Below are 60,948 nucleotides of genomic sequence, written 5' to 3'. Positions count from 1 at the left end.
GACCACAATGCTCGGGCTGATGTCGCCCTCCTGGGCATCCACTGGTGGACATCCTCCAGGACTTCCCAGCCTCCCCGATATTCCTTGAACCCCCAAACCAGAGCCTGGGCGTTGTCACCCCTATCTGTGCTGCCTCACCTCCATGGCCAATAGGTCACCACCCCCTGCTTCTCTTACCTCCTAAAATATCCCTCCTTCCTGTCCCCTACTCTCCTCTCCAGCCCCCTGCCTCTCACCTCTCTCCTGGACAACCATTCTATGCCCTCACTGGTCGCTCTATTATCTCCCCTTTCTCTCTTGTCCCCTGGACAATCCCCAAAGTAACCTTGTAACCACGTCCAAACTCCTTGCACGACAAGCCCATAAATCAAGAGGCATGATGTTGGGATAGGAAAGTGACTTTGTTTGGGGTAGGGAGCCAAGGATGGCTGGCTCTGTCCCAAAGAGCCATCTCCCTGGGCATGAAATTTGAGCTTCCTTTGTGTTAGCAAAAGGGGGAAACAGGAGGAAGTTGGAGTCAAAAAGTGACCGACATCCCAGGAAGATCGTGAAACTTCTTGGTTCTTGGTCAGCTGATCCTTGCATACAGAAATCTGCTCACATCGTTCCTGAAAATCTTGAACTTAGCACAGTCATTTCTGTACATCCTTTCTCATCTCAAGTGAGGTAGGTTTCAGGTGAAAAAAAGCAGTTTTTGCAAATCTCAGCTCTAAGCAAAATTCCTTTCATGATTAACATGTCTCCCCGCAGGGCTCATCAGAAGTTTCTAAGCTGCGGATCATAGCAGCAAGGAAAATAGGAGCAATATGGAGTCAGACGTGCTAAGTTTCTCCTGTTTGCAACCTCACGTGCCTCTCTGCCAGCAACCCTGCAATAGCTCTTCCTACCAAGAGGTCACCTGTACTGAGGGTTCACTATGTGAGAGGTTCTGTGTATCTGATTCTCCAAGGTAGCTACTACTACTCCCATTCCCTAGAAGACTTTGAGGTGCAAGGAGGTCAGATGACTCAGGTCTATTTGCTTCCAAAGCCCATTCGTATAAAACATCCCAGCCCAGGGGTTAGCACGGCTTACACACATGAAGACTTTCTAGTCCCATTCGTACAATATGAAGACTAACTAGTCAAGACTCAGAGAGGCAAAGTCACCTGTCCAAGGTCACACAGCGGGTCTGGCTATCTCCAGAACATCTGCTCTTTCTTTCTGCTCCCACCTGTTCTACCTCCCTTCCCACTCACCTGGGATGTGAGCTATGATGTCAGGCACTAAGCCCACGGTGGTCCATACACTTCTGTCTTCTGGATCTGAAGGTATCTGGTAAGTGGTGAGTTGGGTTGCGTGGAGGATGGGGTCTGGGGCTTTGAGTGATGGGGAGGTAGGTCTGTGGTCCCCCAGGAAGGAGTTTCAGTGCTCATAGCCCATTGCCTTGGGGTGAGCCCCTGAGTGCCTTGTTAGGGATCCAGAAGCCAAATAATTGTCTGCTGTGTATAGAACCACCACTAGATGTGGCCTCTTGGGGAAAGTGAGTAACTCTCATCATTCCTTTCCTTTTCCTTTTCCTCCACTTCTGTAGAGGCCCTGATCTCTGAGACATTTTTCTTGGAGAGAACTTTCTTCCAGGGCTCTGGAAGTGGCAGAATTTCCCTGGCACCCTTGTGTCCTGTGACAAACCCAAGGTGCTCTTCTCCTGCTCAAAATCCTACCATGGCTCCCATCCTTAAGCAGGACCTCCACACTTCTTTTTTTCACACAGCTTTTTATAGGAAAAAAGCATGTAAGCATATATTCATGCTTATTTATAAATAGATACATCTGCTACAGATAGAATATACAGTATTTTATGAACCACATCCTGCAAATGCTAACTTACAAAAAGCAAGAAGAAAATGAACCCTATTTAAGTAGATTTATAATTATGGCAGCTTCATATTATTCTTAGCTTACACGTCCAGGCACATATAATGGTTAATATTAATGCTTACACATGTGTATATAAGACAGTCTTCTTGATACTTTCACATTTTTTGCCGGGAGGCTGACTTCTATTCCTGCTATTGCATTTATCAATTGCTTTACAACACATAACCCCCAAAGTTAGTGGATTTGAACAGCAACATCAATAAGAACATTTATTTTGCTTATGAATATCTTTGTTTTGTTTTCTTTTGTTTTTAGATTGAATCTCCCCCCCCCAGCTTTATTGAATTATAATTCAGTATATATTTAGGGCACACAATGTGATGATTTGGTATGCGTATACATGGTGAAACGATGACCACAATCGAGTTAACACATCAATAATCTCTTGCAGTTACCAAAGTTCTTTGTGTGATGAGAACACTTAAGACCCACTCTCTTAGCAAATTTCAAGTGGATGATACAGAAGGATTAACTATAGTAGCCACACTGTGCATTAGATCCTCAGCACTTGTTCATCTTATAACTGAAAGTTTGTACCTTTTGACCAACAACTCCCCATTTCTCTCCCTTCCAATCCTGGCAACCACCATTCTGCTCTGTTTCTATAAGTTTGATTTTTTCCCCCTCCCAGATGCGGCAGATAAGTGAAATTATGCAGCATTTGTCTTTCTCTGCCTGGCTTATTTCACTTAGCATAATGTCCTCCAGGTTCGTCTATGTTGTCACGAATGGCATTATTTCCCTCTTATCTATATCGATAAATCTCCATCTGTATATCGCATTTCTTTATCCATTTATCTGATGGTGGACACTTAGGTTGTTTCTGTATCTTAGCTATTGTGAAAAATGCTGCAATGAACTTCAACATCCAGATATCTTTTTGAAATACAAGACAATATCTCTGAGGAACATGAATGCAAAAGTCCTCAACAAAATATTAGCAAAGCAAATTCAATAGCACGTTAAAAGAATCATACATCATGGGACGCCTGGGTGGCTCAGTCGGTTAGGCGACCAACTTCGGCCCAGGTCATGATCTCATGGTTTGTGAGTTTGAGCCCCGTGTCGGGCTCTGTGCTGACAGCTCAGAGCCTGGAGCCTGCTTCCAATTCTGTGTCTCCCTCTCTCTGCACCTCCCCTACTCATCCTCTATCTCTCTCTGTCTCTCAAAAAAATAAATAAATGTTAAAAAAATTAAAAAAAAAAGAATCATACATCATGATCAAATGGGATTTATCTCAGAAATGTAAGGGAAGGTTCAACATATACAGTAAGTAAATGTGATATGGAACACTAACAGAATGAAAGGTAAAAATCATATGATCATATCATTAGATGCAGAAGAAGCATCTGACAATACTCAACATCCTTTTGTGATAAAAACTTTCAACAAAGGGGTGCCTGGGTGGCGCAGTCGGTTAAGCGTCTGACTTCAGCCAGGTCACGATCTCGCGGTCCGTGAGTTCGAGCCCCGTGTCAGGCTCTGGGCTGATGGCTCGGAGCCTGGAGCCTGTTTCTGACTCTGTGTCTCCCTCTCTCTCTGCCCCTCCCCCGTTCATGCTCTGTCTCTCTCTGTCCCAAAAATAAATAAAAAACGTTGAAAAAAAAAGAAAAAAAAGAAAAAAGAAAAAAGAAAAAAAAATTAAAAAAAAAACTTTCAACAAATTGGATATAGAAGGAATGAACCTCAACATAATAAAGGCCACATAGGACAAGCCTATAGCTAACATCATACTCAACAGTGAAAGGTTGAAATCTTTTTCTCTAAGATCAAGAACAAGACAAGGATGCCCACTCTCACCTTTCCTATTCAGTATAGTACTAGAGGTCCTAGCCAAAGCAATTAGGCAAGAAAAGAAAATAAAGGGCATCCAATTGGAAAGGAAGAAGTAAAACTGTGTTTGTTTGCTTATGGATTTTAATTTGAGACAGGCTTGGCAAGGCCAGTTCACCTCTTCCATTGGAAGGCTGAGGGTGGGAATCGTTGAACACAGTGTATTCTGGATGTCGGCTGGACTTTGGCTGGGACTGGCTTGCAACACCTCTGGGTGGTGCTTCCATGTTACACCTTGGCTTCCTTGCAACATGCAGCTGGGTTCCAAGAGTGAGCATCCCAACAGGAGCAGGTGGAAACTGTATGACCTTTAATGATTCAGCTTTGGAAGTCACATAGGGCCACTTTGACATAGTCACAGTGCCCCTCTCCCCCCCAGATTTAAGGGGAGGATATTTACGCCCCACTTTTTGATGGAAGAGTATCAACATCACATTGTAAGAACAGTATGTGGGATGGCAGATATTAGTATGGTCATCCTTGGAAAATGCAATCTGCCAATGTCACTGATTATGGTATTTTCCTCTCACATTTTACCCAGTGAAGGGTCCTAGCCTCAGTCACTTTCACAGGTATTGTGCTTGCATTGTTAAAATTAATTTTTTTCTGCAGATTATTTTCAAGGAGCGTTCTTTAAGTCACTTGTCTGTTACATGGAGGGTGGTTTAGGGAAATCTGGATAACTCAAGCCATTCATGCACTTTACCAAGTATGCAACCCTTCTATAAGACAAATTAAGAACAATATACATTAAAAATATATTTACCTGTGAAAATATGTGTATTTTTCTCTGTGAAAAAGAGGAGGGGTGCCTGAGTGCCTCAGTTGGTTAAGCGTCTGACTCTTGATCTCAGCTCAGGTCATGATCTCACAGTTTGTGAGATTGAGCCCCACGTCGGGCTCTGTGCTGACAGCATAGAGCCTATTTGGGATTCTTTCTCCCCTCTCTCTCTGTCTCTCAAAATAAATAAATAAACTTTAAGAAAAAAGAAGAGGAGGAAATGATCTCTTGAGGAAAAAGGGTATTTCTCTCTTGAAATCATTTTGTTACCATGAGTATATTGCTTATTTAACCCTTAGCTGGATACTTTGAGCATCAGTGGACTTTCCCATTAAGTTAAAAAACAAAAATATAAATGACTTCCACTGGATTTTTTAAACCCAAGAATGAGTCTTTATTACCAAAGTAATTTTTTTTTGTTTTTTTAAACTTGAAATAGTTATTGATGCACGAGAAGTTTCAAAAATAGTACATAGAATTCTGCAAACCTTCCACTCAGTTTCACCCGGCAGTTACATTGTATATAAGTATGTAGTACAAAATCAAAACCAAGGAATTCACATTAGTACAATGTATCTATATAGTTGTATGCAATTTAATCACAGATGCGGATAAAATTGTCATTTTGAGGGTGCCATAGAAATGGAATCACACAATGTGTAATCTTTTGTGATTGGCTTTTTGCACTCAGTGTAATGCCCTGGAAATCTGACCAAGTTGTTGTATGTATCATGACATTTTATTCCTTTTTTTTTTTTTTTTTTTTTTTTTAATTACTGGGCATGTCATGGGCTGAATTGTGCTCCTCACTCCAAATTCGTATGTTGGTGTACTAATCCTTAGTACCTTAGAATATGACTTCATTTGGAGATAAGGTCTTTACAGAGATTAGTAAGTTTAAAATGACCTCTGAGGGTGGGCCTTAATCCCATATGACTGATGTCCTTATAAGAAGAGGACAGTTGGACACAAAGATAGACACAGAGAAAAGATGATGTGAAGACATAAGAAGACACCTCTGGCCTCCAGAGCTGTGAGAAAATACATTTTTGTTGTTTAAACCACCCAGTCGGTGGTACTTTGTTCAGTTAGCCCGAGATAACTAATACAGAGGGTAGAATACTATTGTAGGGTTTCCTGGTGTTTGTTCAAGCATTCACGTGTCGCAGGATATTTGGGTCATTTCCAGTTTTTCACTATTACAAATGATAGCTGCTGTGAATATTTGTGTACAGGTTTGTGTGTGTGTGTGTGGGGGGGGTGCTGTATTGTCACTTTTATAAATTCCGAAGCCAACGATTAGTGAAATTGATGTAACATTTCACTTGACAGTCATTTCTTTAAACACTTGTTGATTTCAACTTTGTGGTTTTACTTTTGTGCTTTGGAGCAAAACTCTGCTTTTCTCCTTTTTTTAAAATTTTGTTTTCATTCCTAGGTCCCTGTTAGGTTCAGAAGCTCCTGGGATGCTGCAGACTGCCAGTGGGCAATGCCAGGTTTGAAGCTTGAGGAGAGAAATAAAGGCCTCGTTAGACCCTTAAGTTATGTGCAATATGCCTCTGGAAAATCTTGGGAATGATCCGCCTGATTTTGAAACACTAGCGTCCCCTAGCGCTTGGTTTGGGTTACACATCATGGAAGAGGGTTTCACCGTGAATGGGGATGAGGAATGAATTCCTCCACAACATCTATATTTATATCTTCTTGATGAATCGACCCTTTTCTCATTATAATGTGTCCTTGTTTTAAATATATAATTTATTGTCAAGTTAGCTAACATACAGTGTATACGGTGTGTTCTTGGCTTCAGGAGTAGATTCCCATGATTCATCACTTACATATAACACCCAGTGCTCATCCCAACAAGTGTCCTCCTCAATGCCCATCACCCATTTAGCCCACCCCCCACCCACCTCCCCTCCAGAACCCTCAGTTTGTCCTCTGTATTTAAGAGTCTCTTATGGTTTGTCTCCTTCTTTGTAACTGTACATGTTTTTTTCTTTCCCTTCCCCCATGCTCTTCTATTAAGTTTCTCAATGTCCACATATGAGTGAAATCATATGATATCTTTCTCTGACTTATTTCATTTAGCACAATACCCTCCAGTTCCATCCACATTGTTGGAAATGGCAGGATTTCGTTCTTTTGCATCACTGAGTAGTACTCCATTGTGTATATAAACCACATCTTCTTTATCCATTCATCCATTGATGGACATGTGGGCTATTTCCATAATTTGGCTATTGTCGAAAGAGCTGCTATAAACATTGGGGTACATGTGCCCCTGAAATGTCCTTCTTTATCTCTGGTAATTCTCCTTGCTTTCAAGTCTGTTTTTTTCCTGATATTGATATAGACACTCCACCTTTCTTATGATTAGTATTTTCATAATTTGCTTTCCATACTTTTATAAGAGATACATAGCCAAGGAAACTTGAACGGCCAATAAACTTAGGAAAAGATTCTCACTCTCACTAGAAATCAAGGAGATTGAAAGTACACCAACGAAGACATAGAATTTTCCTCCAAGAAATTGGCAAAATTTTGAAGTTTTATCATTCAAAATGTTGTTGACATAGTTGGAGAAATGACCAGTCTCCTGTGTGGGTGGCAATCTTTGCACAGTAATTTGGCAATATCTATTAAAAAAAATGTGTGTACTTTATGATGAAGCCACTCATCTCTTAGAGATAACAGCTGGGTGTGATGAGATTGAGAGGAAGTGAGAGACTCAGTTCTTCTGACAAGGTCAGTGGTGTAGGTGAAGGCAGAGGAAGAGCCCGACCCAGGCCTGGCATCATTTTCCCCACTGAACTTGCTTAAAGCCTCTCATGCTAATGTTCATGAAAGTCTAAGAAATAAAACTAGTCAGCCTCACAGAACCTTACTCTTTTCTATATTACCTTTGTTGTATCGAGTACAATGAAATATTTCTTAAAATTGTTTTAGTGTTTGGTTATTTTTGAGGGAGAGAGAGACAGAGTGCGAGCAGGGGAGGAGCACAGAGAGAGGGAGACACAGAATCCGAAGCAGGCTCCAGGCTCCAAGCTGTCAGCACAAAGCCCGACATGGGGTTCGAACTCACGAACTGTGAGATCATGACCTGAGCCAAAGTCAGACACTTAACTGACTGAGCCACCCAAGCGTCTCTACAATGGAATATTTCTTTAAAAGTACCTCAAATTTGGGGCGCCTGGGTGGCGCAGTCGGTTAAGCGTCCGACTTCAGCCAGGTCACGATCTCGCGGTCCGTGAGTTCGAGCCCCGCGTCAGGCTCTGGGCTGATGGCTCAGAGCCTGGAGCCTGTTTCCGATTCTGTGTCTCCCTCTCTCTCTGCCCCTCCCCCGTTCATGCTCTGTCTCTCTCTGTCCCAAAAATAAATAAATGTTGAAAAAAAAATTAAAAAAAAATAAAAGTATCTCAAATTTGGGGAGAAATATACACACATCCAGTCTGTTTTTTGTAACTTCAGGGAAGCTTTACTGGGTCTGGGAAGAGCGGGGGTAGAAATTAAAGAGAAGAACAATAGAGAAGACTCAAGATCCTGGCCAGCTTATTCTCGCTGGTTTGTAAAACTGCACAAAACATGCCCTCTCTGCCCCACTCACCTGCCCAGTCCTGAGAGCAGCAAAACCATTATAAGGGACTTCCATGCATGTCTCCTGACCTTCATTTCACCTATGACCTCAGAGTGATCAGCCCAAGGATGACTGTGGCCAGTAGGAGACAAGAGAATTCTCACCAGAAAGCTGTATTTCCTTGCCTTGATTTTTACAATTTCTTTTCTAGTCTTCAGGAGCCATTTGCCAGTTGGAAGCACTGTGATATGTTGAACACAGACTCGGGCAGCCTGGGTTAGAATCCCAGATCCCTAAATATGGAGAACAAACTGAGGGTTGCTGGAAGGGTTGTTGGTGGGGGGATGGGCTAAATGGGCCAGGGGCATTAAGCAAGGCACTTGTTGGGATGAGCACTGGGTGTTATACATAGGGGATGAATCCCTGGAAACTACTCCTGAAATCATTGCACTATATGCCAACTAACTTGGATGTAAATTTAAAAAAGAATCCTAGCAACTTCCTAGCTGGGTTATCTTGGGTATGTTACTTAAACTCCCCATGTTTCAGTTTCTTTATCTATACATAAGACAATAATAGTATGGACTCAGAGGGTTGTTGACAGAGGGTATATGCTGTGACAATAGAAACCCTGTTGACTTTATAAATAAAAGTTTATCACCCACATAAATTCCAGTATAGGTCATCTCTAATACCATACTATACTACTCTGATACTATACTGTAGTCAAATTGTGATAGTATATTGCAATATTGTGTACTACAAATAGTATAGTATTCTACAGGTATCATCCCTGATACCTATGTTGACTGGTACAAGAGAGCTCTGAAAATGGAACTTGGGCTTAAATGTGGGATTGATGACATAGTTCAAATACTTAAAAGCCCTCACTCAATAACTCCTTTCCTCGACACACACAATACCTCCACACACATAGATTGACACCCATCATTCAAAATGCTTAGGATAACGTGTCAACTCAGCCTTGGTATGCATAACAGCTCTGATTCTTAACCCAAAGATGCATTAGGTAAATATCTCTGCAAAGACAAAGAGTAGGGATGTATCATTCTTCTGGAAATCCTTAATTGAGTAATCTTAACTCTTGTAGTCAATGGTGATGACAACAAAAGTTTAAAAATGGCAGCATCCAATCTTAGAAGGCCTGGGCATTCAGATAAGAGTGGTCTTCACCATCTTACAACTGCTTCATAATAATTGAGATAGTAAATATAACACATGCTTGGACTGTCCAACCAGGGTCATCGTGAGTGACAGTCTTCCATTTCAGTGAAACCTAAAAATATGACTCAAACAAAGATACTACTGAGAACCAACATGGCTTACTTGGATCTCAGAGATGGGATCCCAGACCCATCACTCACTCTGCAGAAATGTATAAGAATAGGGTGTAAGCCAGAACAATAACAGGTGACCAAAATATCCATAAGCTGTTGGGTTAACATTATTTCGGTAAAATTTCCTTCTGTTTAACACTGAAAAAAAAAAAAACCAAAACAACCAAACAACTCCTTCTCTTATTTAAGCGATTGGGTTCACAGTTTTTGTTTTCTATAAATCCCCAAGAGAAAAAGCAACTCTTGGAGGAGAAAGGGAGTTGGATATAGTATACCTTGCACCACATGAATTGTAAATGAAGGATAGGCCTCAGCTGTAAGGGAGGGTCCCAGAAACAACCCAGAATCCTCCATGAGGTCATCTCTTTGACATAAAGCCAGTTCTGCCAAGAACCTTGACCAAAGCCATTTGAACCTCTCTGTTTCTCAGGCTATAGATGAGGGGGTTGAGTGTGGGGGTGACAAGGCTATAGAAGAGGGAGACCACATTGTCCTGCTGTGGGCTGTGGTAGGTGCCTGGAACCATGTACATGAACATGGCTGCCCCATAAAAGAACCCTACAACAGTGATGTGAGAGGAACAGGTGGTGAAGGCCTTGTGTCGGGTCTCTGCTGAGTGCATGCAGAGAACGGCCCTCAACACATGGCTGTAGGAGGTGGTGATGAGTGACAGGGGAAGAAGCAAGATCAGCACTCCTGAGATGGACAGCGACAACTCATAAGCAGAGGTGTCTGCACAAGAGAGCTTCAGCAGAGCCGGTAGCTCACAGAAGAAGTGATCCACAGTGTGTGAGGCACAGTAGGGGAAGTGCAGGGTGATGGAGGTCTGGATGGAGGCCACGAGCACACCTGACAACCAGGAGGTGCCCACCATGAGCAGGCAGACCTGACGTCTCATGAGTACAGGATAATGCAGGGGGTGGCACACAGCAACATAGCGGTCGTAAGACATGAGGGATAGCAGGACACCCTCAGAGACACCCATCAGCATCAGGAAGAACATCTGAGCTGCACAACCCCCAAAGGAGATGGAACCCTTTCCCTGCAGGAAGTTGGCTGCCATCTTGGGGATGGTGACCAGTAGAAAGCCAACATCCAATAAGGAGAGTTGACTGAGCAGGAAGTACATGGGTGTGTGGAGCCTGGAGTCTGTGTGGATCAGGAAGAGCAGGATGATGTTTCCCAGAAGGCCCATAGTGAATATGACAGCCACAAGGGAGAATAGGACCAGATGTGGCCCCGAGTGGCTCAAGAGCCCCATGAGAGTGAAGTCTGAGGTCACTGACTGATTTGATTCCCCCATCCTCCAGGAGGCATCACCCATCTGCAGGAAGAAGGGGATATTTGGAAGGAGTCTCAGTGGGTAGTAGCTTTGTCTTGCATGCCAAATAGAATTGTTTGGTAAGAGTTGCTCTGGAGTCTCAAGAAGGATGAAGAGCACAGTGTCAGTAAGAAAAAAAATAATTGATTCATTATATCTGCTTTGGTCAGGAGGTAGGGAATAGCGAAGTCTTGCCTTTACCCTCCAGGCAAACCCTATCCACCTGTACTTACAGTTAAACTCTCTATCCCCAAGCTAAGGAGTCCAAGTCAATCCCAGTGCCATATTGGAATATGCCCATCCCAGATGTCCTGGAGCCAAAGCAGAGGTTGTATTCCAAAGAGATTAGATATCAAATAGGGAGACTTTGCCAAAGATAATAGGAGATGATGAGGCTGGAGAAGAAATGTAGTGTGTTTGGATTGTTTGGCATATAGTTAAGAGAATATACTCTGGGCTAGAGCAAGATTCAAATGCCAATTCAGCTGTGTCCCAGCTTTGTGACTTTGGACAAGTTATTTAACCTTTCTGGGAGTCAGTTTCCCCATCCGCCTATGGAGATAAATAACACCTCTTCGTAAGAGTAGCTCTGAGTGTCAAATGAGATAGTGAATTAAAGAGCTCAGCACAATGACAACCATGTGGTAATTTCTTGATTTAAGTTCACAACTATTACTCATATCGTAAAGGAAATGTAAACATTTAAAAAATTCAGCTATAGTCGGGTAATGTATGCCTGGTGCTTAGCTCAATGTCTGGGATATAGTAGTACTGTTCAATACATATTAGCTCTTTTTGTTGATGTTCTTCAACATTATAATTCTTGTCCAGTTGCATGGCAAAAACTGATCAAGTTTATTCTCAGTCATGCTCTCTTGAAATGACAATTTCCCTGTCCTTACCCTAAGTCAGTGGTTCTCAACCAGAGGTAATTTAGCCCTCTTTCCTGTCCAGAGGACATTGGCAATGTCTGGAGATATTTCTGATAGCCATGACAGAGTGCTAATGGATCTAGTGGGTAGAGGTTAGAGATGCTACTGAATATCCTATAAGGCACAGGATGGCCCCCACCACAAAGAATTGTCTGGTCCCAAATTTCAATGGTGCCAAGGTCGAGAAACCCTTCAACTGATATCCAACAACTCTTCTCTGACCTGGAGCTGAGCCTCTGGGAGATCTCTTGAGTCCATTGTCTTGGTCATCCAACAGGGATGAGCTTCGTGTCCCATGCATGCCTAGAGATTAATCTGTGAAGTTGAATTTCCAGATACATTTTAAAGGAAATATTAATAAGACTAGTCCCAACTGAAATCCCTGGAGAACTGCACTGTTTCCATGACTCTGTATAGAGAAGGGTTTATTCTTTTAATCATTATTCCTTGGGGAAAATTCATAGCCAAATAGTCCCTCTGGACCTTGTCAAAGGATTTGCAAGTGGACAGTGTACTTAGCTCTTCTCATTTCACCCATATCTCCCCCTCAACCCATACACCAAAGGGAAGAAAAGGAAGCTAATTCCTTTTAAGCATTTACTATGCATCAGACACCCTGCTAAGGTCAGAGAAAGGCTGATGGGCTTCAGCTGAGGGTTTCTCAACATTGACACTAGTGACATTTTGGGCCAGATCATTTTAGGTATGTTACAGGCATTTTTAAAATTTAATCTTGCTGGTAGGTATTATCATCTGCCTTGTATAGGTGAAGGAGCAGGGATTCAAAGAAGGGCAATAGCTGAGTATATTAGGTTGAATAATGTTTCTCTCAAATTCATGTCCCCTTGGAACCTCGGAATGTGTCCCTATTTGGAAAGAGGGTCTTTGCAGATGTAACTGTTAAGCATCTTGAGCCTAAATCATCCTGGATTCAGGGTGTCCTCTAAGAGTGGGCACAAGGAAGGTGGACATGTGGAGATGGAAGCAGAGATTGGACTGCCCCAGATAAAAGACAAGGAACGTCAAAGGTTGCCAGAGATGCCAGAATCTAGAAAAGAGCCATGGGACAGATTCCCCCTCAGAACCCCCAGAAGGGGGGCACCTGGGTGGCTCGGTCGGTTGGGCGGCCGACTTCGGCTCAGGTCATGATATCGTGGTCCGTGAGTTCGAGCCCCGCGTCGGGCTCTGGGCTGACAGCTCAGAGCCTGGAGCCTGTTTCGGATTCTGTGTCTCCCTCTCCCTCTGCCCCTCCCCTGTTCATGCTCTGTCTCTCTCTGTCTCAAAGATAAATAAACGTTAAAAAAATTAAAAAAAAAAAAAAGAACCCCCAGAAGGAATCAATCCTGTCAACACCTTGAGTTCGGACATCTGGTCTCCAGAACTGTGAGAGAACACATGTCTTGTTTTAGACCACCCAGTTTGTGACCCCCACACACTCATACACCAATCCAAGGTCACCCAGCAAACAAGTGGTAGAATCAACTTTTAAACAACAGCTGGTGCGATTCCAGGGTTCCTATGTTTTTTCTTCACATCCTACTTTCTAACAAAAAATAATAGATTGTTCAGGTCCTGCTTCTCTAGGTAAACCCTTGGCTTTCCCTGCTCCAGTCATGCTATGTTCTTCTCTTCTGTTGGACAATTATCTACCTGTGTGGCCTGGGGCAGGAGCCAGGACCTCACCAGCTGTGGGTCCATGGTCTTGGATACTCTTGCCCTGGAGCTCTCCCACTCATTCACCTGGCTTTGGCACAGTGGTCCTTTCAGCAGATTGGTCAACAGTCCCCTACTCTTCACCTTGAGAAACCATGCAGATCTACTCTGGTTTACCTCCAAGAAGTGTCAATTGGTCTGGAGCGTGATGTGAACTCAGTACCATTTGCCCTGGTACCTTGGATCCTCTACCTCTGAAGACTACATGATTATCTCCCCAATGTCTTACCTGGTAAAGGCTCCCTTCCTTCCTTCACCCTCAACACTGTTTCCCTGACCTCACTTTCCCTTCCAGAATTTCCAAGTGTTCTCTTTGCTAATGCTACGTCCACAGAGCAGCATGCTCTCCCATTGCTGGCTTTTGGAAGCTCCTGTAAGCAGCTTCTCCAACAGGACTGTGAGCCCCTCTATCATGGTTTGTTTGCCTTGGGCTTTGTGCACATTCTTCCTTCAGGACAGGGTGCTTCCTTCCACTCAAGCCACCTTCCCCAGCCAGGCAGCAGGAAGCACGGGACAGGAACCAATCTTGGCTTTGGGTGTGTTGTCTCCTTGTTCTAAGTCAGCCAGCTCCCTCATATCTTAGGATCAAGAGCCTCTCCGACTCCAGCCAGTCTTTTTTTTTTTTAAGTAAGCTCTATACCCAGTGTGGGGCTTGAACTCACAACCCCGAGATCAAGAGTTGCATGCTCTACCTACTGAGCCAGCCAGGCACCTCTCCAACCAGTTTTTTGAGCTGACTTTTAAACTCCTTCCTTCTTACCTTTTCCTCATTACTGTTTGCATTTCAGACCTGATGCCTTTTGCTGAAATGAAAAGTGAGAGAAGAGGCCCTGGAGTTAGTGGACTCCCTGTTGCCAGTAAAACCTTCACACCATCTCCCACTTATGAGGAAGCGTGGCTGAGCCCTCCCTCCATCAGACAGAGGGCAGCTTCTATGAAAGTTCATGTGTGGACATTAAAATAGACACCCACCCCCACATCCCAGGGTCTGGCACTCTCAGGCTCTTGGCAGTGCTGACGGATTGAGATAAAACAGATGGTAAGATGCTCACCTGTGAGCCGGGGAAGATGAAGAGGCAAATACAATCCCTGTCCCTGCAAATGCCTGCATACACTCAAATTCTGCACCATCATAAAAATGAATATAAAACTACAAACTTCTGAGGCTCTTTCTTGCCCTCAATATCTCCTCTCTAACCATGCCTAATCTCCAGAAGCCTCCTCAAGCATGGGGTTCCAGGCTCTCACTTCGACTTGCCAGGGTCTGAAAGACCCCCCTCTAGGCCCTCACAAATATTTCACTTCTTATACTGGGATGCTTTCTTGATAAAACCTCTCCAGAATCCAGCATTAAATTAATCCTTTGATTAATTAATCTTGCCTTGGTCTATGGGGTGACTGACAAAATTGTCTGAGGATAGAGGCCCTGGGGGACTGTGTTGCATCAGAAAGCTTCTTTTTATCTCCTTTTGTCAGAGAGAGAGAAAACTAATAGCCATGGGAGCTAGAGCCCTTGAGACTGAAATTATGCCAGGAGATACATTTGCCCAAGCCTCCATTCCAGGAAGGTGGGAAGCACTGTGGGAGATAACTGAACTCTCCAAAGAATCTAAAGGCCAACAATAGTGTCTGATAATTCAGAAATCTTTATGTGTCCCCTTGTGAGAGAAGGGGATGTGGGAATCCCCCCTCCCCCCGCCTTTTTTAAAGCATGGATACACATGAACATGAACACACACAAAATTAACATTTCTGATTTTTAGAGAATTTTTTTGAGCGAAATAATGAAGCTGTGATGTTAGAAGAATAACCAGGAAATAGCCCCCACTTATTCTACCTATTCTAGAGTAATTCCCTGTCTCTCTGAGGGCATTCACAGAATGCACAGGCACATATTTGCATTGCAGTCAAAGAGGGCAGGCGCTGTTACCAAATGATCAATCATAGTCTGTAAGTCAGGAAATGAATGGGAGGACACTGCCCAGGCCAACAGCGCACCCTCACCCCCGCTCCCCTTCAACCCCCCACTCCCACCTCCTTCCACCCCCCACCCCACTCCCTCCTGCCTCCAATAATTCAAGAGAGGAGGGTTTGTTTGGAAGAGAAGGAGGGATTTATTTTGGGTGCTGACAGCTGGGGCAGGTGGCAACCTCTGTGCCCGCAAGGAGATCTAGATTTTTTTTTTTAACGTTTATTTACTTTTGAGAGAGAGACAGAGCACAAGCGGGGGAGGGGCAGAGAGAGAGGGAGACACAGAATCTGAAGCAGGCTCCAGGCTCTGAGCTGTCAGCACACAGCCTGACACCGCTCGAACTCACGAACGGTGAGATCATGACCTGAGCCAAAGTCAGATGCTTAATCGACTGAGCCACCCAGGTGCCCCAGAAGTCCTAGATTTTTATAAGGAGAGGTTGAGGGGTTGGTTTGCTGCAGGAAAGCAGGCAGAGAGCGGACAGAGAGCACGTGATCAGGGTGTGGAGGGGGATGGGGCTGGGTCTGTGTTCAGCACGGGATCTGAGGATCTCAGGCAGGAAAGGGGAAGCGTGGGGTGTGGGCTTTTCTGGTCTGGCAGTTGGAATGTTCCGGTCATTGCAAAACACCTTCCTCAATGCCTAGAGAAAGTGCGATGAGAAATAAGCATAATGGGTTTTAGTGTGTGAGTTAAGCCGTCTTGTCTCTTTCTGGTTTTAACTTGGTTGAGCAAGAAGGCCCCATAACTGGAGGTAGGTATGCATGGTCTGGAATCTGTTGAGTGTTTCTTGGACAGCATATATGATGACTTTTGAGAAATATTTGATTAATATTAAATATAAATGTATGAATATAAATTTAAAATGTACTTATAAATACTTTATACATATAAAATAAATATATGAATATTTACAAATAGTTACATAAAGTTTATATAAGTTATGCAATTTGTATATAAAGGAGGTAGTTGGGGGTTTATGGGCTTTTTTGGATTGGTTGATGTGCATATGAAACATATGCTCCCAGATGACTTGTTTGCTATCTTTAGAAATTGTCTAGTCTCTCCAGGATCAGCAAGACCCCAGCTGTCAACACATCAGAAAATAAAAAGTCACGACTAATACAAAATACCAATGCAAATCCAGTAACTGCTGACTGTTTACTAAAAGGTGATGCGTGTCAACTGTGGTTTTAACTCCTTGTAAATAGAGCTGAACACTTACATCTTTGTAACCAATTACAGGCTACCCGCAGGCATCCTGGGCCTTTTCTTTGTTCAATAGTAAACTGAGCTAATTCTGTATTTAGGAATTGGCATGTTCTTTGGGTTTTGATTTTTGTTTCTCCGACACTTCCAAGTTCCCAGACAGTGAATCCAGGTATAGGAAGGCTCTGTCCTTATCCTTGACCTTCCTTGAATAATTTCTCTCCAGGATGGTGGAAACAGAATTTATGGGAATCGTTTAGAAGGCAGCATTGCCCAATACCAGACATAAAAATGTTCTGAATTTGTGGTTACATAGGAGCCAACTGTGTTGTGTATGAGTAAGACAGTGTTGTTGTGCTGACCTCTAAAATAGGTCCTCAGAAAATACCGTTCTGATAGATGGATCTCCAAACTGAAAAAGCCGTCTTTTTTTTTTTTTTTTTTACGTTTAATCAAAAAAGCAAGAGGACTATAAAAGTCCCTCATTCCATTAGCAACCATATGGCAGTTTAACTTTGCAAAGTATTTTTGTATCCCTTTTTACATTTTTAAACCTTTGTTATGAAACATAATGCATATACACAAGATGTATAAACAAACACGCACAATCAGTGGAAGGTTATATGATAAATGTTCCCACACTGACAACCCAAGTGCAGTAAAAGGTGCTCTCGCCAGACCCAGAGGCCCCCACATATTTCTCTCTCATCACGTGGGTTAGTTCTCCAGACTTATCCAGTATCCTGAATTTCTGATAATCATGTACTGATTTTCTTTACAGTTTTCTACCCATGTATATATACACCCCTAAAGAATATAGTTTAGCTTTGCCATTAAAAAAAATAACTCTTAGGGGCGCCTGGGTGTCTCAGTCGGTTGGGCCTCCGACTTCAGCTCAGGTCATGATCTCGCGGTCCGTGAGTTCGAGCCCCACATCAGGCTCTGTGCTGACGGGTTGGAGCCTGGAACCTGCTTTGGATTCTGTGTCTCCCTCTCTCTCTGCCCCTCCCCTACTCATACTCTGTCTCTTTCTCTCTCTCAAAAAATAAATAAAAACATTAAAAATAAAAAAAACCCAACTCTATTGATGTATAGTTTACTTAAAATGACCTCATCTTAAGATATATACATATATATACATGTATGTATAGGTTAGGGTTAGGGGCAGAGGGAGAGAGAGAGAATCCCAAGTAGGCTTTGCACTGACAGTGCTTGATCTCACGACTCTGGGATCATGACTTGAGCCGAGATCAAGAGTCGGATGTTAAATCCACTGAGCCACCCAGACACCCCCTTAAGTTATATATCTTGATGAGTTTGGCACAGAACCTTCACCACAATCAAGATATAGAATATTCCCATATTTCCAGACAACTATATTCTATTTTCTGTTGTTATAGGTAGCTCTGTATAGATGAGACCTACGGTAAGCTAGTATTTTTGGTCTGGCTTTATTCAACATGCTTGCTTGTATGTGTGTGTGTATGTATGTATGTACGTACTTTAGAGAGAGAGTGTGTGTGAGCAGGGGAGAAGGGCAGAAGGAGAGAGAGAGAATCTGAAGCAGGCTTCATGCTCAGCGTGGAAGGTTGTGGATCCTACAACCCTGGGATCATGACCTGAGCCGAAATCAAGAGTCAGATACTCAACTGACTGAACCACCCAGGTGCCCCTCAACATGCTTTTAAGAATCATTCATGGGGGCACCTGGGTGGCTCAGTCGGCTAAGCGGCCGACTTCGGCTCAGGTCATGATCTCATGGTCCATGAGTTCAAGCCCCGCGTTGGGCTCTGTGCTGACAGCTCAGAGCCTGGGGCCTGTTTCAGATTCTGTGTCTCCTTCTCTCTGACCCTCCCCCATTCATGCTCTGTCTCTCTCTGTCTCAAAAATAAATAAAAACATAAAAAAAAAGAATCATTCATGTTGTTGCATGGGTCAGGAATTCACTCCTTTTACATCACTCAGGGGTGTTCCATTGTGCGGATATTATGATTTGCTTTTCCATTCACAAATTGATGACATTTCAGCTATTTCAGCCTTGAGGCTATTAAAAGTAAAACTGCTAAGAATATTAGTGTTTCACATTTTTGAACTTTTTCTCCACAAATTTCAAATCGAAAAAATGTATTTATTTTTTTAACTTTTATTCATTTTTGAGAGACAGAGTGCGAGCAGAGGAGGGACAGAGAGAGAGGGAGACTCAGAATTTAAAGCAGGGTCCAGGCTCTGAGCTGTCAGCATAGAGCTCAACACGGGGCTCGAACCCACAAACCACGAGATCATGACCTGAGCTGAAGTCAGATGCTTAACCAACTGAGCCACCCAGACGCCCCATCAAATTGAAAACATTTAGATCTACAGAAAGGTTGTAGGAATAGCCCGATGAACCTGTGTGCTCTTCGTCTAGCTTCACCATTTATCAACTCTGCGATATATTTACTTTACAGAGCTATCTATCTATCTATCTGTCTATCTATCTATCCGTCCATGTGTCTATCTATCCATCTATTTATCTATCATCTATCATCTACCTACCTCACATATACTCTTCATTTTTCTTCCATTTGAGAGTGGGTTGCACAAATTGTTTTTGAATAATTGCTTTAGTTTCTGAGGAGATAATTTATGTAATCTTGTGTGGGTTTTTTTTTCCATCAGAATAAAATATGAAAGACTCATCCAAGCTGCTGTATACAGCTCTTGTTGGCTCATCTTCATTGATTTATGTTTTCTGGTTTTCCATCATATGGATATACCGCAACTTATTCTTCTATTCTATTTGATTATTCTCAGTTTTAGCCATTACAAAATATTGTGATGAGCATTCTTGAACACATCTCCCCGTGCAAATAAGCACAGAGCTGTGTTGGATATACACCTACAAGTGCAACTCCAAGGATATGTGTGTTCTCAGCTTTGACGTCTGTGCTCAACTGTTTTCTAGAATTACTGCACCATTTAAAAATTTTTTTTAAATGTTTATTCATCTTTGAGAGACAGAGAGAGACAGAGCATGAGCGGGGAAGGGGCAGAGAGAGGGAGACAAAGAATCTGAAGCAGGCTCCAGGCTCCGAGCTGTCAGCACAGAGCCCCACGCGGGGCTTGAACTCACGAACTGTGAGATCATGACCTAAGCCAAAATTGGACACTCAACCGACTGAGCCACCCAGGCGCCCTGAATTACTGCACCAATTTACACTCACGCCAGCAGTGTAGGAATGTTCCAGTCGCTCCGTATCTCCAGCAAAACTTCCTGACGGACTGAAAGATTTGCCCCAATCTGATATGCATGTAATAATATTCCCTTGTCATTTGGTTTGTGTTTTTCCCAATTACCAATAAATGTGAGCACTTTTTCCTATTTAAAAAATTATCAGGATTGCCTAGAAGCATGAGGAAACTCTCTGACATATACCACTATGGTCATAATTGTGTGAAATATGTATGCATGTGGCTAAAGATTACAATGCAATATGCAAAATAGGTGGTATGTTAGTTTCGTGGGGCTTTTGTAACAAAGTACGGCACCCCGAGGGGCTCAAACAACAGAAGCTTATTGTCTCACAGTTTGGGAGGATAAAAGTTCCAGATCAAGGCATCAGCAGGTTGGTTCTTTCTGGGGGGGGGGGGGGGGGGGAGGGGTTGTAAGGGAAGGATCTGTTGCTAGCATCTCTCCTGGCTTTTGTAGCATGCTGGCCATCTGCAGTGTTCCTTGCCTTGTAGAAGCATCACCTTGACCTCTGCCTTTATCCTCACATGGTATTCTCCTTGTGGACTAGTTCCCATGTTTAATAAGGACACCTGCCAAGTTGGATGAGGGGGCCCACCCTACTACCCTTCATATGATTTCCTCTTAACTGATTACATCTGCAACGACCCTATTTCCAAATAAAGTCCCATTCTGAGGTCTCGGAGGTTAGGGCTCTAACACATAAATTTTGGGGGGTGGGTAGAGGGCTACCATTCAACTCATAATAGATGGCTAGGCAACTTTTCTTTCCTTTCTTTCAAGTGCATAATGCTGATGTTGGTAACACAGCAGAGAATGATGGGGAAAACTGCTTGGTGTCAGAAAGGATTGATTTACATCCCAGCTGTGCTTTTTATTAGCCTTGAGTTTTCACCATGCCAAGCTTTTCATCTACCCTGTGTTGAACAGTCGCTATCTTGGACAGTTTTTTGTGAAAATGAAATGGGATAGAATGTATTAAGAAAGGGCATTTTGGGGCATCTGGGTGGCTCAGTCGGTTGGGCATCTGACTTTGGCTCAGGTCATGATCTCGTGGTTCATGAGTTCGAGGACCACATTGGGCTCTGTGCTGACAGCTCAGAGCTTGAAGCCTGCTTCAGATTCTGTGTCTCCCTCTCTCTGACCCTCCCTGGCTCATGCTCTGTCTCTCTCTCTCTCTCTCTCTCTCTCTCTCTCTCTTTCTCTCTCAAAAATAAACTAAAAAAAAAGAAAGGGCATTTTATCGTATTTGACAAACAGGGCAGTCAGTAAATACCAACCCCTTCTCCCTTTGTCATTGCATTATATTCAACATTTTACAACTTTAAAACAATAAATAGCTAATCAGCTAGCTAACTAGAGGAATGCATGAATGAATGCATGAATGAATGAATGGTGCTGGGAAGTGACACCCACCTCAGTAGCCAAGAAGAGAGTCACACAAGTGATTTCCTAAGGCCAAATGTCCACCACTTACTGTGCAAACCTGGGATGACTGTTTACACAAAGCTGTTAGAAGCAGAGAGGGGTGACGGTATGAGTATAGGGATTTGAATCCAGTTCTGGGTTGTTTTGTGTCTTAACCACCTTGGGCGGAGATCAAGTTTGCAGGGGAAGCTTGGTGCCCGCTGCCTCTGCCCCAGGTGCCCGGGTCCCTTCCCCCATCAGATTACTTGATCACAGGCCATCTAGAGATCTTGGGGCCCCACACCGAACCAGGAAGGAAGACAAATGTGGGAGGGTTGGGGACGAGGGTGTTTCCTTCTAAGGGCTGGGTAGAGTCACCCGACAGCCTACAGGGCAGGGGCATCTCAGAGCTGAGTGAATTGTAGCCATGGCTGAAGCCAGGAACTTCCCAAACCCCAATGAGATTACCGCATTGAGAGCCAAACTCCCCCCGCAGCCGGGGAACACTGGTGAGTCAGGGAGCTGGGACCAGGGGCCCTTTTCCATGTCAGGAAGAGCTGGGTGCTGGGTTGCCCCGATTCCCTCACAGGTTGGAGGAAGGGAATATCAGGTTTGAGTCTTTCTGAGGCCCTTTTCAGCCCATCTGCCGTCACCGCCGTGACCTCTTATACTAGAGAGATGGCCTTCTTTTTCCAGCCCTTTCTAAGTCCTCCCCGTCTGTTAGGTAGTGAACCCAGAATACCCCGGGGGATACGGCAGTTTCCTGCAGACTGTTTGAGGCATCTCAGGGGGCGAGAGAGTGTATATCCTTGGGGAGAGGGAGGCTTACCTGGTTTCCCCCAGGTCGATGGGGACAGACGTCCAAGGATAAGACCTGGAGATATCTCTGCCTGGCTGTGTCCCTGATCCTGCTTCTCATGTTCATTATCCTCTGTGTGGTTCTGCCCAAAGGTAAGGCATCTGGGCCAATGGGGGCAGGGTGACCACAGGGAAGCAAGCACCTTGTCTCCTAACCTGCAAAGGCAGGTCTGCAGGGCTGGTGCAGGGGTGGCCGGTCTGTGTCCCTAGTGGGATCATAATGGCAACAGAATGGAGCTCACTCCCCCACCAGTCTAACAGGCTGGGGGGCCTGCATGGGCCCAAGTCAGTCTGAGTTGTTGGTGAGTGTCTTCCCAAAGCTCATCCCCCAACTGGACTCGAACTCCAGCCTCCCTGCTAAAAAGCATACACCTAAACAAAGGTCCTGTCTTGCCGCTTACTAGCTGGATGCTTTAGACAAGGACCTTTACCTCTCTGGGCCTCAGTTTCCTCATCTGAAAAATGGGTGGGGCATTTCAGAGCCCCAGAATGCCTTGCTCTGGGAACGGGAGACAGTCTTGGCCCCTTGGGGTTTGGGGAACAAGGAGAGACCCCAGGAAGGTTCTGGGGTCCAGAACACCTACTTGCGCCTCTCCCCAGTCTTGAAGAGGACACAGCAGGTGCAGAAGGAAGTCATTCAACTGAATGAAAAAGGTGAGTGGGGTTCAACATGGTCGGCCTCCTGCCTCTCCACCACATCTCCTCTCTCTGCCAAGACCTTGACCAGCTCTTTCTTATTGGGTCTCCCAGTGATGCAGGGACTGGGGCATGCTAGGCACGACCTGGACTTCATTCGGGGTGAAATGTTCCGGCAAATGAAGGCTGTACTGGCAGGCAATGGTAAGGAGTGGGGGAGGGGAGGTGAAGAGGGAGGGGTGCCCCCGATACAGCACCTGTAACAGTGGTGGGGCTTCTGGCAAGTGGCTCTCAGAGGGGCACCCTGATGCCAATGGTTCCTCAGATCTTTTCAGAAAGTTCAAGTGACATGATCAGATCATACTTAGAGTGGAGGGCTCCCAGGAAAACAAGACTTTTGAGACAGCCAGGTCTGGTCTAGGCTTGTGGTTGTGCATGACCTTGGGCAGCCCATTTAAACCACTCTGAGCTTCAGTTTCCTCAGCTGTAAAGTGGAGGGAAATTAAGACTATCTTCTTTAAGACAGACTGTCAGGATCCGAAGCCTCCACTCTCAAAAACCACACTAGTGTGTTACAAAATGTGGTCAGTCCTTAGCGACATGTTAGAAGTACCTGGAGAAATTGCCACAGTGTAGATTTCTGGGCCCCAAGCAAACACTACTGGATGGAATGCTGCTGGAGGGAGTGTTCTTGGTGCTACATACTTTTTATATAACTTTTGCGTGAGTGGATGAGATGCGGTATACCTACATTTAGTTCTTATTATTCATGTAGCTATGTTTTATATAGTCCCTGCAAATGATGGATTGGCGAATACTGAATCATTGCGGAAATAACAGCATTAGTTTTATTTGACCCCCTGGTCATAACATTTTGTCAACTGGTCAATACATAACCTTGTTTTTGTGTGTTTCTGTATAAATGTAAAGTTTATTTTTATTTTTTTATTAACATATTTTTTAATGTTTATTTATTTTTGAGAGAGACAGAGAGACAGAGAGCGAGTGGGGGAGGGGCAGAGAGAGAGAGAGAGAGAGAGAGAAAGAGAAGGAGACATAGAATCTGAAGCAGGCTCCAGGCTCCGAGCTGCCAGCACAGAGCCTGACAGGGGGCTCCAACTATGAGATCATGACCTGAGCCGAAGTCAGACACTTAACCGACTGAGCCACCCAGGCGCCCCTAAAGTTTATTTATTTTGAGAAAGAGAGAGAGGAAGAGAGAGAATCCCAAGCAGGCTCTGTGCTTTCAACACTGAGTCTGACCTGTGGCTCAATCCCAAGAACTATGAGATCATGGCCTGAGTCAAAATCAAGAGACGGATGCTTAACCGACCGAGCCACCAGGCTCACCTGTTTAAATATATTTAATAGATATTGTTTCATTAACATTGAACTCATGGCCAACAGCACTATAACTCATGCCTGAAGGAAGCTTACCTAACGCGCACGCATTTTCTCTGTAAGGGACGTTGCAGCCTTCTTGCGCATGTAGGAACACTGACAGTGCTTTAGCACGACTCTTGAGGGCCTTTGTAAACAGCAAAATCGCCCACAGAAGGCATAAAAACATGAAGCGTGTGACACGAAATGGCCCACCAAAGGCGCACTTGCTTATGGTATGAGAAAAGAAACAGCAAGGCAGAACTTGCCTTATTCTGTCTGACTCCAGCTTTTTGCCACTCTGTGCAGGTCTGTGAGTGACAAGGAAAACCTCACAAGTATTGATTTGGGGGTTACGAATCAATGTTAACAAGTAGGTGAATTTGCAAATATGGAGCCTGCAAATAACAAAGATCCACTGTGTGTGTGTGTGTGTGTGTGTGTGTGCATTCACTAACTGGATATAGATGGATGCAGTGAGAATTCTCTGTATCACTCCTGAGCCCTCACTGCCAATCTCCCACCTAGCCCCCAGGAACCACTGTAATTATATTGTATAGTTATATATGTTTTTCTTCAGAGCACAGTTTCTTCAACTGTGCACCATTGATGTTTGGGGCTGAATCATTCTTCCAGTGGGGGGAGCTGTCCTGTGTAATGTAGCATCCCTGGCCTTGACCCACCTGATGGGATAACCTTCTGTCAGTTATGACAACCAAAAAAGGTCTCCAGGTGTTGGCCATTGTCCCCTGGGGAAAGAATCACTTCTGGCTGAAGACCACTGCTCTAGAGTTTCTTTAAGCCAATGAGGAATGTCAAAACCTGTGTCGCTCTATTTTACACTAAAGTAGGATATTATTCACACTGTTCCTTGAGTCCCTTTTCCCCATCTCATAGGCTATCTACAGCATTTTCCTATTTCCATCTGATGAGGTTCAATAATGGGGGGGGGGTGCCATCTTACCAGGTAGTGAGCTTCCAACTGTTGGGTGTGTTCAAGTGGAGACCATTGGGAATGTGACCAAGGGGTGATAGGGGACACACCCCTTCACCGGATGGGAAACTGGATATGCCAGTTTGGCTAATGGCTCCATTCTCACAGAATCCTCATGTGAGCCTTGCCCCCTGGACTGGAAGGTCTTTCAGGGCTCCTGCTACTTTTTCTCCCTGGACAACCTCACCTGGACCCAGGCTAATGATTCTTGTGCCCAGAAGCAAGCTCACCTGGTTATCATCAACAGCCGAGCAGAACAGGTGGGGAACGGAAGGTAGAATCTTAGCAGGTTGGGAGAGGGATTATAAAAGAATTTGGGGTTGGGGGTTCATATTTCTGTCCCCTTTGGGGTCTAGCACAATACTCCTAGTGTGGTCTTCAAGACCTGCTTCATCTTGCTTCAACCCAAGCTCACTGCTGTGACATGTGGGGAATGGACCCTGTGCACTGAGGTCCTGCCTCCAAGCTCTGATTCATGTAGGTCCCTCGTTTTGCAGTGCCCTTACTCTTGCTATCTGTGTGGAGAACTCCTACTCACCTGTCAAAACCCCAAGACAAACATCCCTTCTCCATATTCTCTCATGACATCATCAGAGGCCTTCACCACAGAACTTCACACTGCATCAGGGTTGTAAGTGTGGGGCTGGATCTAAATAATATCTGGCTCTCCTGGTCCAGAAACAAGGCTTGGCCCGAAGAAACGCATCAAGAGTGTCTTTTGAGCTGGGTTTCCAGCCAGAGATATTCCTACAGCCTAAGATCAAACCTTGCTCTGATATGCATTGACCTTAAAAAACAGTCACAACCAATATTTGTCCACTGCTTCTTTCTAGGTGCACATACCTCACACAGTCTATTCTTTTGATCTTGAGAATATGCTATGAAGTGGAGATTCTATTCTTTCCATCATACAGATGAAGAAACCAAGGGGTGGATTAAATGAGGCCATACAATATGCACATAGTAGGTCTGGAGTTCACATCAGGATAGAAAGTGCTGTGCGTGGCTGCCTCTGTCTGCTTGCCCACCCAAAATCCCCTCTACACCTTAGCCCTCCTCCGGTCCCCGGACACTCCAACCTCTGTCCTTTCAGCTCTGATGGAATTTTACCTCGCACTGTGCCTTCTCCCATCTAGGACTTCCTGACGTCAACTGAGCAGGTGACATCCTGGATAGGCCTCTTCAAAGAGGGCCAGAAAGGAAACCACAGGTGGATGGATGGCTCAACGCCCACCTACATGTGAGTCTCTCTGTCTGTGATGCAGATGTCCCTAACCACCCAAGACAGTCTTCCCCTAAGAGACTGGCAGAGCTTTTATTTTTTTTTTTAATTTTTTTTAATGTTTATTTTTGAGACAGAGAGAGACAGAGCATGAACGGGGGAGGGTCAGAGAGAGAGAGAGACAACAGAATCTGAAGCAGGCTCCAGGCTCTGAGCTGTCAGCCCAGAGCCCGACGCGGGGCTCGAACTCACAGACTGTGAGGTCATGACCTGAGCCGAAGTCGGACGCCCAACCGACTGAGCCACCCAGGCACCCCATGGCAGGGCTTTTAAAGAGCAATTTTATGACCACTCCGGATGTTCCCCTGTCATTCATTCACTATTTACCTGAAGCAACTCCCCAAACACAAGCCCTTTCTATCATAGCAGCTATTGTTAGTTTATTACTTGGGAATGGTGTTCCCATTTAAATGCTTGAGAAACAGCAGATGCGATGCCAAACTGGTCCTGTGTTGCAGGACTTCTCAGAGCCTTGGATGTGCCTATTCAGGAGTATAATAATGTAGCCTTTGCCAACTGTATGAGTTTCCTGTAGTCGCTGTAGCAAAGAGCCACAAACTGGGAGGTGAAAACAACAGAAACTTATTCTCTCACAGTTATGGAGGCCAGAGTCCCGAACCAATATGTCAGCAGGACTACACTCCCTCCAATGCCTGTAGGGGAGGATCTTTTCCGGCCTCTTCCAGCGTCTGGTGGCTCCAGTTGTTCCTTGGCTCATGGGCCCATCACTCCAATCTCTGCCTCTGTGGTCACATACCCTTCTCCTCTCCCCTGTGTCTTCTCTCTTCTGTCCCTTATAAGGACACTTATAGTTGGATTGAGGCTCACTCCGTCAATGCAGGATGATCCCCTCTCAGCGTCCTTCACTTAAGTTAATCTGCAAAGACTCCTTTCCCAAGTAAGGTCGCACTCACAGATATCTGGGGTTAGGATGTGGGCATATCTTTTCAATGGGGACAACACTGAACCCACTATACCTTCCTGGCAGTTACCTGCCTTCTCACACTCTTTGCTTTTGGACATTTCCATCTGGCAGCATCACCCTTCCCTGTCTGGCAAACTGCTCTGGATGGGTCCAGGCCCAGGGCATAATTAATCACCTTGGCAAACTCATCTGCCACCTGAGCACCTACCATATACCTTACATGCACTGGTCATCACATCCTCAGAATGTGCTCCCATTTTGCAAAAGAGGAAAACAGCGGCTCGGATATTAAGACTGTTGCCCTGGTCACACAGATGACAGGTGGCAGAGCTAGACGTTGGACAGGGTGAATCTGGCTTCAAGGTGAATGGACCTCAGAGAAGGGGAGAGGGTCAGCGAGATGAGGGAGTCAGAGAAAGTGGCCCCAGAACTTGGAGACTCCCAGCTCCCCTGAAGACGGTTTCCTGTTGCTACTCCCATTTGAGCTCAGTCTCTCCACTTGGAAAAAAAAAAAATGGGAAGGGGTTGACCAGATGACTACTGTAAGATGGGCTCAATACATGATTCCCACTTGGGGCCTCAAGAACCTTAGGGCCAGACCCTCACTCATAGAGAGCAGGGTAGGGGGCTCAGGCACTGGCCCATCTACTCAGGAATTTGTGGGCATCTCTTGACAGTAACTGGGAGTCCAAGAAGCTACATGATAATGGAACTGCCCCCGCCTGCATGATGATACACAACCATGGATACTGGAGCAACTTCTCTTGTGAATCAGGGAGATTTGCTTTCATTTGTGAGAGGCGACAGAACTGCTAACCAAGCCCTTATACTGCACTTCCTGGGACTGATGCAGAACCCTTGATACACAGCCTCAAGCCCTATCCCTGCCTTCTCTGGGTTCTGAGTTCACAGAGGCAACAATAGAGGACATTTCTCCAAAGCCTAGTGTCCTTTTCTTGGCATTGGGCTTGCTCACCCTTTATTTCCTTTCCCGATTTCTGCTGAGTGGAATGTTCCAGAAGCAGTCCTGGGCCCATCCCTGCAGGAGAATGATAATTCTTAACTTCCGTTAAATCCAGGCTTGGCCACGATCTTGCTTGAGCCAATGAAATGTGATGCGAATTGACATGTGCCACGTTAAGCAGGAATCTTAAGAGCCTTGTGTGGTTCTTCCATCTTCATTTTGCCCTTGTCAGAAGACCACCTCTTCCTAGAAAGGACAGCTCCTTCAAATATGGTCCTGCAGTGAAGAAGACCCCCTTCAGGCAGAGCTTCTGCTGACCCATAAACATGACCAAGAAGTGAATTTTTTTTGTGGTTATTGGCCACTAAGATTTTGAGGTCACCAGTTGTTACCGCAGCATACTGAACTTATGCTGACTGATACAGGGGACAAAGTTCCATTTCATAAAACCCCAAGATCTAGGGCTTTCTTCTAACACAAAAAGCTTAAAGCTTGTGGATACGGGGTGATTGGGTCCCTCACATTCATTCAACATTACCATTACCTCAGCCAGCCTCTCCATCTTCCTCTTCAGCATCTCCCTCCAGGCCAGTCTCCTCTCTGGTTCCCAGTGAGATTGTTCTAAGACATCTCCAAAGCCCCTTCACCATCTGGCCACCTCCCTTTCTTCACGCCCCTCACACCTCCATGTGTTTGCTCTTGTAGTTTTCTTTGCCTGGAATGCTCCCTGCCCCTGGCTTCCTGTGGGACATTTTCTCATCCTTCACTGGGCCCAAATCAACTGGTACCATCTGCATGGGCTACTCAAAAGTCTGACTCTTGCTTGCCTATCAGAGACCTTTATTAACTTTGTCATTATGATTTACGTTGTACAATGCAGTGGATTCTTAACCCATTAAAAAAAAATCCTTCAATCCCTTAACTGTGTCTTGCCATTTCTGTTAATTCCAAAACCTAGGTCAGTTTCCTCCACATTTGTAAGCCTGGATTCTTGAGACCAAGATTTGTGAGAAAGTGCAGGCATCAGGCATTAGGATTAGGCATGGCCATTCCCTGCACCTGGCCCAGGCTCTCTTCCTTATATGTGTGTCACTCATGGCTAGTCATGGCACAAGAAAGTTAAGGTCTGTCAGAATAATTGTTCTCCAACAAGTTTCATTTTGAATTGGCCAAAATAGCAATTTGGTCTGGTCCCTGCCATCTCTCTCGTCAGAATCTGAAACTGTATGGGGATGAGATACATGCCTGTATCCCTGCTGCAGAGAAGAGAAAAATAAAATGTGATTCTCTTCCAGGACCATGGAGATGAGTGGTCAGAAACTAGGAGTGGCCTCTTGTTCTTCAGAAAGTGTAGCTGAAGTTCAGCTGTTAGAAAAATGCAGTCATCAGGTTGACCAGATGTCTCACAATGATTTGGCGAAGGGGACCAAATCATGTGCTCTCTCTGGATGCATTTTGCAACTGATTCATTCAGTAAAAACTCACAAGTACCTATAATATGACAGAAACAGTGGTTAAGAACCAGGGTGGACACACCTGTCACCAGGTTGCCTTGATGGGGCTTTGTAGTTTATGGCAGAGGGGGAGCTGATAGAACAGGGGTAGAGAGCAAGACGGAGTCACTCATGTCAAGCAGTAACTTATGTCAAGCAGGGACACACACAGCCAAAGACATACACCGAAACCAGCACAAGCTGATGGCATCCAGAGCTGGTAACCTGCAGAGCCAAAAGAGGTCTGCTGAGGCCCAAGACTGATTCAGCTCTTTTTCAAAAGGGAGTATCCGGGGCGCCTGGGTGGCTCAGTCGGTTAAGCGTCCGACTTCCGCTCAGGTCATGATCGCGCAGTCCGTGAGTTCGGGCCCCGCGTCAGGCTCTGTGCTGAAGCTCAGAGCCTGGAGCCTGCTTCGGATTCTGTGTTTCCCTCTCTCTCTCTGCCCCTTCCCTGCTCATGCTCTGTCTCTCTCTGTCTCAGAAATAAACATAAAAAAAACAAAAAGAAATACTCCAGGTATTTCTTTTTAAAAAAAAATTTTTTTTTCAACGTTTATTTATTTTTGGGACAGAGAGAGACAGAGCATGAACGGGGGAGGGGCAGAGAGAGAGGGAGACACAGAATCGGAAACAGGCTCCAAGTTCCGAGCCATCAGCCCAGAGCCCGACACGGGGCTCGAACTCCCGGACCGCGAGATCGTGACCTGGCTGAAGTCGGACGCTTAACCGACTGCGCCACCCAGGCGCCCCTCTGTGTTTGAATTTCTAGAGCCTGGAACACAGAAATCTCTCAATGACGTTTGGTGAATGAATGGATGGATAAGTTCCAAAGGCATGGGGTAAGGTAGGCAAACAGTGAGCTGGCTCCGTTCCTTCTGGCCACAGTCCTACAGGGCTCCCCTGAGTGACAAAATAATAACATGTGCTAAGTGCCAGACAGTTTATACGTTGGGCAGATGCTATCACTATTAGCTTCCCCGTCTTCAGACAGAGAATCGGAGAGGTGAGGTCATTCCCAGGATTTCCACCTGAGTCTGTCTGATGTGAGTCGGTGCCCTGAGGCACAAGGGCTACCAAAGTTACCACACACAAGATCTGTCCTTGCCTATTAATCTGTGTTTAAGAACCTGAAGAGAACTGAACAGTTCGCACTAGTGGCCAGCTAGTCTTTGTTGAAAGAAGTAAACGACAAGCCCCAGGAATTCGCTGGAAGCCATGTCTTGGGGTAGCAGGCGATTAGAAGCATTGTCTCAACCCACCACCCCCAGCCTCATCCCATGCGTTTAGAGCTCATCAGCCAAGGCCCCTGGGCACACTTCCTGGAGGACGCAGAGAGGTGAACAGAGTTAGGCTCATCAGGAGTCGGTCGATGGCATTAAAGAAAACACGCTGGGCCCCCTTCCCTGCACAGCCTGCCAAACCCCCTGGCATACCAATCCCTGGAAGCCAAGATGGGGCTCATTACTGAAAGAGTCACAGGACTTCAAGTGAAAGCTGGGGACTCATTAAAAGTTGGCTCACAATTCCCCACCCTCCACTTCATTTGTGGAAATTAAAGAGTCCCTGTGGAGCAGCCACACCCTGCAGGCAGATGAGATCTGATGCACAGCCCAGGGCTAAGGTGGAGACAGGGCCAGGGATTCACCCCCCTCTGGAGAACTGGTCCCCAGATAGTTTTCCGACTTAGACTCAAGCCCAAACCTGGCCATTTGATTAACATCAAGAGACAGAAGTGGCAACTGAGGTGACATTCTCTTCCCCCACAGGATTCCCAGAGCTGCAAACAGCTGAATGCTACAACATGCACACTGGGGCTCCGGGCAGCAGAACCCAAGCGTGCAAAGCACCTGCTGCCGAGCGTGGCCGCTGTGATCGCTCCGCACTGCTGACTATGCGGGTGGGGTGTCCAGAGCTCCGAGGGCGGCTGACAATTCTACTTCTGCAGCAGGCTCACTGCAGTTATGGGTATTACCTGGCCAACACCGCCCCTCCTTCCCCACTACACTGGCAGCCCTGAGAGGGCAGGACCAATCTGAACTTGCTTAGCATTGTGTCCCCCCAGCCGGGCACCTAATAGGTGTTCAATAAAACTGGCTGAGAGAACAAACTAGCCTCTCACTACAACCCTATGGGAAGTCCGTGTGCTGCAAGGTCCCCCTGAGGTGTGAATGGCTATTCCCCAATTTATCTGAAATTCACTGACATCACAGCCAGTCTCCCTCTTGTAAACTGTGTGTCGTCTAACGCCTGTTGGGGTTATGGGGTAACGTACTCTGTAATCTGATCCCCATCTGCCACTTTTGGCCATTTTGAGCCACTCACCCCTCTTGCTGCCCAAGACTCTGTCATGTCGGCCTTACTCTGTTCCTTGGATGGACAATCATCTTTTTGCCTCAGGTCCTTTGGACATGCTGCTCCTTCGGCCTGGTGTACCCTTTCCTCTCACTCTGCCCCTGGAACAAATGTCGCAGCTGAAATGTCACTTTATCCACGAACCCACCCCCCTATGCCCACCTGTACCCTCCCTACTCTCTGTGGATTGGTTTTTGGGCTCCTACAGCCAACCGCCTTCCTTCCCTCAAACTCCTCACCCTCTCGTCTACATTCAGTTATCCCTCATCCACCCTCGCCCTTCTACTGCAATGTTCACAGGAGCAGGTATGTCAGTCACGGTGGGCTCCCTGGCGAAGGGCTCAGGCATTGCATACACAGCTGTTGGACACATGCTGGCTGGGGCTGGACTTCCTCTGAGCTGGAGATAAGAGTTACCTCGTGCATAGTCTTTGGGTACCGAGGCCGGACATGCTTATCAAACTAAGCAGCTGGTGTGCCCTGTTCCGACTTCACCCAGTTATCAAAGAGCAGATCAAGCATGAGGCTTCCTCCCCCCATGCACCGTGAGGGGATGAGGGGGGACTTCTTAAGCAAGACGATGACCAAGGATTTGAAGACTTCTTCAGCTTGACTTAACTGGGCAATCCGCAGTGGGAGTTGTGTCCTATAAACACTCACGGTGTCCCTGGTTTGTGCTAGAGATGGAAAGTGACTGGACCCGAGCTCCACCTCTAAGAGCAACTGGACAGGAGGGGGAGACAAGCGAGCGCTGAGGTCATTCAAATCTGGGAGATAAATGCCGTGAAGATACAACCGACTCCCAGGACGCCACAGCCCCCCCCCCTCCCACCTCCATGAGAGCCATCGAGGTACAAAGAGCCAGGAAGGAAAGCCACTGACGGTGAACTCACCACCAACACTAGAGGGCGCCGTCCTGTACTTGTGTCTGGGCTCAGGTGGAAGACACAGGGGCGCGGTGCGGTGGAGGGAAGCAGGTGCAGGGCGCTACTCTTGGGGACAGGCTGGGTCTGAGCCACCTCTCCGTCTGCAGCTGGTGACTCTAGCACCAGCAAGGGCTGATGGTCGTCTGGGGGACAGAGCCACTTGAACAGTGCTTGTCGGTCACCCCTGCTCAGACCCGGTGGCGAGACCCAGAAATGCACGGGCCTGTCCTGGAGAACGGCTGAGCAGAGCTGCAAGGCTGTGGCTCAAAGCGACTTTGGTTATTGGCCGTTTATCTCCAGTGGCCACACACTCACTGCCGGGCACACAGCAGGTGCGCAGGAAATACCTGTGAGACGAACGAAAGCAGGGTGCCCATTGTTCAAGAAAACATTTGAAATGGGCGTTGAGCGGGGAGAGGGGCTCATATCGACCAAGCACCTACTGGGTGCCAAGCTCTGCACACATGGTGTCTCTTATCCTCATTCAGCCCATTTCACAGAAGAGCAAGTGAGGCCCAGAGAGGCCAAACCACTTGTCTGGGGCCACAGCGCCCTCTCCAGGCAGGGCTGCAAGATGCAGCTGAACTGAGACCTTGGTCTCCACTCCTCCTGGGGCTTGGTATTGACTCCCGAGTGCGATGGTAGCCTGTTATCCTGACCTCTCTGGCCATCCAGAAGCAGCAATAAAAGAGATTTCACCTTCATCCTGAGCTCATTTCTTGGTTGACCGTGTGTGTCTCTGATGCCTTTCCCGATTTGAGTTGTGCCAGAAAATCCCCCAGATTCCCCCCACATTCTGGCTCTTCTGCTGTCCCAGTGGGATAGAGCTTAGAGGAGAGTGTTGGCTGGACCTCAGTCCAGGCTGGCACCTCCTTCCAGCCCACTCTCTCCTCCTGGGCCCTAGAGGGGCGGTCCTGCGGTGCCTCCAAGTCCCTTCACATTTTGGCTCCAGTCTGACTTCCCAGCCTCCTCTGAGCTCGTTCTGGACACTTCTCCACGCCTTGGCTCTGCTGGTTCCTCTGCCTGCTGTTCCGTCCCTGGCACCGTGTGCGGGAGACTTTTCATCCTGCAGAGTTCAGCTCAGGTGGCATGTCCCTCCTTTGTCGCCTGCACTGTGGGGTCTCACAGCACTCACTGCATGCCTTCCTTCACTGTTTTCTTTAATGCATTTTTATTGAACATTTACTATGTGCAGGAATCATTTTTGATGTTGGGAACACAGCATGGAACCAGTGAGGCACTGTCCCTGCCCTCATGATGTCACAGTGTCACGGGAGACAGCGACCCATAACCAGGTAAGGACAACACTGTATGATAGGGGATCTCCGGGGAAGCGAGGAGTCAGAGAGGCACCAGACCCAGCCAGGAGTGGGGTAATCACGAAAGGCTTCCTGGAGGAGGTGGCAGGTGACCTGAGACCAGTTAGTTGAGGCAGATGGGAGGGAGGCATGAGGGATGTGGTGGGACCTGGGGTGAGAGTCTGGTACATTCAAGAAATTGAAAATGCTCCCATCTCATTTTAGCTTAGAGATGCAAAGTGGGTGTTGGAAGAGAGAGAGGGGGCTGAAAGGAAACTGGAGGGACTAACAAGGAGCAGACTTTTGGCTGCAGGGAGGCATCTGGGACTAGGGAGCCATGGATGGTTCTAAGCAAGGGGAAGGATGGAATCTGGTTTGTTTAGCAGGATCCCTCTGGTGTTGTGTGGGAAGCAGGTGCAGGGGTCAGAGCCAAAGCAGAGAACAGAAGCAGGGGGGATGCTGTAGTGGGTTTCAATAGTGTCACTCAGAAATGTGTGTTCTTGGCACCTGGGTGGCTCAGTCGGTTAAGCGTTTGACTCTTGATTTCCACTCAGGTCATGTCTCCCGGTCATGAGATAAAGTCGGGTTCTGCACTGACAGCATGGGGACTGCTTGGGGCTCTCTATTTCTCCCTCTCTCTCTGCCCTCCCCTGTTTACATGCGCACTCTCTCTCTCTCTGTCTCAAAATAAAGAAATAAACTTTTTTAATAAAACAGGAAAAACCCAACTACAGTATTGAAAAAAAAGAAGAAGAAATGCATGTCTGCTTGGAACCTCAGAATTGTGACTTTGTTTGGAAATAGGGTCTTTACAGACGTAAATAGATAACGATCTTGAGATGAAATCCTGGGTGGTGGTCCCCAAAATGGCTGATGTCTAATGACTGGTGTCCTTACAAGGAGAGGAGAAGATATACAGACATGAGAAGTTCATGGGAAGACACAGGCAGAGATCGGAGTGACACAGTCAAGGTGCTGGTGACCACCAGAAGCCAGGAGAGAGGCGTAGGCCTGACCCTCCCTCAGAGCCTCCAGAAGGGGGTCCCCCTGCCCAAGCCTGGCCTCCAGAACTGTGAGGCAGCACACCGCTGTTGTTTTGAGCCACCCAGTTTGTGGCCATTTGTCTCCTCGGCCCCAGGAAACGAATACATGGGTTGGTGCCGTGTTCCAGGTTACATGTGCCCGCCCCAGGTGGGCGTGTCGGAAGTGACAACACGGATCCAGGAGGAGAATGGAGCCCGGCTGCGGGTGGCTGGGGCGGCCTGGCACCGTCTCCTCCCTCCTCAGTCCTTCAGCCTGGGGCAGCCTGGGCCCAGAGCAAGGCCATGCTGTGGAGAGCCCATCTCTGGCCCGGTGCCTCTGCCTCTGCAGAGGCCGGACGTCAGCCCCTCCTCTGGACCACTGCCGGCGTCTGGGACGCGGGGCTTCCTCACCAAAGTGGGCACCAGCCTGCTCTGGGAGGCATCCTCTCTGGGAGGCCCCGGGGTGCCTGTTGGTGGGGTGTGGTTGGAGCTCGGGCACTGGGAATGGAGTGTCCACACTCCACACTCCCTGAGAGGGAAGGGGAGGGTCATCACCTCCTTTTGTGTTCCCTGCCCTGTCCCCTTAGAGGTCGTCTTCGTACCTCCTTGTGACCACCTAACCCTCCTCTGCGGGGTTTCAGAACAGCCCAGCTCCCAACTGGGCACAGAGGGCCTCAGGGAAGGTTTGGAGGCCACATGTACCCCTGTGGGCTAATCTCAGGGAAGTCTCTAGCTGTCTCCCTGAGGCCCCCTCCTGACTCTGGGGCCCTGAGGGTGCCCCCCCCCCCCCCCCCCCCCCCCCCGCCCCCAGCACAGGCCTCCTCTGGGATGCCTTTGGAGAAGAGCTTGAAAATTGCAGGAGCAGCCTCCCGCCCTGCCTACCCCGCTTTGGGGCTCCTGGTGTTGAGCCTCAGTGGGGAGACCCAGGGCTCCCGCTGCTACCCCCTCAGAGAGCTCCCGCAGCCGCCAACGGAGGGTGTGCCCCTGGGTGTCTCCCCGGAGGAGGTGATGCAAGCCCGGGTTGTGGGGAAGGACTGTGGGTAATCAGAGTGTTGGGGTGGATCTTGGGACCCAGAGCCCAGCCGAAGTCCGAGGCAAACAGGATCTGAGCGGAGGCCTCTGATTCCCGAATTGTTGACCCAGGCTGGCCGCGTACGCACAGTGCATGCACATCCGATGCGCATCCTGGCTGTGGCGGTAGATCTTAGGGTGAAGGTTGTCAGGGACACGGGCGTCAGTCACTGTCTTCCGGCTTCTACTGTGAGAGCGTCTGTCTGTGTGTGCCTGCAGGCTTGCCTATAGCCGCGACTCCGCAGGTGCGTGAGTCCTTCCCCAGGCAGGGTCTCTGATCTGTGTAACTGCCCGGGTCTGATCGCAGCAGGTACATGTGGGCTCCTTGTGTGCATATCTGGTGTGAGAGCTCACAGCAGCTGTGCGGGTTGGGAGGGGACGGGAGGTGGAGTACAGGTACGTGGAGATGGGGGGACACACCCACCCACGTGTAGGTGTTGGTGAGACACAGGGGGCACCGGGGTCCCCGTCCGTAGGAACGGGAGGCCCCCCACCCACCCCTGAGGGCCTCCCCTCTCACACACACCTGGGCAGAGGCTCAGGGTCTCCTGCCAGAAGGAACAGGAAAGCATAAGGGGGGTGGTGGGTTCTTCCTCCTTCTGCTCCTGACTGGCCCTGGGCACTCAGACCCTCCCTCTCCCTCTCTGGGGACAGTCTGGGCTGTGAACCAGGGGAGCAACAGCGCAGAAGTAGAAGGGGGCCAAGGAAGGCCCACTTTGCTTTCTTTTATTATTATTATTATTATTATTATTATTTTAGAGAGAGAGAGTGCATGCACAAGTAGGGGAGAGGGGCAGAGGGAGAGAGAATCTTTTTTTCAATGTTTATTTATTTATTTGGGGGGGGGGGCAGAGAGAGAGGGAGAGGGTCCCAAGCAGGCTCCACACTCAGCGCAGAGCTTGACCCAGGACTCCATCCCACAACCCTGGGATCACGACCTGAGCCAAAATCAGGAGTCTGACACTCAACCAGCTGAGCCACCGGGCACCCTAGTCCCATTTTGCTTTCTGAAACAATGGGGCAAACATCACATAATATAGAGTTAGCAGTTATAAAGGTGGCTTTTTTTTTTAAGTTTATTTATTTATTTTGAGAGAGACAGAGACAGCACAAGTGGGGGAGGGGCAGAGAGAGAGGCTGGGAGAGAGAGAATCCCAAGCAGGCTCTGTGCCCTCAGTGTGGAGCCCAGTGTGGGGCTCGAGCTCAAGATCATCACCTGAGCCGAAATCTAGAGTCTGACGCTCACCTGACTGAGCCACCCAGGTGCCTCCATCCTTGCCATTTAAACTTTCACAATGTCATGACATGCGCACCTCTATTTGCTTCCATACATGTCACCGGCACAAAGGGAGATCTACAAGCCATTAACAGTCACCCTCCACTTATCCTGCTCCCATCCCCCCCGCCCCGCAACCACTGGTCTGCTTTCCGTCTTGATGCATTTATCTCCTTTGGATATTTCTCATAAACGAAATCCTACAACGTGCGGTCTTTGTGGCTAGCCTCTTTCGCTCAGCATAATGTCTTTGAGGTTCAACTGCGTCGTAGCATGGGCCACGTGTTGTGCTGTTGGTATCCTGTTACATGGGCATGCCACTTTTCATTTATCCACTCATCTGTTGATCCATCCTGTGATTAAAAAAAAAAAATGTTGCGTTTTTGCATCAAGCCTGTTGGTGGCAGAAAGGAAAGCAGAGAGACAGAGAGGGGACACCAGATGGAGCAGGTGTTTGGAAGGAAAGCTACCTTCATGGGGAGCTGGGCCAGATGTGAGTCTGTTGTCACTTGGGGAAGGATGTGGGAGAACCTGTAGCTGGGAGCCTTGCCTGCTCCAGGAAGCAGGAGGTTGGGGATAGTGGCGTGGCTAGGACTCAAGGAGGGGCGGGTATTCAGAGAATGGCATCGTGAAATGATCAGCGATACAGCAGGGGTCAGAGAATGCGACTCTGGTGATGCCAGTCAGGCCATGTCCTTGTGAGGGACTCATGCAAGTCAGGCCGCACAACAACCACAGTAGCTAAGAACCGAATGTGCATCCCTTCACCTACGTGCCATGGCAGCCGTGTGGAATAAGCATCATTATTCCATGTTCCAGGTGAGCTAGTAAGGGATTCTGCTGAGATTTAACCAGAGCCTACGTCCTCTCCATGATACGCAGGAGACGAGACTTCCAGCTGAGCTGGCTGTTAGGGAGTAGCTCGCTCTTAAAATCAGGAAGGATTTGGAGTCACAAGTTGAGGAGAACACGGAGTGACCTGCATGTTCAAAGACAGAAAATCCTGGTGGTTGTGCATGGGGTCAATAATGGTAATAGCAGTAGTCATAATAATTGTCAGTATTATTTTTTACTGAGTTCTTACCACGCACCAGGACCAGCGCTAAGCACTCGAGGCCCACAATCTTCCGTGAACCCCATGCAGCTCAGAGGAGCGCTGACCGTCCTCACGAGCAGCCTGTGGCCGAGGGACCGGCCATGGCCTGTGGGGTGAGGGGGTACCTCCTCGGGGAAGTCCTCCCAGTCTGGGCTCAGCACACACCCGTAGCTCCCGCCCACCTGGCCGCCCTCGCTCTCTCCCCACTCAGGGATGGCTGCCACGCTGGGCCGAAACCACAGCTCCGTGTCCGAATTCATCCTCGTGGGCTTCTCCACCTTCCCAAGGCATCTCCTGCCCGCCTTCTTCCTGCTGTTCCTGCTCATGTACCTGTTCACGCTGCTGGGGAACCTGCTCATCATGACCACAGTCTGGAGTGAGCGCAGCCTGCACACGCCCATGTACCTCTTCCTGTGTGCCCTGTCCACCTCCGAGATCCTCTACACCTTGGCCATCACCCCGCGCCTGCTGGCCGACCTGCTCTCCACCCGCCACACCATCACCTGGGCGGCCTGTGCCAGCCAGATGTTTTTCTCCTTCACGTTCGGCTTCACCCACTCCTTCCTGCTCACCGTCATGGGCTACGACCGCTACGTGGCCATCTGCCACCCCCTGCGCTACAATGTGCTCATGAGCCCCCGCGGCTGCGCCTGCCTGGTGGCCTGGTCCTGGGTAGGTGGCTCGGTCACGGGGCTGGTGGTGACCACGGCCGTTTTCCACCTCACCTTCTGTGGACCCAATGAGATCCACCATTTTTTATGTCATGTGCCCCCTCTCTTGAAGCTGGCCTGTGGAACTGATGTACCAGCAGTGGCCAAGGGCGTGGGGCTGGTGTGCATCATGGCCCTGCTGGGCTGCTGTCTCCTCATCCTCCTCTCCTATGCCTTCATCGTGGCCACCATCTTGAGGATCCCCTCAGCTGAGGGCCGGCACAAGGCCTTCTCCACCTGTGCGTCCCACCTCACTGTGGTCATTGTGCACTATGGCTTTGCCTCTGTCGTCTACCTCAAGCCCAAGGGTCCCCAGTATCTGGAAAGAGACACCCTGATGGCCATCACCTACACGGTCCTCACCCCCTTCCTCAGCCCCATCATCTTCAGTCTCAGGAACAAGGAGCTGAAGACAGCCATGACCAAGACCTTCCTCAGAAAACTCCATCCCTCCAGCATCTAAGTGGCCAGTATGGAGGCAGTTTTTGAAGAAGGGGAAGGATGACCATACCCTCATCTGTACAGTGGGCTTAATAGTGCCTACCTAGTAAGAATGGTATAGATTTGTGTGATGACACCCATGGCATAGTAGGTACTAATAAATGTGAACTTTTCCGCTTCTTCCTCCCTTGGTTTGTGTCTTGGATATTAATTTTATTTTATAATTAAACAGCATTACTGAGATATAGTCCATGTGCCGTATAATTCATCTATTTAAAGTACTCGATTCAGTTGGTTTTAGTATATTCACAGTTATGCGATCCTCACCACGATCAATTAGAAACATTTTCTTTGTCACCCAAAAGAGAAACTCATTCCCATTCAGTCACTCCCCATTTCCTCCCCAACCCCCTTAACCCCCAGCCCTAGGAAACCACTTTTTTTCAAAAAAATATGTATTTTTTAAATTTTTAATTGCAGTAGAGTTGCCACACAGTGTTACCTTGGTTTCAATTATACAACATATGCTCAGCCAACTGTATACATCTGTCATCACACAATGCTGTTACAACACCATTGACACATTCCCTATGTTGTACCTTTCATCCCCGGGACTCACTCATCTACTTTGCCTGTTCTGGACATTTCCTACAAATGGAAGTATATGTTAGGGGATGTTTTTGACTGAGTTCTTTCACTTGGCATAATGTCAAGTTTCTTCCATGTTGTAGAACGTATCAGAACCTCATTCCTTTTTATAAAAAAATTTTTAATGTTTATTTTTGAGAGAGACAGACAGAGTACGAGTTGGGGAGGGGCAGAGAGAGAGGGAGACACAGAATCTGAAGCAGGCTCTGGGCTCTGAGCTGTCAGCACAGAACTCCATACAGGGCTTGAACTCACTAACCATGAGATTGTGACCTGAGCCCAAGTCATATGCTTACTGACTGAGCCACCCAGGAGCCCCATCTTTTTTTTAATATTTATTTATTTTTTTGACAGAGAAAGAGAGACAGAGAGAGAGAGAGAGAGAGAGAGAGAAAGACAGAGGGTGAGTGGGGGAGGGGCAGAGAGAGAGGGAGATACAGAATGTGAAGGAGGCTCCAGGCTCTGAGCCATCAGCACAGAGCCCAACGCGGGGCTCGAAGTCATGGACTTGGAGATCATGACCTGAGCTGAAGTCGGACCCTTAACCAACTGAGCCACCCAGGCGCCCCAGAACCTCATTCCTCTTTATTGCCAGACACTATTCCATTGTGTGGACATACTGGACTTCATGTGTCTGTTCATCGCTTGGTGAGCATCTCAGGGTTTCTATTTTTGCTATTTTGAATATTGCCACTATGAATGTTTGTGTACAAGGTTTTTGCTTGAATATATAGTTTCGTACTATTGCGTATATACCAAGGAGTGGGGTTTCTGGATGCAATGGTACCTCTATGTTTAATTATGAAGAATGTTCCAGACTCTTTTCCAAAGTGGCTGCACCATTCTGTATCCTCACCAGCAGTGCAGAAGGGTTCAAACGTCTCCACATCTTTGCCAGCACTGGTTATCTGTCCTGTTTATCGTAGCTATCTCCGTGCTGTGAAGTTTATCTCTTGGTGGTTCTGACTTGCATTTCCCTAATGAGTAATCACGTTGTGCATCTCATCACATGCTTGGTGCCCATTTCTGTGTGTTCTTGGAGAACTGCCCTTGATACTTCACCCAGTTTTAAAATCGGGTTGTCTCTTTGTTAAGTTGTGGCTAATTGTTTAGAGTTTCTGGTTACAAGGCCCTTAGCAGATCTATGAGTTTCAAATATTGTCTCGCATTCTGACTTGTCTTTTCACGAACCTGTTGGTATCCTTTGCAGGACAGGAGATTTTTATTCTGATGACATCCAATCTATGCATTGTTTTCTTTTGTTGCTTACGCTTTTGGTGTCATGTCTACGAAACTATTGCTTAGTCCAAGGTCACGGAGATTCACAGCTATGTTGTCCTCTAAGAACATTATAATTTCAGTTCTTACATTTAAGTCTTTGGTCCACGTGGAGTTAATTTTTGAACATAGTGTGAAGTAGGGGTGAATGTTAGTTTTGGCTGGGTTCATCTCCTTGACAATGACCATGTCTGTGAACTTTCATCGGTTCTCCATACCTGTGGTTATATAAGGATGTGGGGAAAGGGAAGTCACCCCACGCATATGTGTGGGATTGAATTAGCAAATAGTAGCATTATTTCTGGCTCTTGGGCTGCTGTCACTGATGCTGGTCTAGCAATGGTAACAGTTAGTCATAGTCACTATATGAATATATACTATGTGTTGAGCATTATGTTATATTCATTATTTTTGTATTTTTTTAATGTTTTTTTTTTTTTGAGAGAGAGCATGTCCGCGAGTGGGAGAGGGGCAGAGAGGGCAGGGGGACAGAGGATCCAAAGTTGGCTCTGTGCTGACAACAGAGAGCTTTTTTCAGGGCTTGAACTCACAAAACCTTGAAAATCATGACCTGAGCCGAAAGTTGGACGCTTAACCGACTGAACCACCCTAATGCCCCTATATTGAGTACTTTTAAGATAGCATTTCTTTACTCCTAAAAACCTGAAAATGGGGGGGGGGGGGGAGGAAGGCAATTTGTGCCAACAAAAAATGTCTTGTTATTTATAATTTCCTGCTGCCTTTGAAGTCATAGGAATAAAACTTATTTCTGAATGGAGCACTAGGTGTGAAGATGCAGGGCAAGAGGGGGCAGGGGAGGGGAATGGAGAAGAGAGAGAGAGAGAGAGAGGTTTCTTTCTGCATGGAACAGAGAGAGGAAGCCAGGCAAGGCAGGGAAAGCAGCGGTGGCTTCACCTGATGGGGCTGTGGGCTCCGCTGGGTGGGGAAACGAGTGGGAGAGAGGAGAAGACCCTATTGTTGGTAGTGATGGTATCTTTGGGGAAAGGGACAGCCGATGGCTCAGAGCCTGGACACGAATGTGGTGCAGAGAACACAGGTGTTCGGTTTTAGACAGTTTCCACGTGACATCGACTATAAGGCTTCTTCCTTACCTGCCCACGAATGTGTGGCATTGTCATGACCTTGCTGAGCTGCACTGGTCTGCTGAATGCACCTTGGTCAGATCTGACTTCAAAGTGGACCCAGGAGGAACCAGGCTTGCTGCCTTGGGAGTCTATTGTTCTTCCCCCTGGGTCACCCTGATGTGGAGGGGGTGAGGGGGCATCACCACGCGACAGGTAGAATTCCCTCTAACGAGCTGCCTGTTTGCTACAGGCAAGGAAACCAAGGAAGAGAGAAAATACGTAGATGGTGTTTCCAACGTGCCACTGACTCTCTGATCTACCCACTCTCACTCAGGGATCTTCAAAAATCAACACAGCAATACCTATCTCTCTGGTTCCCATTTCCTGAAATGAATCTTCTCTCACATTTTACTTTGTATCTGCATTTTGAACATTTTGTTTTCCTTTCACGCAGAGTACCCATTTCTCCCTAATTACCCAACTTTTGCTGGTGAAATGTCTAGTTGGCTTGGTAATTTGCCAAAGGTTAGCGGCATGTGATCTCGCTGACAGCTCACCCCCCTTTATATCGATTCCGTTGGAATTTTCCACTACAGTGGACTGGGAAATGCGTGAGGAGGAATTCAGACATGGAACTGTGGTGTAGCCCCAGCATGGCGGCAGTCCCTCTGGGAAAGGAGGGAAGAAAGCTCAGTGAACATCACTCAGGGTCTCCATGGAGCCCAGCCTGGAAGGACTTCCTCGAGGGGCTCCCTCAACCCCCCAGGCCAAGGCCAGTCCCTTGGCCACATGCTGTTCATGATAATGGTCTGTGCTTCACAGAGCTGCTTGGGGTTTATGTAAGGTCATGCCCCTCAAGTGCTTAGTAGACGGGTCCTGGTGCATAGTAAGAATTCAAAATAATAATAATTATTCTTATGACTACTATTTAAAATCCAAGTGGAAGGAGCTCAGGGTCTCTGTGCGGCCACACCTGGGTTGAGTCCCACCTCAGAGCTTGTCAGTACCTGTAGTCATTTTTCTAAGTAGGAATGGAAAAATAAAGAAAAAACCCAAGTCTAGTCTTTTGTTAAAAAAAATTATGCTAGGATCTTTAAAAAGTTGAATTGGGGGGTGCCTGGGTGACTCACTCGGTTAAGCATCCGACTTCAGCTCAGGTCATGATCTCGCAGTCCATGAGTTCAAGCCCTGTGTTGGGCTTTGTGCTGACAGCTCAGAGCCTGGAGCCTGTTTCAGATTCTGTGTCTCCCTCTCTCTCTGCCCCTCCCCTGATCGTGCTCTATCTGTCTCTCAAAAATAAATAAATTTTTTAAAATTTTAAATAAAAATATAATAAAATATTATAAATATATATATTTAATAAATAAATAAGTATATTTATTTATATACAAATATATATTTACATATATATAAATATATATTTATATGTAATATAATATAATATATTATAATATATATAATAATATATAATATATAATATAATATATTATCTATATAAATATATAGATAAATATATAGATAAATATATAGATAATATTATAATAAAAAATAATAAATTTTTTTAAATAAAAAAAAGTTTTTTAAGTTGAATTGGAACAATCTGGTGCTGGTTGACATTCCATTTTTGAAAGGATATTGTAAATCTTACAATCACTGTGTCCTGTATGCTACATCAACTCTGAGCTGTGTGCAAGCTTAGTAAGTATTGTGTGGTGGCTTTCCACTTTTTATACAAAACTCTACCATGTTATCCACATGAGTTAAATAGATTTGTGTAGTTTTTAAAACAGGGCTCCTAGGGGTGCCTGGGTGGCTCATTCGGTTAAGTGTCTGACTCTTGATTTTTGGCTCAGGTCATGACATCAGAGTTTGTGAATTTGAGACCCACATCAGCTCTGTGCTGACAGTGTGGAGGCTGCTTGGGATTCTCTCTCTTTCCCTCTCTCTCTGCACCTCCCACCTTGTTCTCTCTCTCTCTCTCTCTTTGAAAATAAATAAATAAACTTAAAAAAAGAACAGTACTTCCCCAAAACTCCAAACCAATGTTGGGTTGGTTCCTTATTTCTTTCTATAATAAATATCTTCATATGAATCAATAATATAATGTAATATGATATTATATGTTATGTTGCATTACATTTTTAAAAATTATTATTGTACAATATATTATATAACATTATATAATATACATAACAGATAATGTATTATATATAATATCACATTAATATATAATCATATATATTATAAGAATATATACTGTGTTTTTATTATATGATATATTAATGATTACATATTATCATTGCATTTATAAAATTAAATTATATTACATTTTATATGTAACATAAGTAAATGCATTGCATATGAAAAATACTATAATTTATTAATATTAAAAGCATGTAATAATAATATACAATTATAAAATTTAATTATATTACATTTTATATGTAACATAAGTATATACATTATGTATGAAAAATACTTTGATTTATTAATGTTAAAAGTGTGTAATAATATAAAAATAATAAAATAATAATAATATATAAAATACATAATAAATTATTTAATATATTATTACATCAAATATATTTTTATTTTTTATATTATCATGTCATGTAATTATGTTAATTATATTCATATATGGAAATATAATATATATTATACAATATATGAAATATATACTGTATTATATATTATGTTATTATAGGCCATATTAATATAGTATATTATATATTGTGTTGACATTTGCCATATAATATTGTATATTATATATATTATATACAATATCACAGTATAAAATATATATAGTTCAATACATATTGTATTTTATAAAATGGAACAACACAATTATAGCATACTATAATCTAAAATGTATTGTAATCGCACTAGAACATTAGTTACTCACAAGATTGAGTTTTCCAGGCAGTTGACATACATTTATTAAGAACCTACTGTGTGCCAAGCATGGAGGAGCTGTGATGGTGTCCAGACAGAGTCCCTGCCCCCAGGAGCTCGCATCCTAGTGGGGAGGTTAACCGGGGAAAGGAGAACCGATGTGTGCTGTCCTGTATGGCAATCCTGCTAAGTACAAATAACTCATACAAGCTACCCTGCAGTGCACACACAAGGTCTCTGCACCATGTGCCAGTGCTAAGAGCATCAAGAGCCGAGGGTTTACCTCCCCGCCCCCCAGAAAACTTAGCAAAATCCCGCACACTCTGTGGAAATAAATGACCCTTGTACACAGGAACAGTCGTAGCCACACACAAAGCTGGGCTCCCCCTGCACCGGCCTGCCCCAGGCCCAGAGGTCTGCAAGCACTGGGCACAATGAGGTGTGTGAGCAGGCCTGTGTCCTTCGGGGGATCCGGGGAGGGATGTGTCTCCTGCTTTCCCAGCTTCGAGGGCACCATGCATCCCCTGGCTCGTGGTTCCTGCCTCAGCTACTCCAATTCCTCCTTCCGGTGTCACATCCCCTACTGCTCCCTGTCTCTGGCCCCTTCTGCCCCCTTGTATAAGGACACTTGCAATTATAGCAGCCCATCTGGGTGATAAGGGCAATCCCCCTGTCTCAGATCTTAACTGCATCTCATCTGCACACTCTCTCTTGCTGGGTAAGGGAACGCAGCCACAGGCTCTGGAGAAGCACATCTTAGGAATGGTGGGGGCATCCATCAGTAACACCGATAATGAGCAAAATAATGAATGGAACCCCAAAACTGCCATAGCCAGTTTTGCCAAGCTCTCGTTGTCAGTGTTCATGAGACAAGGGTCTCATGAACTCCTCTGGAGTCCGTGTTTCCCTCTGGCTGTGTGAAAGGGGTGTGTGCCTAGGGCTGCACCTGCCCTCCTTCCCTGAAAGGGGTCTCTTCCTTCTAATGACAGCCTTCTCCTCCTAGTCATGACCTCACTTCTCTCTGCAGACACCTGAGAGGTGGGTTCTTGATCACCAACTGCACACACGAGTACATTGTGGCCTGGGACAAATTACCCATCAGATTTGCATTTTCTGCATTTCAAAAACATGAATAGGCATAGATGTGAGTCATATCTAAATGTGGAGAAAGAATAATTTGAGAGTCTGAAGAATGAATGCATCAGAAACCCTTCACACAACATTGGGCAAACAGCAGGCACTCGTATGTGACAACCCTCCTTAGGTTTATTATTATGAAGCATCCTCTGCCTGCAGCTCAAATATCTGGCTACAGTTTAAGTAAGAATTTACACCAACAGAAGACCCCCTTGTGGATCCTCAGACATATGATTTCCCAAACCCCAGCATGGGAGTCAGACAGACCTAAAGTTGCATGTAACCCCTTCCTTCACATGTTGTGTGACCTTCACCAACATTTCTCATCTGCCTAAAGGGGTACCCACACCCTTGACCTCTCTTTGTGCCATCTTGAGATAGCACTGTGCCCTCCAACACATCCCGCAGGTAGATTCAAGTAAATATGGGAATGAGAAATCTATGTTTTATTGAAAGTAATTGGGGAAAAATGGAAAAGGATTTCCATAAGATGCCAGATAGCAACACCCTTTTGACATTCTGTGTGTTCTTATCCAAGCACTGAACCCTCTCCTCCCCTCTCTCTCTTCCTCTCCCTTCCTCCCTTCCTCTGTCTCTTCCTCTTTCCCTTCACTTCACATTCTGACATCCTTCACTCAACACAGATCAAGGTAGAAAATATCCCTTAGACTCTATCCCTTACAAAGGCAGAAGCAATTATACACAGTCAACCAGCTTCTTGGAGAGAAATAGTTTATTTACTTTTTGTACATTTTTATATTAAGGGGTATATAACACACTGGACCCAGTGTCTGAAAGAAAAGCCCCAATTCTGGTGGCATTTTTTATTATGCTTATTTTTGTTTATCCTTATGGTAGAGAAAGGAAAGTCTTCCCCTGATTCTCCATTCAAGAAAAACCATGGGCATCAGTGCCCGACACATCCGGTGAATCTCCCTCCAAACCATAGCTAGATAGCACATTGTTAAACAGAATGGGATGGAGTTCATCACATGGGGTCTTAAACAAGAGATCATCATTGTTAGAACCTATGCAAGAAAGGCGCAAACAGCTTGGATAAAGCAAATACGCAGCAGGTATCCAACACCTATTGATGCATCCAACAATACTTACTCAGTATTTTCTTACATTGAATCCCTACATCAGTATTATGGAGATGGACCTTATCATCCCCAACCCTACTGTCATTTTTCTCACCGCCAAACTGTCCGTCAGGAGCTTAGGGGACTGAATTTTCTCTGGAAGCTTTTCTTTATGGCATTCTTGAGTTCCTTATTTCTGAGGCTGAAAATGATTGGGCTGAGAAAGGGGGTGAAGACTATATAGGTGGTGGCCATCAGGGTGTTACTGTCCATAGAATGGGGGCCCTTGGGCTTGAGGTAGATAATGGAGGCAAAACTGTAGTGCACAATGACCACCGTGAGGTGGGACACACACGTGGAGAAGGTCTTGTGCCTGCCCTCAGCAGAGGGGATCCGCAATATGGCGGCCACGATGAAGACATAGGAGAGGACGATGAGGAATAAACAGCCCATCAGAGCTAAGACACACACCAGGATCACAGCCAAGGTGACGGAGGCTGTTTCTTTCCCACAGGCCAATTTCAAGAGGGAAAACACATGGCATAGAAAATGGTGGATCACATTACACCCACAGAAGGTGAGGTGAAAAACTATCAGGGTCGACATCATCCCTATGACTGAGCCACCGGCCCAGGACCAGGACACAAGGCGGGCACAGCCACGGGGGCTCATGAGCACATTGTAGCGCAGGGGGTGGCAGATGGCCACATAGCGGTCGTAGCCCATGATCATGAGCAGGAAGGAGTGTGTGAAGCCAAACGTGAAGGAGAAAAACATCTGGCTGGCACAGGCCGCCCAGGTGATGGTGTGGTGGGTGGAGAGCATGTCAACCAGCATGCGAGGGGTGATGGCAACGGTGAACAGAATTTCGGAGGTGGACAGGGCGCACAGGAAGAGGTACATGGGCGTGTGCAGGCTGCGCTCGCTCCAGACTGTGGCCATGATGAGCAGGTTCCCCAGCAGCGTGAACAGGTACATGAGCAGGTACAGCAGGAAGAAGGCGGGCAGAAGATGCCGTGGGAAGTTAGAGAATCCCACGAGGATGAACTCAGTCACCATGCTGTAGTTCTGACCAGCCATGGGTGCTGCATCTGGTGAGATCAGAAGGGGAATGAAGGTGACCAGCATGACAATCATGAGTCTATACAACAATATACCCTGGGGAGAGTACAGACGGAGTATGTTAGGATTGGGAAAGTGACCCGGATACTCACTGGTTCTGCTGTTCTTTAGCATGGAACTGAAAGTCATGAGCGGTGCTATAAATAAGAAAAAGAAAGAAGGTATGTATGGATGGGAAGGAAAGAGACATGCTCCTTCACCCAGAAAAAGTAAAGAATGAAGACATAAGTTACCACAGCAATAGAGAGCACAGTCTGCAGAAGACAAGATCGGCTCGCGACACTCAGTATTTCTCACAGAATTACTCCAGCAGTAATCATTCAAAGTATAAGCTTTAAGCAAAACTAAGATAACATTCCCAGTGGTGACACTAACTGTAAAGACACGGCTCGCCAACATTGTGGTCTGGTGATTTCTTAACACTCAAGAAAATGTGAGACTCTGATGAGTTCCTGTTTGGGTGCAGTACAACTCTCCGTTTTCACCATATTAGAAGTTAACACTGAGAGTGTCTGAAAATATGTAGTATGGATACATTCATGGGACACCTGAAGGCTCAGTTGGTTAATGGTCTGACCCTTGATTTCTGCCCAGGTCATGATCTCACAGTCGTGAGATCAAGCCCCATGTTGGCATCAATACTGAGCATTGAGCGTGCTTACGATATCCTCTCTCTCTCTCTACCCACCCCGCACTTGCACATGTTCTCTCTCTTCTCCCTAGAAAAAAAGAAGGAAGGAAGAAAGGAAAGAGGGAAGGAAGAAGGAAGGGCGGTAGGGAGGGAAGGTGGGAGAGAGGAAAGAAAGAAAGGTCAACCTGTTCAAACTGTAATATAAGTCAAACTGTCAATATAAGTAACATGTTTTTAGGAAAGTAAGTACATTTACAAAATTAACACTTAGTGAGAAGAGTGGCTTTAAAAAAAACATTTTAACAAATTTGGATTGGAGACCAATTGATGCTCATTCTGCTTCTTCATTCAGCCTGTGGCAACATGTTGTTTTAGTCAAGGATATGATGAAAATACATCCTCACCTTCATTGGAAAAGTAAGCACCTGATGGTCCCCCAGAAACGGTCTCCGGGACCCCAGGGTCCTCATATCACACTTTGACAACTTCTGTTATACGATATCTAGGAACTAATCAAACACAAGCAATACCTCCAGATTCAGAAATGTTAACCATTAGTAAAAATGTCGATGGCTATCTGAATACACGAAGGACAATCCACTCTCTCAGGTGGATGAGCGAATATGGTAATGATTACATCGTCAGTATACCTGCGTGTTCGGCTACAGTGAATCAAACGTACATTTGATAAAAGTTTCCTTAAGTTCCTTCTGGAAAATAAAGTCAGTGCAAAACCATACCAGTCTTTCAAAAAAATGGGTTAACTAGGAGAGAAATGCCCTGGCAGGTGTGGAGACCCATGATAGACCTCATACACATCGTTGTCATTTTCAGGTGTGACCCTGGAGCAGCCACAGACACAGATCAAGTTGGCTACATACCTCAGAAAGTACCCCAGCGTGATTCAAAACTTGATACAGGTGGGAGCACAAATCCAAGAGAAAAGATGGATGGTTTAGGAGTCCGTGGTGGGAAAACTGGCCCTTTTATGAAGCAAAGCAAATCTGAATTTCTGCCTACGGCCATACACACGGGTGGAATCCAGGTGGATTCAAGACTTAAATATGAAACACAATGCCCTGAAGGTAATAGGAGAAGGTGTCGGAAAATACTTCTGTTGATGTAGGAGTGGAGAAGGACTTCTTAAACAAACTTCAGAAGCACAAACATGAGGTGGTTTTGAAAGACATGAAAACATCAGCACGATGGGTTTCTATTCAACAAAATATCCTGGATCCAGTCAATGGGAGATGGAAAGGTGAGAAAAATCATTTTCATTGTACAAAAAAGGACTGGGGAATATGATCTAGAATTAACAAGAGACCGGTTACGTGTACAAGAAGCAGAAAGCTTGATACAGAAATGAGCAAGGGATAAAACAGAATGTAGCAAAGGTATGAGGAGATAGGTCACAGAGGGTGTAGTAAGAGCCAATAAAAACATGCTAATAAAAAAAGAGAGAGGGACAGAGAGACAAAGGAAGGGAAATAAAATGGAAATTCAGTGTATATCTATTCAGTGCCCCAAGTTAGAAACTCCCTGGTGTTGATCAGTTTTGGGGAGAACACAACCCTCGTGTACAGCCTGTGAGAGCGCAGATTAGTGGAAATGAGGAGTGCACGCACTCTGTGCCCCAGCACATGTGCTCCTGAACATCTATCGCGATTGCTCAAAGGCATTTACAGGCGAGCATGTCAGAGGGTGTTTCTGTAGCATTGCTTTTAGTGGGGAACTGGAAAGCCTGCTTGTCCATTCTTTGGAAGGGGGCAGAACCTGTGGGCTGGATGCAAACCCTGCCGCCCCAGACAGGAGTTTGATGCACGCACAGCAGCATAAATGAACCCATAAAATGTGTTGAATGAATGAAGCAAAAAGCAGACGAACACTCCAGCATAATAACCTTTCGGCATATTAAAAATAAAGCAGCTGACACTATTCTGTAGGATGCTGTAACGGTGGATACATGCCATTATGCATCTGTCAGAATCCACAGAACCCACGACACAGACAGTGAACCCTAATGTATCCCGTGGGCTCTAGTTAGTAATAATGTAGCCATATTGGCTCACCAACAGGAACAAATACACTATTCCAAGAGGTAAAAGAGGAAACCGTGTGAGGGAGAGAGGAAGTATGTGTTTTCCTGCAAACTTATAATTTTTCTATAAAATCAAAAAGTAAAAATTTTTCTATGAAATTTAAAAGGATACAAATAATTCACAGCACATATATTCACAGAGAAGACAGTACGCATGTACAAGAGCACATGCAAATCAAAGTGCATACCTTTAGTATGGGAGAAGGGTTGTTGACACTGGAGGGAACAGGTGGTCGAAAGGGAACGTGAGCAAAATAAGAGAAGGACGTGATGAAAACCAATGCTTGTCAAGCGCAGCGACCCAGAAACGTCATTGACTCAAACTTCTGCACCTGACGTCCACCATAAAACAAAACAAAAATGTTTTTATGAATAACTTGAGCCTCGATGTCGCCCACAGCTCCTGAAACTCTCGGCTCTGGGGCAGAACCCAGCCATAATTGCACCCCCTGGTCTTACTGATGTGTTGTTCCGAAGGATCCCCCACAATAGGGGTCAGCCTGGAGCCTAGAGGACATGGAACCAGCAGGACAGGGAGGGACTTTCCCGGAGTGAGGAAGGCTGGGCTGGTGAGCTGGAAATAAAGCCTTCTGACCATGCAGCCTTCCCCCCTCCCCAGACCAGGAACCGAGACACCCGTGTCAGCCCCCTTCTGTGCCTCAACCCCCATCACTCAGCACCCTCTCCCCCTGCTAAATAGCTGTCTGTGTGCTCTGCTCCTATCCATCTGCATGGCTCCACCTCCCTCCCTGCACTGCTCACTGCCCCAGGCCCCTCCTCTGCTCCCACTGCACTCTGGCTTCCAGAGAGAACTGTCTGAAACGCACCCCAGGTGTGCAGTCATCAGGGCCAGGGTTCAAGCCCCAGCTTTGGTATGTTTGTCTGAGAAAGAACGTTCTAGCCCAGAGCCTCCTCTCCCCAACTGAAAAATGGGAGTAAGCAGACAACTATCTTCAGAAGGTCCAGAGGATTCATGGAAAGGGCTCCATGTTTACCTAACATGGGGGGTTATCCCTGATGCTGATATCTTTCCTTGTCCTCTGAGCTGCTTTCTTGTCATCAGTCTGTACCAGATGCACCAGTTGGTCACATTATAAACTCATGGTCTCCCCACTGGGGCCCTTAGGATCTCTGTTGACCTGAAAACACAGCTCCATTAGGGTCTTGTCCAACCTCCACCCCCTCGCCTGGCCCCTGCCTCACCCTACAGTCTGCCTTCCCACCTGCCACTTGGTGGAGTGGCTGCAGTTCGCCGGGCTGGGCTCCCCCATCTCCTCCGACAGGTGCAGGAGAGAGTTCATCTACTCTGGTCTCACAGAGGTTGGCTCACCCACAGGTGCTGAGCTCATGTCACACACCTGCATCCAGGAGTGAATCCAGCTCAACCTCTCTGCCTCCCCTCAAGGATCACCTCCAGGTTAGCAAAGGCCACCTTCAGCCAACCCAGGATACAATGGCCAAGGCAAGACACATACCTGACGCAAGGTTTCTGAACCTCAGTACGTGTGGGATTTGGGACCAGGATCATTCTCTGGGGTGGCGGCTGTCCTGTGCATTATATAACATTTAACAGAATCTCTAGTCTCAACCCATCAGATTTCAGTAGCATCCCCACCAATCATGAGTCATGACAATAAAAAAATGTCTCCAGACATGCCCACATGTCTCCTGTGGGGTAGAATTACCCTGGGCTAAGGACCACTGACCTAGAAGCTACAAAAGGCACTAGGCTGGGTAAATAACCCAGGACCCATAACAGGTACCTGAGAAGACTTTCAGCAGCTGTCCAAGGGTAAGAGCCTGTCTTACCACCCTTCTCCCAGGACCTGTCCCCATCCCTTGTCTGGACCTTGCTCCCAACAAGTGTCCCACTATTGCCACCTACCCTGTCCCTCCTGTCTCCCTCTTCCAGGAAGCAGCCAGCAGGGCTGCTTATTCTATCAGCAGCACACAAGGGCAGGTGTGGGGCCAGACTTCTGGGCTCCTGGAACTGATTCTCTGTGCTTTATCCCTGCTGTAGCTTCCCAGCACGCTGCTCCCCAGGGCTCCCCAGGATGCCAACTGGGAAGGGCTGCCCTCAGGGTCTGGAGCGGCCAAGAGAATCATCAGAGGGCCTCTGGGGACTTGCAGCCTCTACTCCTCTATTTAGCCTCTATTTAGCAGTGTAAATGCCAAATCATAGGGAGTACCTATGTTCATCTTGAATAGATTCTGCCAAATGTTTTCCAAAGTGATTATACCAACAGGCACGTCTTAAGCCCAAGAAACATGGTCAGATTCCTGTTTGTAGGGAGCCCCTCTGGCTGCTGTGAGGGAAGCAGGCTGCTGAGGGCTGGCGGGGTGGGCAGACACAGAAAGAGATGGGCAGAAGTACACGTGGGCATCCTGGACTCCCCAACACAACCAAGACTCCCTGCTGTCTCTGTCTGCCCTGAAAGCCCCAGTCCCTGCTGAGGACTAGGAGCTCCCAGTCTTGGGGGAAACAGGGCTCGAGTAGATACCTTAAGGTCAGAGAAGGGTCAGAGGGAAGGCAGGAGCTGGTGCGGCCCACAGTGGGAATCCAGAGCTCTGCTCTGGGGTCAGGGCAGCTGGAGGGTGTCCCAGAATAAGGGTAAGTTAGAGCTGGGTCTTGGGGACTGATTTCCTTTGGTCAATAGAAGTTTTCAGTGTCTCCTGGTCACACTGGATAGCCCCACCTCCCCCCACTGGTCAAGTTCTACCCTATCCCTGTTGTCCTGGTGATCCAAGCCAGAACATCTCCATTAGTATGTGCATCCTTGGCCTATAATAACACATTTGGTCTTTGTCCACTTCATGACACACAGCTCCTAAAGCCCTTGTCTCAGGAGTGATGATACTGGATTTTGCATGCTAAGGAGATGCGTGGTGGTTGGGGGCTCCTGGATAGTCTAGGAAGGAGGCTGCTCCCCTGAACGGCCAAGGTGAGATCAGAGAGCTGGGACTTCCAGGTGGGGAGAGGGGCTATGGATTGATATTCAATCTCCAAGGACCAATGATTTAACCAATCATGTCTGTGTAATCAAACCTCCACAAAAACTCCCTAAGCAATGGGAATCAGAGACCTTCCCATTTGTGAGCATGTGGAGGTGCTAGGAGGGTGGTGTGTCTGGAGAGGGCATGGAAGGTCCTCGGTCCTTTCTCCACACCTTGCCTGATGCACCTGTTTCACCTGGCTGTTCCTGACTTGTGTCTTTTATAGTAAACTGGGAAGAGTAAGTGTTGCATTTTCCTGATTTCTGTGAGTCATTCCAGCAAAGTATCCAAAATGAAAGGGGGGAATTTAGAAACCCCAACTGTGAAGTCCCATCACACAAAAGTGCAGGTACCCTGAACACTGAAAACTTGTCACTGGCATCTCCAGATAGTTCGTGTCAGAAGTGAACTGAATTATGGGACTGCAGGTTGGTGTCTGGGAAGCTGAAGAATTGTTCATTGTTGTGGGAAGAACTCACCCATTCGGTCTTAAGTGTTAGGCGTAGAAACAGCTCACTTCCTGTGTCCCTCTGTCCAATCAGCAACACAGTCCATTCTGCCTCTGAAATCAACCTCCAGTCTGCCACTCGACCCAGTCCAGGATGCCCACGCGCACCTCTGCCCATCTCTTCCTGCGTCTTCCCACCCTGCTGGCCCTCAGCAGCCTGCTTCCCTCACAGTAGCCAGGGGGACTCCCTACAAACAGGAATCTGACCATGGTGCATGGGCTTAAAATGTACCTATTGGTATAATTACTTTGGAAAGCCATTTGGCAGAATCTATTCAAGCTGAACATAGGTATCCCCTATGACTCAGCATTTACACTGCTAGCTTCAGACCCAACACAACATGTAAGTATTAATCCACGAAGGAACATGTAGTAGATGTCATAGGACCCCCAAGTGGAAACATCTGTGAATATATTTACATAATAGAATACCATACAGGTCTTTTCTGTATGTATTTTAAACGTATTTAGAGTACCCCCATTGTCCTTGGAACAAACTCCTTAAGTGGACGCCATGGTTTTGCATGATCTTGCCCTACCCACCCGTCTGCCTTCACAATTCAGAATCCCCAGAGCCACCTCCAACTCTCCAGGGTGCACTGGACAGCCATCGTCCCCAAATGCACCATGCCTCTGTCACCCTGAGCCTTTGCTCTTGCTGGAAGCCCGTCTTCCACCTGCTGTGTCATCTGAATCATACCTACTCTCCCTTCAGGTCTCAATGTAGCCACCACGTATCGCCCAAGTCTCTAAATTGCAGGCTGGGCTTCTGACCCACGCTTGACTTCTGCAGATCCCTAGGGTGCCCTCATTACACCTCTGATCACTCTGTGCAGTCATCTTTCATTATATGACAGCTTCCTTCAGTAGACCATGAATAGGAGAGAGCAGAGACCTAGTCCTGGGTCAATGCTGGATCCTAGCACCTATAAGATTTCCATGTAAAATAAGCCTTGAATGACATTTTTTAAATTATTTATTTATTTATTTATTTTGATAAGGAGAGTGTGTGAGCAGGGGAGGGGCAGAAAGACAGGCAGAGAGAGAATCTCAAGCAGGTTCTGAGCTGTCAGCCACGGTGCCTGATGTGGGACTCCATCTCATGAACCATGAGATCATGACCTGAACCTAAACCAAGTCAGATGCTTAACTGACTGAGCCACCTTGAGTAGCATTTCTTGATTATATATATATATATATATATATATATATATACACACACACACATATATATGTCTTTATATATATAAATAAATATATACGTATGTGTGTGTGTGTGTGTGTGTGTGTGTGTGTGTGTATATATATATATATATATATATATATATAAATGAGGGCCTAGTGCCATGAACACATAGGATACTCTTTTCGCTCATCATCATGGGCTATGATCACCACCTGGCCACCCGCCATCCCATGTGCTACAATGTGCACATGAGTCCCTGTGGCTGTGCCCATCTTGTGTCTTGTTTCTGGACTGGTGGCCTCTGGAATAAGGAACTCAAGAACACCATAAGGAGGAACTTCCAAAGAAAATTCATTTCCCTAACCTCCTGACAACCAGTTTGGTGGTGAAGAAATATGACAGAAGGGCTGGGGATAATAACATCTGTCTCTATTGGACTGTTGTAAGGATTCATTATATGAAAATACACACAACCATAGCTGTTGGACGCATGCTGGGTATTTGTTTTTCCCCAATTTGTTTGCCTCCTTCTTGCATAGATTCTAGTGGTCATGATCTTTTGTTCTTGACCCTGTGTGATGAACTCCATCCCATCAGTTCTATCTAAGAGTGTGTTATCTTCTTATGGGCAGGTGGGGGGCACCACATGGATGTGTCTGGGCATTGGTGCACATGGTTCTTCTTGACTGGACAAGGAAAGGAAGACTTTCACCTCATCCATCAGGTGGTTAAACAAAAATAAGAACAATAATAAGTGCCACCAACATTGGGCCTTGTCTTATCAAGCACTGTATCCAGTGTTTGATAGTATTGTTTTTATTAATTATAAGAAATGCACAAAAGAAAACAAATCATTTGTTTTCAAGATAATGGTTCCTATTTATTATTCCTCACTGCCTTGAAGTAATAGACCCTAATGGTGATTTTCTATGCTAAGCTGGTTCAGAAGGTGAAGGGGGAGGGAGAGAGAGAGAGAGAGAGAGAGAGAGACAGAGACAGACAGATTAGTGGGATCTGAACAGGAAGTTGGATAAAGTGCATACAGGGCAAAATCTGGGAAAGGTATAAAGAATGAGAAGGAGGTTGGTAACAGGCACTTTTCATAAGAGGAAGGGAAAGGGAAGGGAGAGTGAGAGAGGAAGAGAGGGGGAGAGGAATAGGGAGGAAAAGAGAGAGAAAGGGGAGGGGGATCAGTGCTTAGATAAGAACATAAGGCATGTTAAAAGGGTTTTGCTTTCTGACAGCTTATGGAAAGTCTTTTCCCTTTTTCCCCACATTACTTTCCATAAGCATCAATTTCTCATTCCTGAGTTTGGAAGAATCTATTTGGGGGATTTGTTGCAGGCACAGTGCTATCTCAAGATGCACAAAGAGAGGTAAAGGGTATGGGTACCCCCTTTATGCAGATGAGAACAGTTGGTGGAGGTCACACAACGTGTGAAGGAAAGGGTCACATGGAGATTGAGGTCTGTCTGACTCCCATGCTGGGGATTGGGAAACCATAGGTCTGAGGATCCAGGAAGGGGGCTTTCTGTGGATCTAAACTACTACTCAAAGGTGAGGCCAGATGTTTGAGTTGGAGGCAGAAGATGTGATATAATGTTAAACCCACAGCTACCAGTCACCTCGTGAGCATACAAGACTCTCCTCGGTGGTCAATGAACATGGACAACATAGGAGACCAAATATTTGCTTGATTGTATCACAGAAAGGCTTATGTTGATGTGGACCCTCAGGCTCAGATCACCAGGACGACAGGGATAGGGTCGAACTTGACCATGAGGCGAAGTGGGGCAATCCAGTGTGTCCAGGAGACAGTGAACATTTCTATTGACAAGGAGAAATCGCTCCCTATGACCCAGCTCTAAATTACCCTTATTGTGGGAAGCCCTCCAGCTGCCTTGACCCCAGGGCAGAGCCCTGGATTCCCACTGGATTCCCAGTGGATTTCCACTCTGGGCTGCTCCAGCTCCTGCCTTCCTCCTGTCCCTGCCCTGACCCTAAGGGATTGAGGGCATCTACTCCAGCCCTGTTTCCCCCAAGACTGGGAGCTCCTAGTCCTCAGTAGGGACTGGGGCTCTCTGGGCACCAGAGACAGCAGGGAGTCTTGGTTGTGTTGGGGAGTTGGAGGAAGGAGTAGAGGTTGCAGGTCCCCAGAGGCCCTCTGATGATCCTCTTGGCCTCTCCAGACCCTGAGGACAGCCTTCCAGATTGGTGTCCCAGGGAGGCCCTGGGGAGCAGCAGGATGGGAAGTTGCAACAGGGATAAAGCACACAGCATCAGTTCCAGGAGCCCAGAGGTCTGGCCCCACACCTGCCCCTGTGTGCTGCTGACAGAATAACCCAAGAGAGCATCTTCTGTCTTCCCCTGCTGGCTACTTCCTGGAAGAGGCAGCCCAGCACGAGGGGACCAGGAGGGACAGGGTAGGTGGCAATATTTAGGCAGTTGTGGGGAGCAAGCCCCGGTTGGGGGTGGGAACAGGACTGGGGAGAAAGGTGGTAAGACAGGCTCTTAGCCTTGGGAGCTGGTGGGACTTTTCTCGGGTTGCCCCTGCTGGGTCCTGGGTTCCTCACTCAGCCTAGTGACCTTTGCAGCTTCTAGGTCACTATTGTTGATTGGGACTGATCCTGTCCCCCTGAAATACTTGCACATGCCCGGAGGCCCTTTTGTTGTCACAGCTCATGGGGAGGGAGGGATGCTACCGGGATCTGGAGGGCTGAGGCCAGGGATGCTGCTAAACGTTGTACAATCTGGTAGTAGTGTGGGGCATTTGTTCCACTGGTGAACCAATCAGGACACGTTATAGTAACTCCACCCACATTTACACTAGGGCTCACTGTGTTGCAGCCTGTGGGTTTGGAGCAGTGGATAGTGGCATGTATACAGCGTTCCAGCATCCCACAGAATAGTGTCAGGTGCTCTGTTTTTAATACGCCCAAATGCAATTATGCTGGAGAGTTGAGCTGCCTTTTGCCTCATTCACTCGGTGTCATTTTACGGCTTCATTTATGCTGCTGTGTGTGCATGGAACTCCTGGCTGGGGCTCCAGGGTTTGCATCTGGCCCGTGGGACCTGCCCCCTTCCCAGTTACGGTTCCCAAGCAGGCTTGTCCGTTCCCGCACTACAAGCGGGGCTTCATCCCACAGGGTCCGTCCAGGTAGGTGTGCGCCATGGAGATAGAGGTTCAGGTGCACGTGAAGGTTGCACTTCTCCATTCTCGGTTCTCACCCGCAGGCCGCGGGATTGATCCCTCCCCGTATAGCTGTGGGCACCGGGCACTTCCTAATCTGGGGAAATGAATAGGTGTACAGGGAAATCTCAGGGTCGTTTTCCCCTTCCCTTTCCTTGTCTTGAAACTATCTGTTCAAAACTGAGGGCTGATGGGGTGTGGGAGGGAGGGGATGGTGGGTGGTGGGTATTGAAGAGGGCATCTTTTGGGATGAGCACTGGGTGTTGTGTGGTAATAAATTTCATATATTAAAAAAATAAAAATAAAAATTTCTGTGAAAAAAAAGAGCCATCTGTTCACTTGCCTGTGTAACCCCTTCTGTGGGGTCTCTGCTCATGTCCTGGACTTGTTTCTGTATGGAGTCTACTTCTTAATGTGACTCGTTTCTTATTTACTCTAGACAGTATTCCCTGGTCAATTTTAGTCAATGCATCGGCTCCTTTCCCAAATTTCCACCTGCCTGTTCACGTATCCTGGATATCCTTTGTTGAACAAAATCCTTGGGGAAGTTTTTATGTCTATTTTTTCCCAAGGAGTTAACATTTTGTACTAAGAATGGAATTTGTGGTACCTGGGTGCCTCAGTTGGGTCAGTGTACAACTTTGGCTCAGGTCATGGTCTCACAGTTCATGAGTTTGAGCCCTATATTGGGCTCCTGCTGTCAGCACAGAGATTGCTTCTGTCAGCCCAGAGCCCGACATGGGGCTCAAACTCACAAACCGCGAGATCATGACCTGAGCCGCAGTCAGAAGCATAACCGACTGAGCCACCCAGGTGCCCCAGTCCATCCATGTTTTGTAAATGGCAAGATTTCAGTCATTTTTATGGTTGAGCAATATTCCATTGTACATATGAACCACATCTTCTTTATCAAGCAATTGGACTGCTTCTATAATTTAGATACTGTAGGTAATGCTGCTATTAACATTGGGGTGCCTATTTCCATTTTAACTGGTATTTTAATGTTCTTTGGGTAAATACCTAGTAGTGAAAATGCTGGATATAGGGTAGATCTATTTTTAACTTTTTGAGGAATGTCCACACTGTTTTCCAGAGAGCTACCCAGTTTGCATTCCCAGCAAAG

At 46.5% G+C, this 60,948-nt stretch overlaps 4 protein-coding genes across 4 annotated transcripts; 2 read left to right on the top strand and 2 right to left on the bottom strand.

The window, feature by feature from the left end:
- Window positions 1-9,828: 9,828 nt before the first annotated feature.
- Window positions 9,829-10,773, bottom strand: LOC101099942 (olfactory receptor 2Z1-like). The gene has a single exon (XM_003982048.3). It carries the CDS (start codon window positions 10,771-10,773, stop codon window positions 9,829-9,831), a length of 945 nt encoding a protein of 314 aa, XP_003982097.2.
- Window positions 10,774-21,605: 10,832 nt separating this feature from the next.
- On the top strand, window positions 21,606-29,211 carry CLEC4O (C-type lectin domain family 4 member O). The gene is made up of 7 exons (XM_023246720.2): window positions 21,606-21,759; window positions 22,094-22,201; window positions 22,709-22,762; window positions 22,859-22,948; window positions 25,227-25,378; window positions 26,255-26,358; window positions 28,003-29,211. Exons 1-7 carry the CDS (start codon window positions 21,678-21,680, stop codon window positions 28,139-28,141), a joined length of 729 nt encoding a protein of 242 aa, XP_023102488.2. The 5' UTR covers window positions 21,606-21,677; the 3' UTR covers window positions 28,142-29,211.
- A 9,825-nt stretch (window positions 29,212-39,036) lies between these two features.
- On the top strand, window positions 39,037-39,996 carry LOC105261287 (olfactory receptor 10H2-like). Its single transcript, XM_023241386.2, has one exon. It carries the CDS (start codon window positions 39,037-39,039, stop codon window positions 39,994-39,996), a length of 960 nt encoding a protein of 319 aa, XP_023097154.2.
- Window positions 39,997-48,225: 8,229 nt separating this feature from the next.
- On the bottom strand, window positions 48,226-49,176 carry LOC123381192 (olfactory receptor 10H3-like). The gene has a single exon (XM_045041644.1). The coding sequence runs from the start codon at window positions 49,174-49,176 to the stop codon at window positions 48,226-48,228; it is 951 nt and encodes a 316-aa protein (XP_044897579.1).
- Window positions 49,177-60,948: the final 11,772 nt, after the last annotated feature.

Source organism: Felis catus, chromosome A2 (assembly GCF_018350175.1).
Source record: "Felis catus isolate Fca126 chromosome A2, F.catus_Fca126_mat1.0, whole genome shotgun sequence".
Taxonomy (NCBI): Eukaryota; Metazoa; Chordata; class Mammalia; order Carnivora; family Felidae; genus Felis; species Felis catus.
Note: the sequence above shows the minus strand (reverse complement) of the source record. Positions and strands in the feature narration are given on the sequence as shown.

Excerpts from the sequence above, each read along its gene's own strand:
- LOC101099942 (XM_003982048.3), bottom strand. The coding sequence starts at position 10,773 with ATGGGGGAATCAAATCAGTCAGTGACCTCAGACTTCACTCTCATGGGG.
- CLEC4O (XM_023246720.2), top strand. The coding sequence starts at position 21,678 with ATGGCTGAAGCCAGGAACTTCCCAAACCCCAATGAGATTACCGCATTG. Across the intron at positions 21,760-22,093 it reads CCCGCAGCCGGGGAACACTG|GTCGATGGGGACAGACGTCC; the intron begins GTGAGTCAGGGA and ends GGTTTCCCCCAG. Across the intron at positions 22,763-22,858 it reads CATTCAACTGAATGAAAAAG|TGATGCAGGGACTGGGGCAT; the intron begins GTGAGTGGGGTT and ends TGGGTCTCCCAG.
- LOC105261287 (XM_023241386.2), top strand. The coding sequence starts at position 39,037 with ATGGCTGCCACGCTGGGCCGAAACCACAGCTCCGTGTCCGAATTCATC.
- LOC123381192 (XM_045041644.1), bottom strand. The coding sequence starts at position 49,176 with ATGGCTGGTCAGAACTACAGCATGGTGACTGAGTTCATCCTCGTGGGA.